The 72089-nt window shown below is 38.4% G+C and overlaps 4 protein-coding genes and 2 pseudogenes across 5 annotated transcripts; 4 read left to right on the top strand and 2 right to left on the bottom strand.

Moving 5' to 3' along the window:
- The first annotated feature begins 26212 nt into the window (after window positions 1-26212).
- On the top strand, window positions 26213-28323 carry LOC143534470 (WAT1-related protein At4g30420-like). The gene is made up of 7 exons (XM_077028948.1): window positions 26213-26391; window positions 26531-26599; window positions 27036-27152; window positions 27227-27464; window positions 27580-27738; window positions 27827-27978; window positions 28125-28323. The coding sequence occupies exons 1-7, from the start codon at window positions 26213-26215 to the stop codon at window positions 28321-28323; spliced, it is 1113 nt and encodes a 370-aa protein (XP_076885063.1).
- A 10926-nt stretch (window positions 28324-39249) lies between these two features.
- LOC143534469 (large ribosomal subunit protein eL42) lies at window positions 39250-40954 on the top strand. Its single transcript, XM_077028947.1, has 4 exons — window positions 39250-39348; window positions 40348-40527; window positions 40625-40699; window positions 40782-40954. Exons 1-4 carry the CDS (start codon window positions 39346-39348, stop codon window positions 40839-40841), a joined length of 318 nt encoding a protein of 105 aa, XP_076885062.1. The 5' UTR covers window positions 39250-39345; the 3' UTR covers window positions 40842-40954.
- LOC143534453 (tetraspanin-15) lies at window positions 40931-41704 on the top strand. The gene is given in 3 exon segments (XM_077028937.1): window positions 40931-40943; window positions 41030-41214; window positions 41216-41704. Coding segments are annotated over 3 exon segments (687 nt in total).
- Window positions 41705-41996: 292 nt separating this feature from the next.
- On the bottom strand, window positions 41997-43181 carry LOC143534452 (UDP-glucuronate 4-epimerase 1 pseudogene; annotated as a pseudogene).
- A 3683-nt stretch (window positions 43182-46864) lies between these two features.
- LOC143534487 (uncharacterized) lies at window positions 46865-50010 on the top strand. The gene is made up of 8 exons (XM_077028962.1): window positions 46865-47056; window positions 48679-48803; window positions 48901-48938; window positions 49008-49118; window positions 49198-49277; window positions 49389-49425; window positions 49570-49611; window positions 49775-50010. The coding sequence occupies exons 1-8, from the start codon at window positions 46865-46867 to the stop codon at window positions 49843-49845; spliced, it is 696 nt and encodes a 231-aa protein (XP_076885077.1). The 3' UTR covers window positions 49846-50010.
- Window positions 50011-51056: 1046 nt separating this feature from the next.
- LOC143534488 (uncharacterized) lies at window positions 51057-54786 on the bottom strand (annotated as a pseudogene). Its single transcript, XR_013135558.1, has 15 exons — window positions 54718-54786; window positions 54107-54330; window positions 53945-54024; window positions 53773-53873; window positions 53293-53415; window positions 53133-53202; window positions 52721-52807; window positions 52528-52607; window positions 52357-52435; window positions 52212-52268; window positions 51985-52113; window positions 51802-51892; window positions 51636-51724; window positions 51363-51556; window positions 51057-51247 (listed from the first exon to the last, which is right to left on the bottom strand). The product of XR_013135558.1 is annotated as an uncharacterized LOC143534488 (transcript).
- Between the last annotated feature and the right edge of the window lie 17303 nt (window positions 54787-72089).

The following is a 72089-nucleotide window of genomic DNA, read 5'->3' as shown; positions in this document are numbered from 1 at the left end:
GTCGCAAATATGTCGCAAATTTTGGCTAAAGCTTAGTTTCAGTCCCAAGAATCGTAAGAAGAATAATAAATAAACCAGCTAGTCATTTCATCCCAGATACTATTAACTCACAAACTTAAGTTTTATAAATATAGTACAGAATACGTCTTTTCGTTGCAAATTCAAAGTGTCGTAAAGTAAAATAAGTATGTCACTTATATCAATATGAAGTGTGTGAATGTATTTTACCATTTGTGGCAGAAGTGTTCTAAGAGTATGAACATATTGTGTAACTAAATATATTAATTTGTTACTAAAGGCATATCAGTCATTTAAAAATATCATGTGTCAAACATGTTACTCATTTAAAAATGATCTTGCGTAAAATATGTCAAACAAAAAAAAAACTTTCTAATGTTATGTTGAGTCGGTATTATGTGAAACATGACGATCCTTTACATTTTCTTTTTTAAAAAGGGTCCACGCTACGTTGAGTCGGTTTAGCATTTTTTTTTTTAACATTTTCGAAGGTCTAAAAGGATTCTAAAATCGAGGTTTTTACACAAACAAATATTTATAACTTTTTGCTTAAAATCTTTACACATGAGAATACAATAACATGAGAATAATGGTAGTCCTAAAAGTGAGAGTGCCAGGGTCTTATTTTTTAAATAGTCCTACCATTTTGGTTTTCATATTATCCTTAAGGCTCTTCACTATGGTGGGGCTTTAAAGCCCCCCCCCCCCACCCAACATCATCGTCACATAAGAAACGAAACTTCGAAGCCCTTCTTTATAATACACCACTGTGGTTTAAAGCTCCTTTAATACTCCAATATACACATATATGTATGTGTGTGTATGAGAGGAGGAGGGCTCACTTTCCCGTGGACGCCCCTTTCTTAACACCCCTCGGCGGTGTTAAAGTCCAAAGGCGCCCAAACCCGCTCATAGCGAACGACCATAGTACTTCAAAATCATTAATCAATAATCATATAACCATACAAGATCCAGATTTTAAAATGGTTTTTGGTTGCAATTATCATAAATTTGTTTTTATGCTCCCGTTTGGATCTACATTTAGGCATTTTCGCTATCATGCTATAATTTATAATGATAATAAAAAAATTATTTTAAAGCAAGATTCACATGATTTACGTCATTGTTTTTATGATTGAGCGGTGTCGAGTTTCTGATTGTTCTTGGAATGTTTTAAGCCGTTATACTATTTATTTAATCTTATAGAATAAATAATAAATTATACGGAGTAGTTTTTCTTTGAAGTATAACGATAGGCTTTTTGTCTATATGCAAAATTTTCCCATCCTCTACAACTAGTAGCCACATCACATTTACACACCAGCTAATATTTATTTAATCAGTTAAATATGGATCACTCTTTGCAAATTAATAATTTTGTAAAAATTTGTTTAATTCTTAACTAATTTGCGATTTCAGTTTTCTCTTGATCGATTCTTCCAATAATCGTTTGGTTCAATTCTGGAATCAATTCGTGATTTGGTTCGTCTAGAAGCTCTCACCAAGTATAACACAAATCCATAAATAATTATATGTAAGGGTTTCTTTTATTGATAATAATGCATTATAATATATAGAGAATGTCATGCAAACCCTAATCACCTAATGTGGGCCCGTAAGCTCACACTACATAATATAATCAAATACTCCCCCGTTGTCGGAGCGGAAGGAAACCAGAAGCTTAGACTGGAAAAAACTAAAAACATAAAACAATATAACAAGATAAAGTGCTGTGATCAACTTAGAAATCCAACCTTTTCCCAACAAATCCATATTTTGCATGATTTGGGGCTTCAATGATATATTCGTAATTCTACAATAAACATGCAATGCGGCGGCGCAGCGACCAAAAGAAAAAGAAAACTAACTAATTAGCATCGCAGCGGCAGACCGTAGTCTAGCAGGCGGCGCGCTGAGGACCGAAGTCCAATAAGCGGTTGTCCGAAGTCGGCGGCAATAGTAGGTAGCTTAGTCCAATTAGCAGCGGATCGAAGCCGGCGGCAATAAATAAAAACAAAAGAGTGGCAACGTGGCGGCGAGGAGTGGCTTGAGGAGTACGATCGATCTATGAGATGGTGTTGTAGCACCGTCTGTGACTTGGTGGGTGTGGCGGCACTTCTGCTTTGTTTTGAGAACCAAGATTGATACAAAATATTTTTATCTTGTTGCAAACCAAGAATGAATGAAGCAATAGGTGTTTACGTACACCAACATGATAACAATCCTTTGACTGAAATGTGTAACGAACGAATAGTGGTGACCATTTCAATGGTTGAGTTGGACAAAAAAGAATCTAGGATAACTGATATCAAAGCTTTATTTGAACCAAAACTAAATATGAAAAAGAAGAAAAGAAATTGAAATCGAAGGTGGAACAGGGCGGCAGCGATGGTGGCACGCTGCCCTGTCTAGGGTTTGAACTCGGTCGACGGCTAGGGTTTGTTTGTGTTTGGGGCAGCGAAAGTGGTAGTGGTTGGTTGTGATACAATGTAAGATAATGATAAATACTGGGTTTCTTTCATTGATAATAATGCATTACAATATATAGAGAATGATATGCAAACTCTAATCACCAAAGGTGAGCCCGTAGACTCACACTACATAATATAATCCAATATTATCAATATAACTTATAGATAGACATAATTATTTATGTATAGAGTAAGTAACTAATCATTTTCACTAATTGACATCTAAAAAAAAAATAGCGATGACCAGGGTCTAAAGAGGTTGGCAAAACAAGCCAAAAATGACACAATAATAGAGAACGGTTACAACTAGTTGGAGCAGTGACTTGCATGGACAATAAAAGACTGATGTTTTCACTTAAAGAAAGTGTAACAAAAGCTTGGTGTGCACAATGGTGGCTTAAGGTTTTGGAGACCTCAAGCTAACTATAAACTTGGAGGCTTTTTTTTTATTTATTTTTAATAAAAACCCTTCTTTACCCGAGTTTGAGACCGACAATAACAAACCAAAAAGTTTATAGTTGGCGGAGTTTATGTATATACCCTCAAGCTAACTATAAACTTTGAGGCTTTTTTTATTTATTTTTAATAAAAACCCTTCTTTACCCGAGTTTGAGACCGACAATAACAAACCAAAAAGTTTATAGTTAGCGGAGTTTATGTATATACCCTTTTAAGTTGTTAGTAAAAAACAATGATCCAATTAAAGCATCCTTTTTTTTTTTTTTTGCATAACCAAATTCATGTGTGTTGAATTGATTTGACATTACAACAAGTAGCAAATAACAATATAATGTAAAAGACTAGAAGCAAATAAGTTGGAAAAATTCTTAAAATAGGTATTTATGAAAACAAATTTCTAGTTTTAGGTATTATTTGTAAAAAAATACAGAAATAGGTATTATTAACTAGTCGTGGCGAGTAGTTTGTAGAAATTAATTAGAACTTGCCACGTGTTCTAAAACTAACCGTAACGAGCATGTTCACTAATAATCTACTCGCCACGACTAAATAAGTTTCATGTCTCGTAATCAACGTCCACGAGTAATTCATAAGGCATTTAGTCGCGACGAGTAGATTATAAGGTTAAACTAGTCGTGACGAGTTAATTACTAATAAACTACTCGTGTATGAATGTAAAACGGGTAAACTAGTTGTCACGACTAAAGAACTTATGAATTACTCGTGGGCGTTGATTACGAGGCATGAAACTTATTTAGTCGTGACGAGTAAATGATTAGTGAACGTGCTCGTTACGGTTAGTTTACAGACACGCAGTAAGTTTTTACTGGTTCTACAAACTACTCGTCACGACTAGTTTATAATACCTCTTTCTGGAATTTTTTACAAATGATACCTAAAACAAGAAATTTGTTTTCACAAATACTTATTTTGGGAATTTTCCAAAATAAGTTACATGACCTCAATATTAAGGTAGCAATACATCAAAACAACTGACATATTCGAAATTTCTAATACATTAAAAGTTGGGCAAGAATTATGACAGATTATAAATAAATTATTATAAAGATGGAGACATAAAGTGAATGATAACCTAACCTTAAATTGACAGATTCTAGTAATAAATTAGTAAACCCACTTTACAACAGTCAATCCAATCTGCACATCCAAATCCAAAATCACTTAAACCAGCAAATCACACAAAGCCAAATACATGGCGCAGGCTAATACTCAACGCATACTTGAACCAGTGAGCCTGCAAATCAAAACTAAAAAATATCACAATTTCTGATTCAACCACACAGTAGATCAATCGCAAATTCAAAAATATACTTCAGTCACAAATTAAAAATCGAAAAATATGAGAATGTGAGTATAAACGTAGAGTATGAGACTTACACAGTATAAAAAGATGAACATGACGGAAGTATACAATTAGTATTCTTGAGCCGTTAGCGATTAGATAATGATTTCATTGATTTGGCTTTCAATTCCATAAACTTCATGAAAGACTAAAATCGTGTGCAGGCCATGCGTTGAATGCACTTAAATTGCCATGTTTCATAATATAATATATTTTTTAAATGGGGGCCTAAATGGCCCTAGCTTGGCCCAATAGCTTGCCCAGTAAAGCTATTGGGCCGACTATGTACATGTTGATGCAGAGTTAATCTATGAGCTAGCAGACTCGTACTTGTATTGTATCTGCTAGACGAGGACAAACATGACAGAAAAAAGGTCTAACTTAAAAAGCGCATAACTTTGGATGCATTTAGAGTTACGTGTCTCATAAATAAATGACGGTCGGGTCATCCTGTAAATGACATAGAGGGTAAGTACATTTGTCGGAGCCGGATTCCATCATTTGGAGCCTCAATTTCAAAGTCAGTGATTTTATCTTAAGTATGTAGGGATTCTCCACCTTTTTATAACTTATTTCAAATGGAATGAAGATCTTCTAAGGAAGTGATCGCCCAATCGAAAGGATCAACGCATACAAAACCTTAACTTCATGGACTTTCCGAGGTGTAACGGCATCAGTGACTTAGATATTTGCATGAAAGTAAAACTTCAAAGTTCTAATATGATTTAAAGATTCAAACTTTGGATTGAATCATTGACAAAAATGAGATGCTTCATTTTTTTGCTCAAAAATTTAAAAGTTAGAAAAAATTTTTGAACTCGTGAATCATAGTTTGGTTTTAAAAGAAGGTCATGAAATCGGCTTCTTGTTTTAAAAGATTATCTTTATTCTTTACACGTACTGCCACCAAATTCAAAAGGAAACTCATGATTTCAACTCTTTGACCAATCTCAAGTGGTGAACAATAATTGAATTTGACCTGCTTTGCTTTGCTTTGCTTTGCTTTGCTTTTGTTTGTGATAAATAAAATTGGGGGTCGTCCTGAAGATTTAAATGCGTCGGCTAAGTCAAAAGAAAATAGTTTTAGACCCCTAGAAAAAAGGGTCTCGTCCATACAAAGTTGGCCGGAGCCAACCCTAATGGTTAACAAAGTTGAACGATTAAGGAAAAAATATAGTTTGCCAAAAATTAGCATGTCGTCCATCAACAAATGGTACATAGCCATCAACAAATGGCTTGTAATTATGAGGGTGGCTCAATGTCTATGCATCCACTTCTCTAGAGTTCCTAAATTCAAAAAAGTAACAAATTATATGTAGGTAATTTCGATTTTGAGATTGTTTGATGATGGGTAATTTTGGATTTGAGATTGTTTGATGATACGGTTTGTGGTCTATAATACATACGCATAGATGACATGAGAGCCACATGATCGAAAACTAGTGTTCTTATGAAAATGGGCTAATGTTATTATGCATTTTACCCCCCCCCCCCCCCGGGAAGACCTGATACGACCTTGTGTGACTACATACTATTAGCTAGGGCATCTTTTGCGGTATTGGTGGCTTACAACCAGAGGTGGACCTAAACTGTGTGTGTGTGGTTGGGGTGTGTGTGTTGGGGTGGGGGTTGATCTCGGGACCCCAATCTCCTCTAAAAAGTTCTTAGATACAATATGCTAAATTTTTCATAATGTAATGTTCAAACTCATTTTACCAAACTCATGCACTGCGGAGAGTACCAAACAAATGACAGAACTTAAAAAAATATAACATGTTCGATTAATTGGTTAGGTAAATATATGAGTTAAAAGAAAATAGCATAAATGAAATAGTATTAAAAAATAAAAAAAAATAAGTATTAAATAAAACAATTAAAAAGAAGTTAAAAGTGACTTTTCCTTGTAGTGGTACAAATTAAGCTTCACAATATACAATATATGCATAAAACACTTGATAATTGTATATATATAAGTAAATATCACTGAATTAGTTTCTTTAGAATTTGATATCGTTTTTTGTGTTTAGGTCATCACACTGAATTAGTTGATCGAAGAAAAGTAAATGAAAAAAAATATAATAATTGAAGAAACACTAACCGGACCCCGGGCAGATTACGGATAACCTGGGGGTTAGATAGATGTTTCCCACGAGGGGTTAGACCCGGCAAAGATGGTTCTTCTGATAACCTGCAAAACAGACACCGTGAGCTCGTCACTGAGAAGGGGGGGGGGGGGTTCCTCCTTGTGACCACCCTCCGGCGTGAGAATCAGACTAGATTGCTCTTTAAATATAAATGTATATTAAGAGATTGCTAGAGCAGATATCAGGTATGATATGTAATACGAGATAGTATATGATGATAATGTGATAAGATGATCATACCATTTGGGGTATTTATAGCCGAAGGTAGGTTTCCAAGAAGGTGTAGCCGGCTGAATAGTATTCCTGTTCTACCAACTGAGGCCTACGCACGTGCCATGCTGGTAGTTGGTGGGTAGGCAGCGGCTGACAGTGACCAGGCCTGCTGTGTACTATTCCTTTTCCACCAACTACAGGCTATGCACGTGGTATGACAGGAGTTGGTGAGTGGGTAGCGGCTAATAGTGACATACAATACAAGAGCATGCTGCTCGCCATACTGTTGTCAATGAGCTGTCGTATCTTTGGTCAGATCTTTTGCCCATACCTCGTCAGGTACAGTACAAAAGATCTTTCAGTATCGTACGGACTGGCTCATTTGGGCGGGAGTATTCCCCCTCCCGCCCTTGTGCGGGACTGATCCCGGCTTGCTCATTCCTTCAGGTGACTACTGAATTATTGAGAGTTAAGCCTTGTGCGTGTAGCCATGCTGCGCGGGTAGCCTTCCCTGATGGCTGGTATCCGTAACTGCGGGAACAGGCGGAGTACTTGGAAACCATTGGGAGGCGTTTCCTGCGGGAACAGCTTGCGTACTGCGCGTAAGGACGTCACGTCTCTGAGCGTGGTAGGTCCTGCTGATCCAGTTGGTTTCTGTGCAGACGTCCCTTTAGTTAAGTCTTGCGGGTTCAACCGCGCAGACGTCCGTTAAGGAGTCATGCGGGTTCAACTGCGCAGACGTCCCTTTTCAAGGTGAGTCTTGCGGGTCCAACTGGGTTCTGCTGGGACCTACCTCTTCAAGTCCCCCCAGTCCAATGTTCTTCTCATGAATGTTTAATAAAGTGAGGTGAACTTTTGGACTTAAGCAAAGGGTTTTTTGAAAAGAGTTTAGTTTTAAGGTTTTCCATGGGGATTCTTCCCGCGGAAGTCCTAATGTCACGCAGAATTTCCCACTGTTCTGCTTGATCTTTGGGTATGATGCGGGTAGGTCTGTAACCTCCTCGCAAGTCAGGAGCGTTGAGTACCTCTTGTGTAGATTATCCATGAGGTTTTGGTAGTTTTGAACATAGTGATCAATTATGCTAAAACCACCAATTCCCTCTTGAAGCTTCAAACAATCTAGTTCTCGACGTTCCCGCTATGCGGGGATGTTATTCCCGTTTCCGCAAGCATGGCCCAGAAGATCCTTCTTGGTTTCATTTCCCTGCGGAGTGCTAGGTATGTGAAGGGTTTTGCCTTGACACTGTACCCGCACTCGTCTTATAGTTACTTTACTTCCAAGGTATTCCTGGCGTCAATTCCCTGCATGTGCTAGGTATGTGAAGGGTTTTGCCTTAACACTGTACCCATACCCATCTTATAGTTACTTGGTTGCCGAGGTATTCTTGGCTTCAATTCCCTGCGGGTGCTAAGTATGTGAAGGGTTTTGCCTTGACACTGTACCCGCACCCGTCTTATAGTTACTTGGTTGCCAAGGTAAGGGGTACATTCCCGCTTACTTTTGAATCTTTGAGACTTGCGTTATAAACGTTACATGAATTGCGCATGCATATTTTAGTTTATTTTAGCAATTTTCCCAGTGCTTTGGATAAGAACCGTTCGACGCGCGGTTGTCAATAGGTTCGGTTTCTTCTTATGATTTGTGCGGTTAGGACTGGCACTTCCATTTAGTGGAATGACCAAAGTTTACCTATGACTGACCTGCGTCAAGGTTTGCCGTTTTTTGGGTTTATGCGGGTTTTGCCGCCTTCCCCACGCAACGATTTTCCTCGTAATTATGCGGTGAAGACCGGCATATCCGTGTGGAAAGTTTATAAGTATAAATGTAAAATCATCAGCGTCAATGTTCTAAGGAGAATCATTTCCATTAGAAGTGGCTCTGGGCCTTTTACAAATTTGGAATTGATCTACATGTAATATTTGCGTAATTGAGCTCCGTTCCATGCTCTTGGGACGGGAGTGCCATCGAGCCTTTCGAGCCGGTATGCGCCCTTTCCCAGCACTTGTTTGATAACGTACGGACCTTCCCAGACAGGGGTCAGCTTTCCTGGGCGATCTTGGTTCGAAGCCTCGTTGTTACGCAATATGTAGTCTCCTACATTGAAGTTGCAGAGTTTTACCCGCGTGTTGTAGTACTTTTGCATTTTTCGTTTGTAGTTCTCTTCACGCATTGCGGCTAAGTCTCTGCGTTCCTCGGTTAGCATAAGGTCTAACCGTCTTTCCGCATTATTGTCCTCTGGTTGAATCATGACCCTTGGTGAGGGTAAACCAATTTCGACCGGGACCATGGCTTCAGTGCCATAAGTGAGGCTGAACGGGGTTTCTCCCGTACTTGCCTTTTTCATCGTTCTGTGTGCCCAAAGTACGTGCGGAACTTCGTCCACCCAGCCGGATCTGTGTTCCAATAGTCTTCTCTTTATGCCGTCGACGATGCTCCTATTTGCTCTTTCCACCTCACCATTACCCTGCGGGTGCGCCACCGAGGTAAAGGTGTGGGTGATTTGAAGTTCTTTAAGCCACTGTTGTAGCTTCTTGTCAGCAAAGTTGGTGCCGTTATCGCTCACCAAATTCTGTGGGAGCCCGAAACGACAAATGATAAATTCCCAAATGAATTTTTTGATATGTTTTGCGGTCGTTTGGGCTAAGGGTTTTGCCTCTATCCACTTGGTGAAGTAGTCGATGGCGACCACTAGAAACTGGACGTTCCCTGCTGCTGTGGGAAATGGGCCTGTTACGTCGATGGCCCATTTCTGAAATGGCCATGCAGAGGTGACTGGAACAAGCTTATTCTTCGGCCGATGCGTGTTGGGTGCGTAGAGCTGACAAGACCTGCACTTTCTGATGTACGCCAGCGCATCCGTATGCATCCCCGGCCAAAAGTATCCCGCGTTGTTTAGCTTAGCTACAACTGCTCGTGGACCTGCATGTATCCCACAGATGCCTTCGTGTACTTCCATTAGGAGGTAGTTGGCATCTTGGTCGTCAACGCATCTGAGGAGGGGGGCGAGAAAGTTACGTCTGTAAAGGATGTCATCGATGAGTTGATAGTTCAGTGCTTTACAGCGTAGTTTTCTTGCCTTTGTTTTTGACTCTGGTAGTATGCCCGCCGCAAGGTAATTTATTATTGGTGTCATCCACGTTTCTGTGCCGGTTTGGATGACACAGACTTCCTTGTGTGGGACTGATGGTGCTCCAAGCAGTTCAATGCGGATGTCCTTTCCCAAGTGAGTGAAAGCTAATGACGCAAGCTTGCTTAACGCATCCGCAGATTTGTTTTCGCTACGCTTGACGTGTATGACTTTACAATCATTAAAATCGCGCATGAGGGTTTTTGCTTGAGCGAGGTACAGGGCCATTGTGTCGTTTACGGCCGTGTATGTCCCGTTTATCTGATTGGCAACTAACATGGAATCCACATGGGCTTCCAAGTTCTTTACTCCCATTTTTCGCGCAATCCTCAACCCGGCCAAGAATGCTTCATACTCAGCTTCGTTATTCGTACTTGGAAAGTCTAGTCGAATAGCGTAAGTGTATTCTTGGCCTGCTGGGTTGGTAAGTTTTAACCCTGCGCCTGAGCCCTCGCTGCTGGCCGCTCCATCAGTGTAAAGTCGCCAGACTTCATCGATGTCTAGTGCTGGAGAGGGTTGAGCCTCGTCCTGGCACTCTTTCTCCCGCGATGCGAGGACTTCGGCAATAAAGTCGGCCAAGACCTGGCCTTTTATAGCTGGCCTTGGCTTGTATTTTATCGCGTATTCTCCCAATTCTATTGCCCATTTGGCTAGGCGTCCCGAAAGTTCGGGTTTGCCTAAAACGTTTGCAAGTTTGAAGTTGGTGAGAATAGTGATTGGGTGACCCTGGAAATATCGTCTTAGCCTGCGTGAAGCCTGTACAAGTGCTAAGACTAATTTTTCCAGGGTAGAGTACCGAGTTTCGACGTCTGTTAGGAGACGGCTAACATAGTAGATTGGCATCTGGATGCCTTTTCGCTCGACTAACAGGACGGCCCCGGTTGCTCTATCTGTGGCGGAGAGGTATAGGATTAATTCCTCTCCCGCTTCTGGTGCTGTGAGCGTTGGGAGTTCGATCAAACGTGACCGAATTTCCTGAAAAGCTGCTTCCGCTTCTGGTGTCCAGCGGAAGTGCGTTTTCTTTAAACAGTTTCTCAGCGTCGACACGAATGGGAACGACCTATCCGCATGATTTGCCAAGAAGCGGTTAAGTGCAACTAGGCGTCCGTTCAGTGTCTGAGCTTGTTTGATGGTAGTAGGTGATTCCATTTTGATAATGGCTTCGACCTTTTCAGGGTTCGCTCTGAAGCCATCTTTTGTAACAATGACTCCTTAGAACTTCCCTTCTTCCATCCCAAAGGAACACTTGCTCGGGTTGAGCTTCATGTTTATCTTTCTGAGTGTGTTGAATGTTTCTTCGATGTCTTTCAACATCGCTTCTGGGTCAAGGCTTTTAATGACCAGGTCATCCATGTATACTTCCAAGTTCCTCCCAATTTGGGCATGAAACTCTTTGTCCATCAGGCGTTGGTATGTGGACCCGGCATTCTTAAGTCCGAATGGCATCATTTGATAACAGAATGTGCCATCGGGCGTCCGAAATGCGGTTTTGTCCTGATCGTCAACGGCCATGTGGATTTGATGGTACCTTTTATACGCATCAAGGAAGCATTTAAGGCGAAACGGTGCTAACGAATCTACCTTAAGGTCAATTTCGGGTAACGGGTAACAATCTTTGGGGCATGCTTTGTTCAAGTCTTTGAAATCTATGCACATGCGCCATTGCTTGTTAGACTTCGGTACCATAACGGGATTTGCAACCCAAGTTTGATATCTGCTAACGCGTACGATGCCCGCGTCAAGGAGTTCCTTGACTTGGGTTCTACACGCGTTAGCTTGTTCCGCCCCCATTACTCTACGCTTTTGTATGACTGGCGTAAAAGCCTGGACACACTTGAGCTTATGTTCTGCTTTACTTCGAGGTACACCAGTCATGTCTGCTGGTTTCCATGCGAAGATGTCAGCGTTTTTTTGTAGTAAGCGTTTGAGTAATGTGCGCGTAGGATCAGTTATTGTTGGGCTAATGGTAACCGCCTGGTCGGGGTATTTGTAACACCCCGACCGATGGCGGATTATACATCGGGGCGCCACGTATTGTTTCATTACTCGTGACACTATTTGGGTGTCAATATTTATTAAATACATTTACCGCGCATGCGCAACACAATTTCACGAAGTAACATAAAATTATTCATATCATAACTCAAAATATTCAAATAACATAAACTTGTTCTTGTTACATTTTAAACTAGGTCCAAAAGAAAAGAAAACATCCTATGTGTCCTCAAGCTTCCAGAAACAGCTACAGCAAACCTGAACATGTGTTAAAATAAAACGTCAACACTTGCGTGTCGGTGAGAAATCAAGTTTAATACATATAAATTGATAACAATATCTGCGCGCATCATGTGTATAACTGGTGTTCAACAAGGGTGTAATCAGATTGTGATCAAGCCTAATAGATCATAGCTCATAGTTCAACCCGTGCTCCCAATTGAGCACAAAAACAAGAAAACTGTGCAAGTGTAAACAAAAGAGAAATCATAAACGATAGTTCTCCCGTGTTCATCTAATTGATCCATGAAAACTGCGGATTAGGCCGACAAGATGGTTAATGATCCACACATACAAATAAACAGCCAAGTCTACGTCCATAACACATGGGGTATTGCGCGACAAAAGTTTATAAACAAGTTTAAGACTCAAGTTTGTACGAACACATAAACATCCCAAAACATTAAAAATAAAAAGGGATTAGGTACGAGATTACTCACATGTAAACGGTGCGTTGAAAGGTAATGCAAGAACCAACTTTTAAACAAGCACAAGTTAACCTATAAATAAAAGTTTATTGGTTTAACGGTTTGTTTTATGCCTTGAATATATGTTAGCATAGTAATATGTATCTTTAACAAATTATTATATATTATATATTACCGGAAATCTGGGCAGGACAAGGGAAAAGACGAAGGCAGAGAGAGGAGGCGGCTGAGGAACAACGGCAGAGGGCAAGGAGAAGAGAGCAGAGGAGAGTTTAAGTGTTTGTGTGTGTAGTTTTAAATAACAAGAAAATAGTATTATATATAGGGAAACCCTAGGGAACACAATCCCTTAAAAAGAGGAAAAGATCTTATCAAATCAAGCAAAAGATATCAAAAGGCAAAAGATTCCAAAAGCAAAAGATACCAAAAGATATGGCAGCCGGGGAACAGGAAAAAGGGCTGACAGGTTACAGAATAAAGCATGGGAGGAGTCAGATAAAGGTACTGGTCAAGGCATGGGAAAAGCAGATTTCAAAGGATTATGTCAGTCACTTTTTCTGCCAACCAATGGGGTTGGTGCGCATGCTGCGCCGAAAGTGACTATTCAGACAGAAGATAAGATATCACAAGAGAATACAGGCTGACCTAAACAGAAGAAAAGACTTAAGGTCTTAGCGCGAGAAGATTCGAGCGCACGCGCGAGGGCGAAGGCAGACAGAACAAACCTTAGCGCGTCGCGGGAAGAACTACAATTCCTTAGCGCGTCGCGGGAAGAACTTCCATTCTTAGCGCGTCGCGGGAAGAACTACCATTCTTAGCGCGTCACGGGAAGAACTACCGTTCTTAGCGCGTCGCGGGAAGAACTACCGTTCTTAGCGCACTGCGAGAAGAACTACATTTCTTAGCGCGCTGTGAGAAGAACTACCGTTCTTAGCGCGTCGCGGGAAGAACTACCGTTCTTAGCGCGCTGCGAGAGGAATTCGTCTCGCGTAACGCAGGGACAGCCGGTCTTCACGCAGGCTTCCTTGTAAAGAGTCTGGCGCGTGGAGCTGCGCAGACATCCTTAGGCGGGAAGAACCAAAGGACAAGCAAAGAGTTAAGAGAAAAAGGGGTTCAAGGCTCAAAGGTTAAGCAGAGGGGCGGGACGGCGACAAGAGAGAAAAGAGAGGCGGGACGGCGACAAGAAAGAAGAAGAGGCGGGAAGGAATTATTATTAGTAAGTAATATATAGATATATGTATATATAATTTATTTAATGTTAAATTTACAAAGATTAATAAACAAATTTTAAATCATAAAAAGAATCGGATTCGAAAACGGGTACCTGGGTCGGGTCGGATTGGGCAGATGTCACAGTCTCCCCTACTTTAAGAAATTTCGTCCCGAAATTTATCTCGAAGTAGGTTGCGCAGAGAAAAGGTACGGGTACTTGATCTTCATCTGATCTTCCCTTTCCCAAGTGAACTCGGCTCCGCGCTTGGACTGCCAACGAACTTTAACAATAGGGATGCGACTGCGCTTGGTTTGCTTTACCTCGCGATCCATAATCTCAACAGGCTTCTCAACGAAATGCATAGACTCATCAACTTGAACTTCATCAAGTGGTATGCGAAGGTTCTCGTCAGCTAAACATTTCTTGAGATTGGATACATGGAAAGTTGGGTGCACATTGCTGAGCGCGGGCGGCAGGTCAAGCTTGTAGGCAACTTTTCCCACCCTCGCAAGAATCTTGAATGGACCAACATAACGAGGTGCAAGCTTACCTTTCTTCCCAAAGCGGACAACACCCTTCCAGGGCGACACTTTGAAGAGAACAAGATCACCAACTAGAAATTCGAGAGGCTTCCGCCTGCGATCTGCGTAACTCTTCTGTCGGCTTCTGGCAGTCAGCAGATGATCACGGATCTTGGCGATTTTATCGGTTGTCTCTTGAATTAGTTCGGGTCATGTGATTTGAACTTTACCCACTTCGTTCCAACAAATCGGTGAACGGCACTTTCGACCGTAAAGTGCTTCAAATGGGGCCATACCGATGCTGGAATGATAGCTGTTATTATAAGAGAACTCGATCAGAGGTAGGTGTGAATCCCAATTACCTCCAAAATCAAGAACACAAGATCGAAGCATATCCTCAAGGGTTTGAATGGTTCGCTCAGACTGTCCGTCAGTCTGAGGATGATATGCAGTACTCATGTCCAAACGAGTTCCTAACGCAGATTGGAGAGATTTCCAAAAGCGAGATATAAAACGGCCATCGCGATCGGATATGATGCTCAAAGGAGTACCATGCCGGCAGACAATTTCTTTGACATAAAGATGCGCAAGTTGTTCAACACGGTAGGTTTCACGGATGGGCAGAAAGTGAGCAGACTTGGTCAATCGATCCACTATTACCCAAATGCTATCATGTTTGCTTGCGGTCAAGGGTAACTTGGTGATAAAGTCCATTGCTATACTTTCCCATTTCCACGTAGGAATTTCAGGTTGTTCAAGCAAACCAGATGGGCGTTGATGTTCAGCTTTTACCTTAGAACAAGTTAGGCATTTAGCTACGAACACAGCAATATCCTTTTTCATACCAGGCCACCAATAAGAAAGACGCAAATCTTTGTACATTTTGTCAGCACCAGGATGAACGGAATACCGAGATTTGTGCGCTTTACACAGTAGGACAGTGCGAAGATTCTCATCATTGGGAATCCAGATGCGATTGAGATAGCAGAGAATTCCACTCAGATTAGGGACAAAATGCGCTTCCGCGCCACACGCTAACTCGGCGCGAAGGTTGCCATTGCTGATGGATGCGCGCTGCGCGTCACGAATGCGTGATTCAAGATTGCTTTGAATCGGCGCGAAGTGAAGCTGCGTGCGCGACAAGATACAGTTAAGCTGGCAGGGTTTGCGGCTGAGCGCATCAGCTACCACATTAGCCTTTCCAGGGTGATATCGGATCTCACAATCGTAATCGCTGATGAGTTCGTTCCATCGACGTTGTCTCATGTTAAGTTCCTTTTGATCAAAAATATGCTGAAGGCTTTTATGGTCGGTGTAAAGGATACACTTAGTCCCATAGAGGTAGTGTCTCCAGATTTTCAAGGCAAATACAACTGCACCAAGTTCGAGATCGTGAGTCGTATAATTCTTTTCGTGAATTTTGAGTTGCCTTGACGCGTAAGCGATAACCTTGCCTCGTTGCATAAGTACACAACCGAGACCTTGGTTGGAGGCATCACAATACACGACAAAATCATCATTACCCTCAGGTAAAGTTAGAACAGGAGCTTCGCACAACAATCGCTTGAGTGTCAGAAAGGCTTCTTCTTGCTTCGAGCCCCAAATATACGGTTTGCCTTTGTGCGTTAAAGCTGTTAAAGGCAAGGCGATTTTTGAGAAGTTCGCAATGAATCGCCGGTAGTAACCAGCTAAGCCCAGAAAGGAACGGATTTCGGTAGGAGTGGATGGCGTAATCCATTTCTTGATTGCTTCAATCTTGGATGGGTCGACATGAATACCCATCTTGTTTACAACATGACCAAGAAACTGTACTTCATCCGACCAGAATTCACACTTGGAGAGTTTGGCAAAGAGTTGCTCGGTTCGAAGCTTTTGCAACACCAACCGAAGATGTTGCTCATGCTCGGCCTTGGTTTTAGAATACACCAGAACATCATCGATGAACACGATCACGAATTTATCCAAGAAAGGCCTACACACCCGATTCATTAGATCCATGAAAACGGCGGGTGCGTTGGTTAAACCGAAGGACATGACCAAGAATTCAAAATGGCCATAGCGGGTTCGAAAAGCAGTCTTGGGAATATCCTCTTCGCGGATACGCAACTGGTGATAACCAGAACGGAGATCGATTTTGGAGAAACAAGAAGCACCTTGGAGTTGGTCAAAGAGGTCGTCAATACGCGGTAAGGGATACCGGTTCTTAATGGTGAGCTTGTTCAGCTCGCGGTAATCGATACACATGCGAAACGAACCGTCTTTCTTTTTAACGAACAACACCGGAGCACCCCAGGGCGAAGAGCTAGGGCGAATGAATCCTTTAGCGGTCAACTCTTGAAGTTGACTTGCTAATTCTTGCATTTCAGCGGGTGCAAGTCGATAAGGAGATTTGGCTACGGGGGAAGCACCAGGGACCAGATCAATACGAAACTCGACTTCCCGAGCAGGAGGTAAACCAGAAAGATCATCGGGAAAGACTTCAGGAAAGTCACGCACAATGGGGATTTCAGAAAGTTTCTTCTTTCCTTCATCGAGTTTGACCACATGAGCTAAGAATGCGACACAATTCTTCCGCAAAAGTCTTCGGGCTTCAGAGCATGACATAAGTTTAAGACCGTTAGATGGTTTCTCGCCATAGATATGAAGATTTTCACCATTTTCCCGAGGAATGCGAATCAACTTCTTGGCGCAGATTACTTCGGCGCGATTTTTCGAGAGCCAGTCCATACCGATAATAACATCAAAGCTTCCAAGCGGCATAGGAATGAGGTCGATTAGAAAATCGTTTTCGTTAAGGTTAAGCGTGCAATCTTTGATTACGGAGTTTATTAAAATAGTTTCACCATTAGCCAATTCAACTGAAAAGATTTCGCTTAAGTTTATGCGCGGTCGCGCAAGTTTCTGCTCAAATGCGCGAGAAATAAAACTTCTATCGGCGCCAGTATCAAAAAGTATGGATGCATATTGTCCGTTAAGTAAAAATGTACCATTAACCACGTCATTATTCGCTTGCGCTTGGTGCGCGGTTATATTAAAAGCTCGTCCGTGCGTCACTTGGTTCGAAATTTGGTTAACTGGGTTCGCTTGCGTAATCTGAACTTGTAGTCTCGGGCACGCGTTCCGGAAATGACTGGGATCACCGCAGTTATAGCACGACCTGGGTCGTGGATTAGGGTATGTTGGTTGTGGGTTCTGCAGGTAGGTTGGTGGTGTTTGCGCAATTGGGTTGGAGGGAAGGACTCTACAGTTTTCCGCATTGTGACCAGCGCGGCCACATCGGTGACAAAGTCGGCACGGGACTTGAGGTGGGTGGTGAAGTCTACAGGTTGGGCAAAAGGGTTGGTTTCCTGTGTAGGGTTTCTTAGTTGGCGGGGCAGGGAGTGCTGGATTGGTTAAGGCATAGTTGTGGACTACAGGAAGTGTTGGGTAGGTCGACAGTGGGTTAGGAGCGTGTACTAGAGGTTGGTAGGCGGGTTGCTGGACAACGGGCGGGTTGGTAAGCACATAGGCTTTGCGCCTGCGCTTGAGGTTGTTACGGTTTGAGGGTTCTGGCTTGGTTTCTGTTGGTTCTGGGACAGTCTTGGTGAGTTTGGTCTTTTCGGCTCCCCGCAGGAACAGGGTTCCTGCCCTGACATGGTTGTCGCTGAGCACAGCGGCCAACTCGATGGCGTCAGAGAGGGTTGCTGGGTTCCTGGCCCATACAGAATCTTGGATTTCCATGGGGAGACCCCCAAGGAACTTCTCGATGGCTCGGCGGGAAGGGGTAACTAGGTGCGGGACAAGCAAGCTTAATTCATGGAAGCGCGTCGCGTACTCGCGCGCTTCGCCACTGTACTGTTTCAGGTTCCAAAATTCTTCCTCCAGGCGCTTTACTTCGTTGGGAGGGCAGAACTCTCGCGTCAAGATTTCCTTGAATTCCTCCCAGAGCATGCTAGAAGCAGCCTCTGCGCCACGCGCATGAGCTACTCCGTTCCACCAAGTAAGCGCCCTTGATTCTAGGACACTTGAGGCGTATAAGTTTCGTCGGTCTGGAGGGCATTGGGTATGGAGGAAGGTGTTCTCAATTTTCTCAAGCCATTGGAGCATAACGGTGGCTCCTTCAAGTCCTGTGAATTTCGGAGGGTTACCCGCATTAAAGGATTTAATATTGTATCCGGAGGGGTTGGGATTATTTTGGTTTAAGGCTTGGGCTATCGCGGCGGCCATTTCCTGGGAACGTTGCTGCCTACGTCTGCGCGAGGCTTCTCTCCTCTGATGACGGCGAGATAGCGGAGGCATTCTATAAAAGTTTTAATTTTTGTTAATATCTTGGCATAGGAAATCGTTTTAGTGCAAAGTATATCGTCGTAAAGCTTGTTTCGCGGAGTTTAAATGTAATCAAATTTTGAAGTAAAATATGAATTTAGATGCAAACTTAATACAGGTAATAAATTCGAATTGAAAATCGACAATTCATGTATCACCATGACTTTTCGAATTCTCAATTTAAAATATCGAGTAAACGAGCATTGAAGGTTGACAATTCATGTATCACCATGGCTTTTCAAGTCTTCAATTTAAAATATCGCGTAAATGAATATTGGAGATTGACAATTCATGTATCACCATGACTTTTCAAATCTTCAATTTAAAACATAAAGTTAAAGGTAATTGAAAATCAACTATTCATGTACCACCATGACTTTTCGGATTTTCAATCCCCACAACAAACGAATATGTAAGAAATAAATTAAAAATCGAAAGATCGCGAAATAAATATGAAATCATGTGCTGCATATACGCAAGCATACTTTATAAATATCGAGTAAATAACAATTAGCGCGCAAACATGAGATATTTCTCATGTGCGAGAAGGGACTCTTAGGTATTCTAGGTCGTTACGTCTAACCACCTATCCTAAAGTCACGGAGCTCTGATACCAATCTGTAACACCCCGACCGATGGCGGATTATACATCGGGGCGCCACGTATTGTTTCATTACTCGTGACACTATTTGGGTGTCAATATTTATTAAATACATTTACCGCGCATGCGCAACACAATTTCACGAAGTAACATAAAATTATTCATATCATAACTCAAAATATTCAAATAACATAAACTTGTTCTTGTTACATTTTAAACTAGGTCCAAAAGAAAAGAAAACATCCTATGTGTCCTCAAGCTTCCAGAAACAGCTACAGCAAACCTGAACATGTGTTAAAATAAAACGTCAACACTTGCGTGTCGGTGAGAAATCAAGTTTAATACATATAAATTGATAACAATATCTGCGCGCATCATGTGTATAACTGGTGTTCAACAAGGGTGTAATCAGATTGTGATCAAGCCTAATAGATCATAGCTCATAGTTCAACCCGTGCTCCCAATTGAGCACAAAAACAAGAAAACTGTGCAAGTGTAAACAAAAGAGAAATCATAAACGATAGTTCTCCCGTGTTCATCTAATGGATCCATGAAAACTGCGGAATAGGCCGACAAGACGGTTAATGATCCACACATACAAATAAACAGCCAAGTCTACGTCCATAACACATGGGGTATTGCGCGACAAATGTTTATAAACAAGTTTAAGACTCAAGTTTGTACGAACACATGAACATCCCAAAACATTAAAAATAAAAAGGGATTAGGTACGAGATTACTCACATGTAAACGGTGCGTTGAAAGGTAATGCAATAACCAACTTTTAAACAAGCACAAGTTAACCTATAAATAAAAGTTTATTGGTTTAACGGTTTGTTTTATGCCTTGAATATATGTTAGCATAGTAATATGTATCTTTAACAAATTATTATATATTATATATTACCGGAAATCTGGGCAGGACAAGGGAAAAGACGAAGGCAGAGAGAGGAGGCGGCTGAGGAACAACGGCACAGGGCAAGGAGAAGAGAGCAGATGAGAGTTTAAGTGTTTGTGTGTGTAGTGTTAAATAACAAGAAAATAGTATTATATATAGGGAAACCCTAGGGAACACAATCCCTTAAAAAGAGGAAAAGATCTTATCAAATCAAGCAAAAGATATCAAAAGGCAAAAGATTCCAAAAGCAAAAGATACCAAAAGATATGGCAGCCGGGGAACAGGAAAAAGGGCTGACAGGTTACAGAATAAAGCATGGGAGGAGTCAGATAAAGGTACTGGTCAAGGCATGGGAAAAGCAGATTTCAAAGGATTATGTCAGTCACTTTTTCTGCCAACCAATGGGGTTGGTGCGCATGCTGCGCCGAAAGTGACTATTCAGACAGAAGATAAGATATCACAAGAGAATACAGGCTGACCTAAACAGAAGAAAAGACTTAAGGTCTTAGCGCGAGAAGATTCGAGCGCACGCGCGAGGGCGAAGGCAGACAGAACAAACCTTAGCGCGTCGCGGGAAGAACTACAATTCCTTAGCGCGTCGCGGGAAGAACTTCCATTCTTAGCGCGTCGCGGGAAGAACTACCATTCTTAGCGCGCTGCGAGAAGAACTACCATTCTTAGCGCGTCACGGGAAGAACTACCGTTCTTAGCGCGTCGCGGGAAGAACTACCGTTCTTAGCGAGCTGCGAGAAGAACTACAGTTCTTAGCGCGCTGTGAGAAGAACTACCGTTCTTAGCGCGTCGCGGGAAGAACTACCGTTCTTAGCGCGCTGCGAGAGGAATTCGTCTCGTGTAACGCAGGGACAGCCGGTCTTCACGCAGGCTTCCTTGTAAAGAGTCTGGCGCGTGGAGCTGCGCAGACATCCTTAGGCGGGAAGAACCAAAGGACAAGCAAAGAGTTAAGAGAAAAAGGGGTTCAAGGCTCAAAGGTTAAGCAGAGGGGCGGGACGGTGACAAGAGAGAAAAGAGAGGCGGGACGGCGACAAGAAAGAAGAAGAGGCGGGAAGGAATTATTATTAGTAAGTAATATATAGATATATGTATATATAATTTATTTAATGTTAAATTTACAAAGATTAATAAACAAATTTTAAATCATAAAAAGAATCGGATTCGAAAACGGGTACCTGGGTCGGGTCGGATTGGGCAGATGTCACAGTATTTGCCATTAAAAGCCCATTCTTCTGGTTCGGTGATGGTGGGTTTTGCCATCTTTGGTTTGGGTGTTGATGAGACAGATGCGATGCATACCTGGGGAATACCGGTGACCATCGCCACGCCCTCAGCTGTTGGCCATCCCATCATGCCGTGGACTGAAGATACTACGGCATTGAATCTTGCCATCCCGTCTCTCCCGAAGAGAATGTCGTACGTGTGGTGTGGCTTCCTCATTACGACAAAGTCCACATCCTCTGTGCGGGAGTGTTTTCCGTCTGTGAGAGTGACGGGGAAAGATAGGATACCCAGAGGGGTGTTTGTGCTGCCGTCGAACCCTTCCATTGAGGCGTAGACCGTTTCCAAGCGTTCCTTGTCTTCATCATCTAGCTTGTCAAAGAACTGCCTGTACATAACTGTTGACGAGGCACCGTTGTCAACAAGAGTGTGGGAAGTGATGTAGTGCCCCAGCTGGCTTTTGATGACGATAGGGCCTTCTTTGCTGGGTCCTCCTGGCACTTGCGGGAAGCGCACCTCAGCTTCTTTCCATGCGCATGGTTCTGTCGTCCGTCTTTTTCTTCCTCTGATGTTACCACGAACCATGTGAATGCTGATGTCAACGGGCTTTCGTCCGTTGCTTTTGTATCAGTTGTCATTCTTCCCTCTATTCCTGATTGATGCCACCAGGTGTGTAAGTTTGCCCTCATTGACGAATGTTTCGATAATATCCCTTAAAGATGAACACTTCTCAGTGGTGTGACCCTTTGTGCCGTGGAAGTCACAGTATTTACTTTGATCCGCGTCAGGTCGTTGTCGGACCGCTGGAGCTTTTGGCCATGGGAGTTTCTCAGTGGCAAATATCTCCGTGACGCTTTTCGTGAGAGGCGTCCACCTGGGGTGTCGGCTTGATGGGTGTGTATTACCTCTTCCGCCTAATACGGAGCGAGAGCTGGATGAGGTGTCAAAGTTTACCCTTGACTGCCACATGCTTGGCTTCCTCCTTTTGTTTTGCCAGGCGGTCTGGACGTTTTCTCTGGTCCTCTGCGTGTAGAAGTTTGTAGTCTGGGGCAGATTCCCACCCTGTTGCTTCTCCGTTTCGGCAAAGCGCTTGGCTGCCGTCATGATGGCATCCCATGTGGATGGCATGCCATCTTTACCCATCAACGTGCGGATAAGCTCCGGGTATTCGGCGCCCTGGATGAAAGCGGCGCGAACAAGGTCTTCGCTTATAACGCCCAGACTCAGCTTTTTCGAGTTAAAGCGAGTGATGAAGTCTAGTAAAGGTTCATCCTTATCTCTAACGCAGTTGAGGATCGTCCACTGTTCTTCAATATACTTCCTCTGTTGACTGAAGTGTTGGCTGAACTTGTGTTGGAAGTCCGCCCAATCATAGATGTGGTGGACCGGTAAACGGTCAAACCACGCTCTAGCCGCTCCAACCAGTGTCATCTGGAACATATAACACCACGTGGGTTCCGTCCAGTTGCTGACGGCTGCCCCCGCTATGAATCTGTTCAGGTGATCATCTGGGTCGGATATACCATCATAAGTGCCGATGTTGGGCATCTGCTTGGCACTTTTTGGGGCGATTGCTTCCGCAATGTCCCTTGCAAACTTGGATGTTCCCGCGTTTGCAGCAGTTGGTCTGAAGGTTTTGGAGAAGTCACGTGGGTTTCCCCCCGCGTTCCTTTGTTTGAAGGTTTCTCCGAAATTCCTTGTCGTTTGGAAGTCCGTTTCCTTACGCTTCCCTTTCGCCCTAAGGCGAGGGTTTGCGTCGGTGTCGGATTCCTCCCGATCATTGTCCGAGGACTCGCACTCACTGCTCATGTTGAGCTGTTGTCGAGTGCTTCCAAATTCGTCAGCCTGTTGGACGGAACGCAAGCGTTCATCCAACTCAGCTTGGAATTCCTTCTGACGTGCCTCCGCCCACGCTTTAACTTGTTCCAGTGTTTGGCGGGGGAGTCTCGTCTGTTGTCCTTCCGCCTGGGTATTACTGAATCCCAGGGGATGGTTTACTGCACTTGCTCCAGCTTGGGTAACTGGGGTAGTGTTCGTAAAATTTACTGCACTTGCCCCGGCTTGGTAACCGAGGTAGTGTTCGTAAATACTGTGTAGTCGCCGGTATTCCCCCCAGTAGCTGGGGTTGTGGTTACCGGGGCTTCCTGGTAACTCGTTGGCCTTGGGACCGGAGTAACGTTAACCATCTTTCCAGAAGTTTTGAAAAAACTGAAAAGAAATGAAGTTCTAGCTTTAAGCACGGATGGCGCCAATGAAGAAACACTAACCGGACCCCGGGCAGATTACGGATAACCTGGGGGTTAGATAGATGTTTCCCACGAGGGGATAGACCCGGCAAAGATGGTTCTTCTGATAACCTGCAAAACAGACACCGTGAGCTCGTCACTGAGAAGGGGGGGGGGTTCCTCCTTGTGACCACCCTCCGGCGTGAGAATCAGACTAGATTGCTCTTTAAATATAAATGTATATTAAGAGATTGCTAGAGCAGATATCAGGTATAATATGTAATACGAGATAGTATATGATGATAATGTGATAAGATGATCATACCATTTGGGGTATTTATAGCCGAAGGTAGGTTTCCAAGAAGGTGTAGCCGGCTGAATAGTATTCCTGTTCTACCAACTGAGGCCTACGCACGTGCCATGCTGGTAGTTGGTGGGTAGGCAGCGGCTGACAGTGACCAGGCCTGCTGTGTACTATTCCTTTTCCACCAACTACAGGCTATGCACGTGGTATGACAGGAGTTGGTGAGTAGGTAGCGGCTAATAGTGACATACAGTACAAGAGCATGCTGCTCGCCATACTGTTGTCAATGAGCTGTCGTATCTTTGGTCAGATCTTTTGCCCATACCTCGTCAGGTACAGTACAAAAGATCTTTCAGTATCGTACGGACTGGCTCATTTGGGCGGGAGTATTCCCCCTCCCGCCCTTGTGCGGGACTGATCCCGGCTTGCTCATTCCTTCAGGTGACTACTGAATTATTGAGAGTTAAGCCTTGTGCGTGTAGCCATGCTGCGCGGGTAGCCTTCCCTGATGGCTGGTATCCGTAACTGCGGGAACAGGCGGAGTACTTGGAAACCATTGGGAGGCGTTTCCTGCGGGAACAGCTTGTGTACTGCGCGTAAGGACGTCACGTCTCTGAGCGTGGTAGGTCCTGCTGATCCAGTTGGTTTCTGTGCAGACGTCCCTTTAGTTAAGTCTTGCGGGTTCAACCGCGCAGACGTCCGTTAAGGAGTCATGCGGGTTCAACTGCGCAGACGTCCCTTTTCAAGGTGAGTCTTGCGGGTCCAACTGGGTTCTGCTGAGACCTACCTCTTCAATAATTTAATTATTTTACTACTTCTAAAGAAAAACAAAAAGGCCCTAAGTAACAGGCTTAACAAACTTGGTAATAAACTGGGTCGGTGGGCTTCAGCCTTCAGCCCGTCACCAAGAAAAATAAAACATTCTTAGTAAAAACTCGAGATTTAAAAAAAATGTCTTTTTGGGTTTGTTCAAAATAAATGGCCTATCCAATATTTGACTTAAGTGGCCCTGTGAAAAGAACTCTATTTTTACCAAAATTATTAAAAAGTAGAATTCATGTATATATAAGTAAGATACATCTGGAAAAATAATATATGTGGATCGACTTCAAACATATATAGGTTTAACGAGTATGTAAACATTCGTTACACTTACGCAAATTACAGTACTATTTACAGATATATGTAAACGTTTCGTTACACTTGTTTTAATGATATGTACACATTCTTGTGTAGGTATAACTTATTTATAATGCATATGATTTAAAAAAATAAAAGATATTGTTAAATGGAGTTTTTTTTATTCTTTTCAATCAAATCACTTCATCATCTTTCTTAAATGACGTATATTAGTACTATTTGCTTTTACATCAATAGAACGAACAGATAACAAACTGCGCTACGCCCCTTCTTGATTAAAAAACCAAGTGAGTCCTCAAATGATCTAAATGGATCTATCTAACAATTATTAGCAAATAATATTGGAATTGTGTTAAATCACATTTGTGAAACACTATAAAACAACTTCAAAGTAATACTATTTGGTTTACATCACATCCCAATTATTAGTAAGTGATTGCTTGTGAGTTGTGATAAAATATGTTCAAATTTTGGTTTTGTATATCATCATAATACTCAATGTACATAGGATAGTTTGGTAGTATTACCAAGTTATGGACTGATATAATCATACAGTACATTGTTTTATATCACCTAAAAATAAAATAATATTGGTCTATTATTGAACCATGTTAATTTGGCTTATCACGGAGACAGAGACATGAGACACCTAATTATCATGCTAAAACCAACGACGCATAGGAACACAAATTTTTGTTTTGGTGGGAAGACAATATTCTGGTTCCCATTGGAATGTATCATGTATGATGTTGATCTGATGTACCAATGAATAATTTAATGTATCAGGTTGTCATGTAGTTAAGTTATAATTATCAATTACCACCCTTTTAATCTCATCTATTTACATATATATAAACATGGTCCATTTCAAGTTTAATCAAAGTTAATTTATTCTTCATACTGATATGGAAAGGCACGGATGAAAACAAGCTAATTAACACACGAAACTCTACCCCACACATATGATATATCGCCGGTGATACAGAATGGCATATTTTGGAACTAACGGTCTTTTTTAAGTTCGTTCATTTTATAGATTAAAGTTGTCGCTAAAAGAAAACGATATCAATGTTATAATAACTAGGGAAAGTTGACACATATGAAAGATAAGGACCAAAGTTTGAAAACTTTCAAAGACTAGGTACCCGAGATTAAAATACCTAACTCGTAACTTGTGACTATATAAAGGTACTTTGAGAGTAGTAGTAAAGTTTCAACTTTGTGGAGTAATACAATCACATTACAAACACAATAAGCTCTAAGGTAAAAAAATAATGGGGCATATAGAGTCTTACAAGCCAGTAATTGTTATGATTGTTATGCAATTTACATATGGAGCAGTCTCCATTACAACTAGAGCTTCTCTTTTGAAAGGCATGAGCCCTAGAGTTTTTGTTTTCTATAGACAAGCCATTGCCACTTTGATCATTACTCCAATCGCTTACTTTTCAAGGTAAGTTTTAATATCATCCTGATGTGTTGTTCATAAACTCGTTTTAAAGTTGTATACTTGTATGCGTATGATAAACCGTCCATCTTAGAGTTAAATTTTACACCTTTGCTGAATTTTTATATTTGTGTCTGCATGGTAGGAGTAAAACGACGAGATGTTGTATTGGATGGAAAAGCTTTTGGTTGATCTTTCTGGCTGGTTTGATTGGGTAGGCCGTGATTTCTCATTCTTTTAGACTCTAATATTTTACTTGTGACATGATCTAATGAAGTGAATATGTTGTAAGTTGGCCGTAGGGAAGTATAAAACAAGCGTGCATATAATCCGCATCTTTATGTCTTCTCTAAGAAAATACTACATATAGATAATTTTTATTTTAGGTGATCTACGAAATTGATGTCTTTATAGGACGTTTCTGAAACATGTTTATAGCGTTTGCAGCGATCTGGCCAGAAACTAAACATGTTTCAAGAAACTCCTATAAAAAACTTATAAGTTCACTAGACCATCTATAAATAAAAACAAATCTCCTATATATATATTCACTTCAACTAGCCACTTGTGACAAGTTATGAAGTAAAACTACAAGAAATCACTTTACTTTAATAAAAGTTCATTTCTTCCTGTATTATTTTCTTTTGCAGAATAACAATCAGCCAAATGATATTCTTAGAAGGCTTATATTTGGCCTCATCATCAGCTGGAAGTGCCATTTTCAATCTCGTCCCTGCCATCACCTTTGTTGCAGCCTCCATTGTTGGGTACTTCAATTTTCTCTAGAATTATGCATACAAGCATCACAATCTTATATGATTTTAACGGACATAATTTGTAGATACGAACCATTTAATATACGAAGCATAAGAACCATAGCGAAGATATTGGGGACGTTTGTGTGTGTCACAAGTGCGGCTGCAATGGCACTCATCAAAGGCCCTAAACTTCTAAATGCACACTTGCCTTTTTCAAATTCTCTATTGTTAAATTCTACTGAAAATGATAACCTTTGGCTTCTGGGCTGTTTATGTATCTTTGGCAGCAGTTGTTGCTGGTCATTTTGGCTAATTATTCAGGTATATAACGCTCTTTATACAACGAGCGTACATTAATTTGTGCTCCATCATGAATGAATCATCATATTTGTATTATGCATGCTATTTAAGTACTGAAGTTTGTTAAATGTAACAGGTACAGGTCACTAAAAGCTATCCTGACCACTTATCATTATCCGCTTGGATGTGTTTTATGACGACAATGCAATCTGGTACGATTATATTGTTTACGAACCCATACTTGGAAGCTTGGAAAGTTACCTCAAATTTTCAAATTGGATCTTTGCTATATGCTGTAACTAAATCATTTGTTAACTAAATATTAATGTTCATGCTTGAAGTTTTATTAACGACACCTTACTTGGATGCTTTCTCATGATCAGGCTACTGCTGGTTCGGGAATTTCCATATTTGCACAATCGTGGATTGTCCAGAAAAGAGGTCCTGTGTTTTCAGCGATGTTCAATCCTTTAAACACAGTCGTCGTGACTATTTTCGCTTCTATATTTCTCCAAGAACAGATATATATAGGAAGGTAAGTAAACATGATTTACAACAAAATTAATAAATATCCAAAACTAATTTATGTGCTCTAGTGTCACATGCTTTGTTGCAACAAGGAAATAATAGGTTTTTTTTCCTTTTTTCTGTATATTAATGTGAATTTCATTCAAAATTCAGCGTGGTAGGTGCAGTTGGAATCGTTATTGGATTGTATGTAGTGTTGTGGGGTAAGGCCAAAAATCTTGAAGAGCTTAAAGAACAAGAAGAAAAGATGATAATGGTATCGCATAAAGATCAATTTAATGTAGTTCATGTTTTGGTTGATGAAGCTAACATGAAGGAACCTCTTTTGCCCAAACAAGCAAACAAATTCTAATATTGCATACATGTTGAAAATATGTATAGGTTAATTTAAGTCTGTTAATAATGTTATTGCTTGATGGTTGCAGCTAGAGTCGTTTGGCGGAAGTGTAAATTCGTGTGATGTAAAAACACTTTTTTAGAAAGAATTCACATCGTCATTTCCATTTCTCTCTCATTTGTGATTACGTCAAGTTGATCTCAGTCGATTGTTAGTGGTGTTCATTATTCGCCACATCGAGTATTGTGTATGCCAATCTCTTGTACGTTTCTTTAGATCATCGTGTTTTAGAAACTAGAATTTCATCATGTTTTTTTTCCTTTTTGTAAATCTCGTCTTTGTCGAAAGTTGTGAAGATAATATACAATTTATTTTTGTAAATCTCACCTTTGTTGGAAAGCTACTTCATAACCAACACTTGTATCTTTATTTTTAAGTGCAACACTTGTATCTTTGTTGGAAAGCTACTTCATATGTCGAGAACTGCAAGAACCACACCATACACTTAATTGTATCGTTATTTTCAAGTGCAATACAAAAGCCACTTTTTCATCAATGCGCTCACTACATACATAATTCTAAAAACGAAGTCTCCCACTTATAATAAATTTACAAGTTTATAGATTAATGGCCCAGCTCATTAATCTAATTTAAGCCCAGGAGCTGAAAGTTTGAAAGTTTATAAGGAATTAAGGACATTAACGGACGGCAGGCCTACTTATTATTTGGATGGTGGGCCTGCTCGTTATTTTTAAGCCTAATAGCTTCAAGATTACAAGGGATTATAGGCTAAGGGGGGAATGGACGGTGGGCCTAAGCCCGCCCTATTTACACTGTAAATCCGCCTATAATCACACACGGGCCAGGCTGGGTTTGAAAATGGGCCGAATAAGATAGAAAGAAACCCACCCTAACTACAGTAGAAGCCTTAAAACAAACACGAACGAACGGGTGAGATTCAAACCTGAGAACAAAGTTTGTAGGGCATAAGGGCATCCGCAAATGGAGGTCTCAAAGACACTGCTATATAGGCAATGTATTTTTATTAGTTTAAGCTGTGGTGAAATGAAGCTGTCGCATTCACTGCTAAGTTAGTATTCTTATCTTTTTAATTTATATTATACATTTATAAGTAATAATATGCAAAAACAATTAATTAACTAAAGTTGTAATCCCATCCTCACTACTAATGAATCTGGTGAGACCACCGAATCTCATTGCAGATGCCCTTACAAATGATACCTTTTAATTTAATGGCACAAAACCGAAGATTGCATGATTAATATGTAAAAAGGCAGATTAAGTAGTCACTAAAGTTAAATTGTCCAATGATATTCGAGTGTGTTGATGTTCATTTTCTTTGATATTCGAGAATTAAATGAATTTAGAAGTAGTTTAGTTGTTTAACCAAAAAAAGTATAAATAAATAGAACATAGTCACTGAAATTATCTATATATGTGAAGTAAAGTGAAGTGTGAGTAAAGATCGACAGTAAGGAATTATAGTTACATGGTGTGAATGTATTTTTACCTTTTGTGACATAGTTTTCTTAAAGATTATGATTGTTAGAACGTGATTTGTAACTAAATATATATTTGTCACTAAAGGCATATTAGTGATTTAAAAATGATCATGTGTCAACCATACACTCATTAAAAATGATTTTGTGTAAAACATTTCAAACAAAAAAAAGTCAGTGATGTATTAACAAACAATGATAAAAAACGTGAAGTGCAAGTGGTGTATTAGAAGTTTAAATTATTAGCTGATTTTATTAAATAAACAAGGGAGAATTATTGATTACGTTCCCTGTAGTTTGTGGACGGAACCACATTGAGTCCCTCAAACTTATAATGGGCAGTGTGGTTTTTTCCCTAAATCAAAAACTCTTTCCTATAGAGATCATTTTGTGTTCCTCTCCCCACCTCAAGTGCTCTTGAAATTAAAAACCTACCGGCCAAAAATCAGGGCGGCGAGCCAGGAGACCGAATGTGTATGACGGGGAGGAGGGTTGTGATGATGTTCAGTCCAAATCGAAGCAGTTTCCATAGCTACTTCAAAAAAAATGAATCAGCTATTTGATTTCATTGATAGTTTTATAAAACTGGGTGTTTGCGATTGAAATTTGCGACCAAGAAAACTGGTTGCAAAATGATATATTTGCAACAGAGAGCACAATAGTCGCAAAATTAGCGACAAAATCTAGTTTTTGTTGCTAAAAAGTCGCCAAAGTTACGGATATGTCAAACCCACGTTACCGGTAGCCTCTGGTAGCAATTCCAATATAAAATTCATGAGATTTAGAGTTGTAGGTGATTTGTGATCGAAAAGAAAGAATAGATGTTGAAAACACAAACAATCATCATTTTATTTCACAAACTGAAAAATTACAAGTATGTTTGAAATTCAATTAACCAAATATACGAACCCTAAATTGTTTCTAGTTAAACAACCAAAAGCTACAAAAGTGAATAAAAGAATACAACCAAACTATCTTGAATACAATACCAGCAACAATATGTTGCAGGTTTAAAGCTCAGAGAATTAAAACTTGAGAGAATGAAGAAGATGAAACTTGTATATACTCTCCAATCCCTTTGCTCTCAACAGTCTGTCAGCAACCACTTTAATCTTCTAGCTCTTTATCTTTGGTAAAATGCCTCTCCTAGTCCCTCCTATATTTGCAGCAAAGCCCTTCCCAGAACTTTATTAACACTTTGCTCCCTCCGATTAGAAGAATGTGCATTTTACAACAAAAAAAAATAAAACTAGAATTAATAGTAAAAATGACTAATTCATAAAAGATAAAACATACAACCTAACTTGTATCGCAAAGGATGAACCGGACTTGAATTATTAACCTTTCAACACCCCCTATCGGTTCAACTTGCACAAGCATCTACCAACCCAAGCTGATCACACAAATATTCATGTTGTGTAACACCAATACCCTTGGTAAAAATATCAGCTGGTTGATCAAGAGAATCAACCTTCACAACTTTTATCACACTATCTAAAACTTTATCACGTACACAATGCAAATCAATCTCAAAATGTTGTCCGATCATGAAACACAGGATTAGAAGAAATAAGAATTGCATCAGTACTATCACAGCCTAACTCCACTGGTAATTTTACTGTAACTTGCAAATCTTTTAACAATTTTATTAACCATACAATTTCACAACATGTAACAGCAAGAGACCTATACTCTGCTTCTGCAGATGATCTTGAGATTGTTGGCTGTTTTTTGCTTTTCCATGATATTAGTGAATTACCAAGGAACACACAAAATCCTGAAACACACCGCCTAGTTGCTAAACACTTACCCCAATCTGCATCAGAAAATGCCTTTAAGTCAAGACTACCAGTAGCACTCAAGAAATTTCCTTTGGCAAGACATTTCTTAAGATATCTAAGTAATGTTAATGCAACCTTCAAATGTGAAATTAAAGGTGAATGCATAAATTGACTAAGACATCCTACTGTATAAGAGATATCAGGTCTAGTAAGTGTTAGGTATATAAGTTTGCCAATTAATTTTTGATATGATGTTATATCCTCTAATTCATCCGAATTAGAAGAATTAACCCTATCAGTGACAACAAAATTTTGTTCAATAGAATTACCAACTGGTTTTGATCCCATAAGCCCAAACTCATCAAGAAGATCAAGAAAATACTTTCTTTGAGACATAACTAAGCCATTAGACTTGTAAAAAACTTCTATCCCCAAAAAATAAGTAAGCTTGCCCAGATCTTTTATTTTAAACATAGAACTTAGCCAAGACTTAACTCTAGTAAGTTCATCTACACAACTGCCATTTAATACCATGTCATCAACATACACTAAAAGAATGCATATAGTATCATTACAAGACTTGGTAAAAGGCGAATAATCACTTTTACTTTGATTAAAACCAGCACTAATAAGAGTGTTGGTTAATTTTTCATTCCACATATGCGGTGCTTGCTTAAGCCCATACAAGGACTTAACAAGCTTACATACACGTTTATCAGAAGGATCATGATAACCTTGTGGAGGTGTCATGTATACTTCCTCTGCTAAATAACCATAGAGAAAAGCATTGTTAACATCCAGTTGAAACATTTCCCATTGGTTGTAAACAGCTATTGCAAGAACAGTTCTTACAGTAACCATCTTAACAACAGGGGAAAATGTTTCATCAAAATCAAGCCCCTCCTTTTGGCTAAAACCCTTAGCCACTAGCCTAGCCTTAAATCTCTCTATTCTACCATCAGACTTGTATTTAATTTTATAAATCCATTTGCATCCGACAAGTTTTCTACCAGGAGGTAAATCAGTAAGAACCCATGTGCCATTACGCATCAGGGCTTCCATTTGCTCATTCATGGCATAAACCCATTTAGGATTAGATGCAACTTGGTCATAAGTCTTAGGTTCAATATTATTATTAAGAGCAGCAGCAAAGGACACATATTGAGAGGACAAATTAACACAATTGACAACTTCTTCAAGTCCATACTTGATTTTCCCTTCAATAATAAAATCGCTAAACTTTCTAGGAAGTGAAGTTTTTCTAGTAGAGCTTCTAACCTGATTTGACTCATTTTCATTTCCCTCAAAATTATTTGAATTCTCATGAGAGTCATCTAGGCACACAGCCTCATCAACAATATTGTTTGTGATTTGTTCAGGGTTAGCATCTTGATCACTTAAACCATTTGGTTCATGTATCGAGTCACCACTTCCCTGATCATTCACCCTACTCATACTAGTTGGCGACTTAGCACCACTGGTTGACTTATCAGAATAAAAAATCTTCTTATCATCATTGGGAATGAGTATCTCGGTATCGAAGGTTAAGAAAAAATCAACTAAATCACACGGATCTTGATAATCAGTTAAACTACCAGGATTATTAGAATGTTGTATTTTGAAAGGAAAAACATCCTCATAAAACTTTACATCTCTTGAGAATATTATAGTTTTATTTTTTAAATCTCATATTTTATATCCCTTCTTTTCATTAGAATATCCAACAAAAACACACTTAACAGCCCTAGTATCAAACTTATTAAAAGGATTTAGTTTAGTACAAAAACCAAGGCACCCAAATATTCTTAGATGCTTAATAGAAGGTTTTGTACCAAAAATTAACTCATAAGGAGTCTTACCAGACAACACTGAAGAGGGAGTACGATTTATCAAGTAAGAAGCAGTTATAACACAATCACTCCACATAGAAATAGGGATATGACCCTGAAACATAAGTGACCTAGCTATGTTAAGTAAATGCCTATGTTTTCTCTCAACGATCCCATTCTATTGAGGTGTGTATGCACAAGAAGTTTGATGTTGAACACCATTCCTCAAGAAAAATTGTTGAACTGTTTGATTTACAAATTCAGTATCATTGTCAGATCTACACACTTTAATATTTTTGTTAAATTGTGTGTTAATCAGTTTAAAAAAAGATTCAATACACGAAAAAGTTTGATCTTTAGATTTTAACAGATAAATCCAGACAGCCCTAGAATAGTTATCAACAAGGGTTAAAATATTTATGTCCTTCCCTACTTGTTACCTTAAAAAGACCCCATAAGTCCATATGAATTAGATCTCCTAATTCATAAGACTTATGATCACTAGAAGAAAAGGACAATCTAGTTTGTTTTGACATATGACAAACTTCACAGGGCTGGGAAATAGAGTTAAACTTTAAACTAAGATCAGATTTAAGAACATTCAACACTTGATCAGAGGGATGTCCAAACCTCCCATGCCACAACTCCACAAAAGTTTAATGAGAAAAAGAATTATTTGAAACACAAAGAGAGTTACCTCCACTAACAGAATCTAACATGTAGAGGCCACCAGTTTCCCTACCAGTCATCACTAGTTTCTTCTGAAACAAGTCCTGAATATAACAATGAGACTCTGTAAATAAGCAGTAGAGCTTATTTTCTTTGGCCATTTTATTAATAGAAATTACATTTATAGTGTAATCAGGTATGACAAGAACATCATGTAACACGACATCCTTGTTGATCCTTAAATTTCCAATCTTAGTTATCTTAGCCTTGGTACCATTAGGATGTCCAACATTTAGACCAAGGTCAGAAACATCAACACAGTTTACCATACATGATTCAGAGGTAACCATATGTTGGTTAGCTCCTGAATCTATAATCCAAGAATTAGATCCTAAACAACCTAAGTTTACATTATTAGAAAACACAGAATGTGAACTAAAGGGAGTAGTGCAACTACCTGACATTTGAGTAGAGGCACCAACTGTGGTTTTATCAGAAATTAAAGCCATAATTCTTGAAATTTGCTCAGGAGTGAATGGCTGGGAGCCAGAGGTAGAAGTCTCAATCACATTAGTTTTCTCTATAGCAGCATTAGAATTCACCTGACTCCTAACCATATTTGGTTTCTTTTTATAATTTGGGGGGTACCCTACAATCTCATAGCACTTGTCAACGGTGTGACCAGTTAGATTGCAATGAGTACATTTAGGAAAAGACTTCAAAGGTTTCTTTCTATTGTCACTAAATTTGGAGTTAAATGCAGCAGGTTGTAGTTTTGAACTAGTTAGGACACCTCTATGTGATTCCTCACTAGAAATAGTAGCAAAAGCACTTTTCACAGTGGGCAAAGGATCTTTAGACAACAAACTGGTTCTTAGGGGTTGATAAACATCATCCAACCCCATTAAAAATTGCATTAGTTTGATTCTATTATTAAACTCATTTAACTCTTTAGAAGCATCACAAGTACACTGAGGTAACTTAGTGAGAGTATCATATTGCCTCCACATAGAGTTGACTTTATGATAATAGTCAGAGATGGAAGAGCCATCCTGACTAATAGAGTTAATCTATTTATGTAAGTTGTATATAACATTAATTTTACTATAAGTTTCTTTTAACTCATTCCACACATCAGCAACAATAGTAGCGAAAACTTGGCTAGAAAATAAATCCTCACTAATTGAGTTCAGAATCCAGGATAGAACAACATAGTTGCATCTATCCAATTGATTCATGAGAACTTGATCAGTAGTAGATTTTATGCATGTACCATTAATAAAACCAATTTTAGTTTGGTTGTATTCTTTTAATCATTTTTGTAGCTTATGGTTGTTTAACTAGAAACGATTTAGGGTTCGTATATTTGGTTAATTGAATTTCAAACATACTTGTAATTTTTCAATTTATGAAATAAAATGATGATTGTTTGTGTTTTCAACAACTGAACATATAACTTATCATTATAACTTATATATATCATTTTAAGTTTGAGGGATTCAACTTGGTTCTGACCACAAACTACATAACCTTTAAAACAAGACTAACATGACTTGCGTCGTAGTTTTATGCCATTTTCTCTATCTTATTATTGTAACTTATATATGAAAATAACCAATAATTATTTAAAAGCAAGATTTGCATGGTTTATATCGTAGTTTTATGGCATTTTCGCTATCTTATTATAATTTATAAATGAAAATAATCAATAATATATTCTAAAGCAAGATTCGCATGGTTTACATAGTAGTTTTATGACATGTTCGCTATCTTGTTCTAACTTATAAATGAAATTAGTAGCCTATAATATAATTTTAAAGCAAGATTCTCATGATGATTTACATCATAGCCTCACACATACATGTGTCGTCTCCTGATTGGTTCCTATTAACAACACAGGAATGCAGATGAAGTCGTCAAATCTATACCAAGAACCACCGAGATAGTCAAATTTCTTGAACTAGATAACAAATTTGTAGGTTTCCCTGACGGATTTGCTAAAAACAAAGATGGCATCAGAGGGTGGAGATCTCCTTTGATCTATCTATCTTGATAAATCTTTTCCCCTCTCTCTTGATCCCATCCCTTCGGTGATAATCTAAGAACCCTAATCTGTGCTCCGATACATCAAGTAGCTATCAGCCGACCAATGATGGGATTGGTGGAGTAGGCGACTAAGAGTTGTGGTGGTGTTCAAGGTCAATGATGGTATGGTTAGAAGCATAGAGTTAAAAAATAAAATGAAAAATCATGGACTGAAATCATAAATTTTAAATTATTGAATCAAATAGCAATTTTTACCAAACCATTTTGACGAAAACTCAATTTACTCTAAATATGGGCTGTCACCAAATTCAAAAGGGAAAGCATGGTTCCAACCTTTTTGACCAATCTCAAGTGGTCAACATCGATTAAATTTGACTTGCTTTGTTTGTGATACATAAAATTGGACCATTTAACAAGATTCAAGAAATAGTGATTAACGTGGTATGATAAAGAAACAAACATATACTCGTGCACACATATCCTCTTCATTATAATATACTAATATGACCTTTTTGCCTAAGCCAAAAAAAAACAAAAAAAAAACAACCCTTTTATCTATATTAATACTAGGTCAGGTACCTGTGTCCTACACGGGTTTGAACAACTTAAAAGAATGATAAACAAAGTTGAATATTGAATTAAATAAGTAAAAAAGTTAAATTGCAAGTATAATTTCACAAACTAAAAAATAAATCATTAATATCTAAATATTTTTTCCGATACAACATTAGATCATACACTAAAAATATGATAACAACTAAAGTAGAATAGTATTATGAGAATATAACCGGTACAATCGGAATAAAACGAACCTATCATTAGTGGAAGATATCTTTCGATTAGTCGAAGAATGTGCAGTAAAAAAGAATTGATATAGTTTTGATTAACAATATATGGACGGAGAAAAAGAAGGCCGGCCGGTTCAGTTAAAAATCTACGTGTTTTTAACAATGAACCCGAGTAAGTTTTAAGGACAAAAATGATTCGTATATCTGTAAATGTTTCTATATATATAAAAACGATATAATTCGTATTAGAGAAGTTAAATCATGAAAAATGCCAAATTTATAAAAAGTTTAATAAACATTTTATTGTAATCGTTTTAATTTTAATGATAAACATTTCAAATAAAAAAAAAGTTTAATAAACAAATCTAACTTTTGTTTAAATAAAATACGTTTTGTAAAAGCATTTATAGAAATCAAAATAAATTAAAAAATATGAATATTTAATGTATAATTAATAGGAGAGAGAGACAGGAAGAAAGAATAAGAATGTACCATAGAGTGACACGTGGCAAGAAAAAACTTTCATTTATTATATAGTATAGATATAGATATAGATGTTCAAACTTAGTTTTCATACACGTAGTTTAGTTTAGGTCAACGATAAATGAAAATAAACGTGGTTAATTTTAAATTGAACTTTAAGAGTAACGGATAAATTGGTTAAAACTTTTTAAAGAAATCAAAACTAAAAAGCATATACGGAGTATTAAGTTAACCATGCAAGAATCTTTCATGCAAAGAGTAATGCTCTCTCTTTCCTTACTACAAATACTAGCGGGCTTAATCTTGTACGGGATACAAGTCAGAATATGTTACTAGCGGCCTTAAAAAAATTGGTTGATTAATCGTCCGTATTCGTGTTCATGTTTGATTACAATGAAATGAACGAACAAGAGCATGTCCAATTCGTTCGACTAACTCTAACCCAAAACTACTCATGATTTTATATTTAAAAATTGAACTCCAAATCAGCCCAGGCCCACGTCTGTCTATCAATCTATGTTTCCCTATGTGTTTGTTAGCCTAAGGCCCTAAGCAGCTAAGCCCATCATTCATTATACTCCTTTTTCTTGTTGCTACAATAACAAGTATACTTGGCCATAAAACCCGGTTCCGGATCTGACTGCATGATCCGCGGGTACAAATCGAGTTTCTATTTTTTAGGGAAATCAAACACGGACCGGGAACCAAACTCAGGGCTGTCTTCGAGAATCATGAAAATTTTTTAGGCCGAATGTAAAAGAAAAAAAATTGGAACTAAAGTTAGTTGAGTAACTGTGTGTAAACATTAAGAATACATCTTTTTTTTTTCCAAAAATATATACATAATTTAAAAATAAAATAAAATTTGGGCCTATCAGGGTGTCGGGTCGAGGTCGATCAATCACCTGCCCCTGCCTCATAGCCAGCCTTGCCAAACATGAAACGCCGAAACCGGTTCCACCTCTACCACCGGGCCCAACCCGGCTCCAAAAACCGATAAAACTCAGTCAAACCAGTTAAAACCCTAACCATACCAAAACTAATTCCTACCTTATTTTGTTTCTTAAAAAAACCTGAAGAACTAGTCCCTACTTGATTTTGTGTAAAGCCGTCCAAACCGCTCGTCGCTCGCTCAGAAATTGCTTGGAAAATGCTTGTTCGTTTTTTCGCTTGGCTGTAAATGAGCCGCTCTATTTGGTTCAGTGGTAAACGAGCTAAGCAGCGAGCAAAGGTCTGCTCGGCTCGGTTTGGCTCGAATATTTTCAATTTATTTTATATATAATTACATATGAAAAAATATATAAATATATAGACAACACACATAAATATAAGCTTAAAATTTTTTTAACGCTTTTAAAATTTTATTTTCCGTCAATTTTATAGTTTCATTTGTTCTCTTCAAGATTTTAGAACACTAGAAGCTTGTTTACATGATCATTATATCTCACTTCAAACTTCTGTTTAATAAAAATTTACAATCTATTACACGTTTGACTAAAAACTACTAATTTATTTATAAAATATATTATTTATTTACAACCTTCAAACTTGTTTCTTATTGAAAAATTTTTAAAGTGAAAAAGTAATAAATAATGCTCGATTCAGTTTTTGCTTGTTTCGATTCTCGCTCGGTTCAAATTCAGTCGTTCGGTTCGGTTCGGTTGTAAACGAACCAAGCAACGAGTAAGCCTTCACTCGGTTCAGCTCGGCTCGTGATCAGCCCTAATTTCATGCACCTAGTATAATTTATGTTTGGGCCCCCAAAACCTGTGGACAAGCAAATGGGCCGGATACATGATATATGGGCCAGTCTTTATACAAAACCCTAACCACAGCCAGAAGCTTAAAACAAGCACAAACCCTAGCAGTGGTGCGGCTGCACATCTTATCTCTCTTGGTCCACCTTCAGGAGCTTGAAGCCATGGTAACCAATCCAACTTCTCATCTTTCATTTATTGATTATAATTATCAACTGTGATTTGAAGGTGCTCTTGGTGTCTAATATACATTATTATTATTATTATTATTATTATTGGGTTTTTAGTCTCATAACATTTTTCACAAAAAAGGTTTCAAGTTTTAATCTTTTTATCAAATTTAAGCAAAAAAAGATTTTGGGTAATTTTTTTTTTTGATTATGTTACATGAATTTGTAATCTGTTATGTGATAAAGTTGTAGTTTTATATCTTTTTATGCTTATTTTTTGGTTTGTTTATGAGATGCTTGGTTTATCTAATTTGTTTGTTATGCTTTTAAGCTTTTTAGGCTGCTAGAGGCATTTAATTGCATTTTTTTTAACTGTGAGTTGGATGTATATTCTATAAAATGTGCCATAAACGGTTTCAAGTTTTAATTTTTTTTCTAGAGTGGAAGCAAAAAAAGATTTTATTTTAAGCTTTTCCAAAGCAAGATAATCATTGGATTAGCTATTGTTGTTTCAGTTTGATTGGGAAATTTGATTTTCTTATTTAATGATTTATTTGTTCTTAGAAGATATTAATTATTGTTATTAGTGCAAACAACCCGAGCTCGAGCTCTTTTCAATTTTAATACGTATAAAATAATATATATTATTTAGTTATTTTTAGTTATTTTTTATATCATTATATATGTTATATAATAGTTATTAAATATATATAGTAGAAAATTATAGAAATGACAGGCTCGCGAGCCGCGACATTGCTACGAATCAAGTTTGAGCTTGGGCTCATGCTCAATCAAGTTTTTTCATGAGCCAATTTTGAGTAGCTCGCTTGTGGCTGGGCTCATTTGCACCCCTATTTTTTATTATTGTTATTATTATTTTTATTTATTTATTTTGTTAGTACAGATTATATAAACTTCATTTTCTTTTATATGTGCCATTGTTTTTTTAAACATTCGGTTCTTTCCGGTTTAAGTTTGCCTTATTGTTTTCAACAGGTGAACGTTCCTAAGACAAAGAAGACCTACTGCAAGAACAAGGAATGCAGAAAGCATACCTTGCATAAGGTAACACAGTACAAGAAGGGAAAAGATAGCTTGGCTGCACAGGGAAAGCGTCGTTATGACAGGAAACAATCCGGTTATGGTGGTCAAACTAAGCCCGTCTTTCACAAGAAGGTAAAAATCTAAACTCTTTCTTGTAAAAATCTCGCCTTTTTCTATATTTTGTTTTTGTATAAAACATTTGTTACGTTGTGTTAATTGTATAATATAGGCAAAAACCACCAAGAAGATTGTGCTAAGGTTGCAATGCCAAGGCTGCAAGCATGTCTCGCAGCACCCAATCAAGGTTTGTATTGAGTAGCTTTAATGTTTATGTTATTGTGTTTTGTTGGTTGGCGAGTGATGTTTTATTATGTTTTTTATTGCAGAGATGCAAGCATTTTGAAATCGGTGGCGATAAGAAGGGCAAGGGAACATCACTATTTTGATCTGTTTTTTGTTATTTTGTTGCAGCGGATACTGGTCTTATTTTTTGTTGTAGCAGACTTCTTACTGTTTTAAGTTTTTAAAACTTGTTATGCCAACTACTTGTTTTGATATTTTATCTGTTGATTTGGTCATTTTGTGTGCTTGATAGTTGTTTTGGTGTAATTCCATTGTTCAATCATCTTTCGAGTCGTGTGGCTTTTATACATGCTACAAGATAACTGTTAACACGTACTACCGCTACCAAAGCTACAAGTTGGGGTTGTGGTTGCATTAATCGTCTAATTTGTCGTTTTCTTGAAATCACGGTTCTTAATGTTGGGATTGGTCATTGTTATGGTGCCACTTATATTGATCCTCACAATAGGGTCGTCACTTGTCACTCATAGGGGCATAAAAAATAAAGACACGAATGATCCCTGGTTCGCCTGCTTGGTTCAAAATGATGGTGTATGATGATAATAACTCGAAAGCAATCGAGGCTTGTATTTATAGTACAAGAACATGCCAAGATTTGGTCATAGAGTCATCTATGACCAGATATTACGAGTGTTTTATACTTTTCAAACACGTTTTTCAGTCAGGACATTGCATACCATCATTAGTTTGTGAGATGGAGTACGTTAACGCAACATTTTGGGAAAAGAAGTTTGAAGTTTATGATGGCTCGTATGATACCTCGTATGATGCCGACTGTGACTTGTGGAAAAACAACGTTACCAAGCTTTGCTACGGTTGCAATAAGTGTAGAAATAAATGGGTATATACTTATATAAACACCTTAAGACGGAAATAGCATAAGCATGGAGTCTTTCTTGTAACACTGACGATTTTACTGATTTTTTGTCATTATTTGTCACCGTGATGTGTGGGAGTGTGGGACCATCATACATCTTAGGACATATTTATGCACAATTTGAAGGCTATTTTTGTTATTAAAAAAATAAATATCACTATGGTTTTTGTAGACATTTGCTAATGCAGTAATATTCATGTCATTAACCAACTAATAGATGCAATGGTATAGAATTCAAACTAATGATCTATATGTTGAGTATCATTGTTTCTAATACAATACGAACAAATTGAAATCAAAACACCAAATGATTGTAACTTACATGTCCCAAAAGACCGTCTACGTTAATGTTATCGTCGAATCATAAGTTACAATTTTCGACTTCTGGTTTGCCATAATACCACAAATACCATCTAACAAACTCCATCAACCCGGTTTGCAAATCAGTCGTCGGTTTATACCCGAGTTCCCTCTCGGCTAAACTAATATTCACATACGCACCCTTCCCGCACACATCCACCACATCTTTTGACACCTTCATCTTCAAATTCTCCTCTAATATTGCCACCAAAGCAGGCACGGTCACGGGTGACCCGTTACCCAAGTTAAAGATCCGATACCGTGCACTTCCGTTTTTTGACCTGCCCGACCCGGTACTTTTACCCGATGTGTCCAATGACGCGACACACCCTTTCACAATGTCATCAATGTAGATAAAGTCCCGGGCCAGATCACCTTGGTTTCTGGTCCGGTACAGTGTTATGGGTTCACCCTGTAAAATATTCTTGATAAAGGAAAAATAAGCCATGTCGGGCCGTCCCCACGGCCCATAAACCGTGAAAAACCTTAGCCCGGTTATTGACAACCCATAAAGACGGTTGTACGTGTGAGCGATTTCTTCCCCGGTTCTTTTCGTGGACGCGTAAAGCGTCGCAGGCGGGTCGACCCGGTCCGTTTCTGAAAAGGGTACTTTATTGTGGGCCCCATAAACCGACCCCGAACTCGCCCAAACTACCGCGGGTTGCGGGTCGGATACCCGACATTGCTCTAGAAGCGTGACGAGACTCGCGACATTGCTACGAACATACGCGTGGGGGTTCTCGACGGCGTATTGCACGCCGACTTGCGCCGCCAAATGCATCACGTGCGTAAACTCGATCATTTCAAACAACATCGACAAAAGCCGGGAATCGTTAACATCCCCGTCGACGACAAACACGCCGTGAAACTCGAGCAAATCCCGACGCGTCTCCTTCAACGCGCGCCCATAGTAACTATCAAAATTATCCACCCCAACCACCCCGTCCCCTCGCGTTTTCAACGCGAGGGCCACGTGGGACCCGATGAAACCCGCGGCCCCGGTAACAAGAACAGTAATGCCGTTGGGGCGGCGGGTTTCAGCGGAGGCCCGAACGTGGTAATGCCACGGGGTGGAGCGGGGGCGGATGAGGGTGATGTAGGAGGCGGTAAAGGCGAGGAGAAGGAGCGCATAGAGAAAGGCGGAGGCGGGGGAGGGGAAGCGGGGGCGAAAGGCGGTGGGGGACATGGTGTGATTGGAGGAACGAATTGGCGATTGTTCCTCCAATGGCGGAGTCTGCTGCCTCCAACAAGAGATTCGATCTCAAATTTCGAGAAGGAATAATGATGCAGAGACAGATGCAGATGCAGATGTAGAGATAGGGGAAATGGGATTCTATTCTCTTCACCTGCAAAAAATGATGAAAGAAGATGTTGAGAATTTATATTAAGGGGTTGAAGCGATTTGGGCGGGAGGATCACTCATGTTAACGGTTTATTGATTATTATTTATTAATATCTATGTGTGTAACGGATTTTTAAGTAATGTTGTTACTAGGATAATATTATTATAAGTCTTAACCAAACTTTATATTGGTACAATCATGACAATACCTTCTATACAGGTTTGGGTTGTAACTTGTAAAACAACAGGAAATTTAGGTGGTAAATTCAAAATGTGAAATATACTAGTGTTTATTGGAACGAGTATGGTATTAGGTATTTTTTGTCTGATTATTTGGACTTGTTTATTTGCGTTGAACCTAAGGGTCAAGTTATTGTAGCCATATAAAAAAATTCTTCAAAAATAAATAAAAAATATTTATAAAAAAAACCATAACTCAAAATTTAATAAAAACAAAAAATTTAAAACACAAAAATGTTTCCACCCTCTTTTTCATTCTCAAAAAAAAAAAAAAACAATGTTGAGTGAAAAAATCATTGTGTCTTTTAGTTTATCATTGTGTTTTGTGTTTATTTTCGTCATTGATTGTGTCTTTTTTTTCTTGATATTGTATTATATTACTCAACATTATGTTATATTTTGTTCGACATTGTGTTATACTTTGCGATCTATTGTGTCTTATTTTAGTTATAATTGTGTTTTTTTGTTCATTTTCGTCATTGTGTCTTTGATCTCGGCATTGTGTCTTTTCGTTGTTTTTTTAACGGAAATGATGGGGAAACATTTTAGTTTTTTAGTTTTTTAATTTTTTTGTTTTTTTATTTATGTTTTGAGTTGTAATTTTTTTATTAATTTTTTTGAATTTATTTTTAAAAGATTTTTTGTGTGGTCACAAATCTATCTCGCACTTCTCATTTTTGTCTCCCTTGTATTTTAACGTTACCCTTGAACCCAATATATGAATTGAGGATTAGATACAAATAGTGTTTATCATACCCGTACACTTGATAAAGACAAATCAATGGTTGAGATGATTGGGGATGCCGGATAGACATAATATGGTCTCGTTCATCTTGTCTGTATAAGATGCATATGCAATTCAAAATACACTGTACAAATTGTGTGTACCATATAGTGTACACTTGATCAAGACAAATTGATGGTTGAGATTAGGGGTGTTTACGGTTCGGTTCGAAATCGTGAAACCGTCCAAACCGGTCATCGGTTCTGTTTAACAGATGGTTTTTTTCTTCAAGTTTCGGTCGGTCGGTTTCAATAATTTCAAACCGGAGTGAACGATTTGGTTTACAGTTTATATCAAAAACCAATCGTACAAAACCGGACCAGACCGTATAATGTAATTATATATATTTTTTAAATATTTTATGTTATATATATACATATATAGATATATAATTTCAATATTTATGTTAAATATGAACTGATAGTGCAAATGCATTAGCAAGTTGCAATAAATTGGTCTTTAAATTTTCTTCATTAAAGTATTAAACCTTAAATCAAGATATACTTAAATCAAGATATACTTTATGATCTCATGCTCAGAATCTCAAGCCACTTATTCCGATATATTTTCATATTTCTTGACAGATTGTGTTTAAACATGATCATGGACGAATTGTATTTATATATGTTAAACATTTCAAATTATTCGAGACTCAAACCGCGAAACCAAACCGGAACCAAACCGTAATGAACGGTTTGGTTCGGTTTGGTTTAAGAGTTCAACGGTTTGGTTTTGGTTACAAGAATCAAAAACCGTTACCAACAGTTCGGTTCACGGTTTGACCAAAAAACCGCGAAAATCGGACCGTGAACACCCCTAGTTGAGATGATTGCGAATGTTACATATACATATACATAACTTGATCAAGACAAATCAATGTTACATATACATTGATTTGTCTTGATCGTCCCTGAGGTTTGGTCATATTTGCGAATTTAGTCCAAAAATATTTTTTAGACCGTAACACCCTGAGTTAATGTTAAATTTAGACCGAGTTAACAAATTGGACGAAATTGGCAACAGCTGGGAAACATCGAGGTCTAATTGCGAAAAAAATATTTTTGGACGAAATTAGCAAATGTGACCAAACTTTATGGAAGATTTTGACACTCATGTAATAAAGAAAGAGTGAAAAGACATGTCTACCCCTGAGTTAACGACTCAATTTAACGGAGTTAGTGATTTAGATATAATTGGCAATAATTTGGAACATGGAGGGTCCATGTGCAAAAAATAAACTTTTTGGACTAAATTCGCATTATTTGCCAAATCACAAGGACGAGAATAGTACTTTACTCAATAACATAACTAGCAAGTCACTAGAGACTCAAAACAACAAACAACAATTAGAAATTAAAACTACATCAACTCGTCCACAACAAAGACTTGAATGAATATCTATTTTGATCCAAATATACCCCGATAACTTAACGTTCTTCACCACCTCAGGCGCCAACCAAACCTTGTTGGAGAAAATGCGTCGTTTCTGTCTTTCCAAATGCACCAACAAGCCGACATGAGAATCCCATTTAACACCTTTTTTCTTTTTCTTTTTGATAAGCGGAACCGAAAAATGTGACCAAAGGAGGTCCCGAATGGAATACACGTAGATGGGACTATGGGAGGAATCTTGCATACTGAATTAGCCACTTGGCAGGAAGTAAGAAGATGACTGGAGTTTTCCAGGCTTTCTTCGCACAACACACAATTCACAAAGGCACCGAAACTGATCGAAGTGCGAGACTTTCTCTAGTTACTAGTTTATCCATATCCGCCTTCCACGTAAAGGTATTAATAACTTTTTTTTTTAAATAATAAACATCTAAACAAAAGAAATAAGGCAAGTTGGAAATAAATAATCCCACCTTTGTGTATTGGCCGATAATAACCCTAACTTTAAAAATCACTACTAACGGTCTAACCTTTCAGCTATTTTTGTCTCAATGGTCCCCCGTTAAAAAACACTTAACGTCGTTAAGTTTTTTCCGAGTTTCAAACCGACTGATGTAAAAGTTATCTCGAAGCGGTGATCCAAACGACGAAACATTGTTTCAATTCGGGTGTTTGAATTTCCAAATAACAAAAATCAAGCCATTTGAATCACCGTCTATAGATAAGATGTACATCAGTCTACTCGTATCGTTCTTCAGATCAAAAGCCCTAAAATATCGTTTGAAACTCGAAAAAAACTTAACGACGTTAAGTACTTTTTAACGGATAACCATTGAGACAAAAATAGCTGAAAGATTGGACCATTTGTAGTAGTGGTTTTTAAAGTTTAGATTAATATCGATCAATCCAAAAAAGTGGGGTTATTTATTTGAATAGAAATAAAAAGAAACAATAATTAGAGGGTAGATTAATTAGGGTTACTCCCACATGTGCAATTGTTATCCACATAAACCATTCACCTGCAGCACCGGAAACTATAATCCGTGAGTCAAACGGAGAAAGTAGTTAGTTAGTTAGTTATAGTTATATCATACATACATATACATACATGATGAGCCGGTTGGCTTTGAGTTTGACTGCTACCGTTAAATCTTTCTTATTGCCTTCTCCTTCTCCACCATATCACCTCAAAATATTTAAATCTTCTTCTTTTAGGGTTTGCAGAATGGCGTCATCGGACTCCTCATCATCTCCGTCGCCTTCTTCCGCCATTGATTTCCTCACTCTTTGCCATAGCCTTAAGGTACTCTTATTATTATTATTATTATTATTATTATTATTATTATTATTATTATTATTATTATTATTATTATTATTCCACACAAATCGAACTATGCATTGGTAGGTTAATTCATTGTTAGGTATATGTGTTTGGATTTATTATCATCATTACTACTACTACTACTACTACTACTACTACTACTACTATTATTTATATTCCACACAAATCGAACTATGCATTGATAGGTTAATTCATTGTTATGTATATGCGTTTGGATTTGAATTGTAAAGCCCTAATTTGTGAAATAGGTTGATGCTTGCTGGTTATTGGTCGTAGACTGTTTATAAATAGGCATAGTTATTAAAAGCCCTCGCTTCTGGTGCCTAGGCCCATTTTTCAGGCGAGGCTCAATAAATGCGCTTCGGCATTGTCTATGCCAAGAGAACATGAGAACAAAAAAGCCGGGCGAAAGAAATGCAAGGGTTGCTATTGAAACTTAGATCTAGGAGAAGTCAAAGGCATTATATTATTATGTTTTGTTATTCAAGTTTTGGAATTGCATTTGAATCTTGACTATTTTAGAACTTTTGGTACTAGTTAGATGATATTAAATGTTATATAATAGTCTTTGTTTATTTTATTTGAAGAATAGTATTATTTTTCTTATACATAATATATTTTAAATGTTTTATTTAAGTGCGTTTATTTTTCCTTAGGCCCTCGCTTTTTGTGCGCCTTGAGTGCGCCTAACGCATTTGATAACTATGCATTGTTGTATATAATCTGAACAAACTGAGTACACTTTTTAATAAAGCAATGAAAGTATTGGTGGTCCATTTGTGTATAATAGAATTGATTTATAGTTAGTTTGTGTGAAATTGAAATGCAAAGCCTTGCAGATTATAAAGTTATTTTCAAGGATGAATGTTACACATAGCAAATATAATGATTGACCAAATGTGAACTGTATGTGGATCGAACTATGTATTATCATGTTTACTTTTTAGGTTTCGGATTGTATTGTTACGCATGTTATGCTTATGCTTAGTTTTATGCGGTGTGTGTGATGAAATTTGTTTAATGTAATTGCAAAATGACTACTCATCTTAATAAATTATGTGTGATTGAAGAAGACTGATGTGTTGTTAATTGGTTATTAGGTATATGTGTGCTTGTTTGTCTGAATTTGAGCTATAAAGCCCTAAATTCACAAGCTAGGATGCTTAGAGACCCTAAGTTCACAAGTGATGATATTGGCAGAATGATATCTTGGTTGTAGAAAGTTGTATATAGTCCTGCACAAAGTGAGTAGACTCTAATAAAGCAGCTAAAATATTTTTGGTGTTTTCATTCATTTTTAAGTTTTTTTCAAGTGATGATAGTGACAATGTTTATCCTTAAAGATTTCTAAGTTTTTTCAAGGTTGAGTGCCTTTCACTCTCATAATTGATTGCAGCTCCAATATATTTTGAATTACATTGGATTATGTTAAAATTGTTGTGTCTAAAACTTTGAATCAGCTGATAATGACACATCTATCATGATTTTTATGTATTTTTTTATGCTATTTTGAATTCTTGTTATTTGATTTCTATAGCTGTGTTGGTCTTCTTTACATGCGGTTATTGGTATATTTATTTCAGTCAACCAAAAGAGCAGGATGGGTGAAACGAAACATTGCAGGACCCGAATCTATTGCAGACCACATGTATAGAATGGGGTTAATGGCTCTTATTTCAAATGACACTCCTGGAGTCAACCGAGACAGGTTAGTGTTTTTTTTTTTTTGGTTATATACGTATTTATGTTTGTCTGGAAAGCTTGGAATTGTTGCTAACAAAAATCTTGTTTATTTCATTTTACAGGTGTATAAAAATGGCAATTGTGCATGATATTGCAGAAGGTAGTGAGCAACTTAAAGCATTGTTATCAAATGTTTTTTATAACAATTTTGGTTTTGTTTTATAAATAGCCATTGTTGGTGACATCACACCCTCGGATGGGGTCCCAAAGGCGGAAAAAAGTCGGCTAGAGAAAGAAGCAATAGACCATATGTGTAAACTTCTAGGCGAGGGCCCACGAGGTGCGTAAATACTCTTGTTACTGGTATAACAAATTTATGGACATTTTGGTAATTTCTTACTTGTCGTAGCGTATTACAGCTGACGAGATACATGAGTTATGGATGGAGTATGAAGAAAATTCTACAAACGAAGCCAAGGTTGTTAAGGACTTTGATAAGGTATGAGTTCATATCTAATAACATGGAAGATATAAACTTTATCTTATTATATTATTATATGCAACTTCTTTTGTAGTGCATTAACTGGTGTTAGTTCTTTTATCCATTCAGATTGAGATGATACTTCAAGCTTTGGAATATGAAAACGGTAAGTTGTTTTTGAAATATTGAATTTGAATTTTATGGACCATAATCAATAGTATCAGTATGATATGTAACGTTGAGTAAACGGTTCAGTAGTGCATTATTTGTAATAATTTTCTAAGTTCATAAATGGTTGTTTTATATGCAGAACAAAACAAAGACTTGGAAGAGTTTTTTGAGTCTACTGCAGGTATGGAAAATTGATCCATTTATCTCACTTGTTATGGAAGGTTACTTGCATTTAAATCTATATATAACGTACCACTTTGATTATTCTAAATCTTGCTAAACTTTATTTTGTATATTTATCCTAATATCTGACTTTCTTAGCCACACATTATGTAATTTTGCAGGCAAGTTTCAGACGGACATTGGTAAAGCATGGGCTTTAGAGATCGCATCAAGGAGGAAAAAACAAGGCTAGATTTTGGATATGAACCACTGGTTAAAAAGATTTTGGTTAATCTCTGCATATTTGAGGCGCTATCCATGACACACTTTGATGGGAATCATAATGTTGTTGGCCCTAAAAACGCTTCTCTGCTTACTCGTCTTAGTAGTTTAATTCTTGGGCTTATTAGTTTTTACTTCTGCAGCTGTCTTAAAGAATGACAGTTTTATTGCGACTTTGATCCTAGTTTTTGTTGATCATTTCTTAATGGAACCCACTCGTAATGTGTCATGCTCATTAATCTTGTGCTATTTTCATTTCTGCTCTTGATGCAACACATGCATGCATACATGATACATGTAATATATACTCGTCTCTTTTGGGTTGTGACCATAAGAAGAAATGTAGAGAACTAGAGAAGTGCATGATGCAATGATCAACTCAACTTGACTCCACTCATTTGGTGAGACTAAAATATGATTCATTTCGAAATATCGTCATCATGGGTGTGAATGAGTCAAGCTTGAGCTCGTCTAATCTCAAGCTCAGTTTATTTAACTTAAAAAAGCTCAAGCTTGGCTTGTATAATTTAAGAGAGCTTTAGACTTGAAATATCGTCATCATGGGTGTTAGTGAGTCAAGCCTGAGCTCGTCTAACCTCAGGCTCAGTTTATAATTATTTATGTGAGCTCTCTCTAAAGCTCAAGCTAAGCTTTTGACATTGGTAGTTATATATATGTATGCATTTATAATTATTTATGTATATATATGGTTAAAATTTTAACTTGACACTTGAAATCATTGAATTGGCCGAGGCTTTTATAAACTCAGCTCAATTTAAGCCTTTAGCAAATCCATCTCGAGTAGCTCATTAATCGGCCGTCTCATTTAGTTTACAGTTTTACACCCATACTTGTCACCTCTAGTACAAGCTTCATCAATCCACACAACATAGAAGGCGACCATAATTGTGCGCATCATGATATGAAGATATAGATTCTCGGTCTAAAGATCAGTACATCCTTTTCGCTAAAACCAGTTCAATGTACTCTAAGTTTGTATTTTGTAACAGTTCAGGTAAAAAAAAAGAAGAAACTAGTCTATTAAATTCAAAACCTAATGTTGGCAAGTTACAATATTATCACAACAATAACACTTGATGTGCTTATCTATCTATGCATCCGAACTTCAAAAATCTTTGCCGTCAATTTCAACCTTATGTGTTCCATATAAAGGTTCGGGCGTGTCAGTGCAAATTATTAACCTGATCCACCAGCTTATGTAAGAAATAAAACAATATCTTAACAAAACCTAATTTGTTCATGCTTGTACCACATGATCATTGTTGTATTCGACCCTTTGACTTTGAACTCCCTTCCCTGCTATCATTTCTGCATGTTGCTCAAGATACTCACTGCTGTTCATTTCTGTCAGCCTGTTATTTATTATTCGCATGTCAAATACATTGACGTTTCAAGGTCAAACCTTTAAAATCTTGAATTGGAATCAATTTTGTTGGACTAGGACTTAAAAGTCAAAACAAGACGTACCTGCTAATAGTGCGATCTTTTGCAAACCCGAGTTCGTTGTCAACACAAAGGTCGTAATCGTCATTTTTCCTTGACCGTGATGAGGTTCTCGGGGCCCTACCTTGAGCATCAGAAATGGTCACAATTCTTTCAAAAAGTTCAAAAGGCGTCCCCTCGGCTGTACACATTAGTCTCGCCTTGTTCTCATACATAACCTGTACGTATAGCGTTCCATCATTAGTCTTATTACAAGTAAGCACACTGTGAAGTTTGACTACAAAAAGTTATACTAACGTCAACAAGAGTGACAAATCGATAGGCTGCTGTTCTGTTGTGGAGCCCAAATATTGGCACATTATCCAATGCCAACGTATGAAATTTCTCTGTCATTAGAATTATTTAAATGTCATTATAAAGTAAAAGTTATTATTTAAAATATCATATTAATTGATTTACTTACTGCATAGCCCAAAATAGTCAGCAGCACCAAGTGGTTTGTCACAAAGCTCTTCAAAAGGAAAATATGCGCATCCGTTAGCACCCAATGGTACCTACCAATTGCACATTATAAGTAAAATAAAGTCACTTAAAATAATATACATTTCATATAGCATAAACTCAATTAATAAGAAACCGAGCATACTTGTAACTTTCGGCCCATAACAACTTCCACTTCGTGGGGCTGAGGCGTATGTTGTTCCCCAACCAACTCTTTAAACTTTTGCATAAGAAAATCAGACTCGCTCTTTACAAAGTAGAAACCTTCTTCAGCCTAAGTTTAAAGTAAAGCAATAAAAGATTTAAGTTAAGCATATATTTTTTAAAAAGATAATATTTTTAACAAGAGAGTGAAAAAGTTTGCATTTTTACCGAGGTTCTCTTCCTATAATCTATTAACGAACCAATTTCATGTACTACACATCTTTCCTGCATCCATGAAACAAGAACATGAAAACTCACGAGAAAATGGGCAAGATAAAAAAGAAATTAAAAAAATCAACAATAGTGAAATTACCTTTAGGGTGGCGATAAATGGTAGAAAAAGATCTCTTTGCAATCCACCTTCATAAAGATTGTCGGGAGCACGGTTTGATCTATACTTCCATCACAAATAGAAAGATAAACCGTTCAGCTTTGTAAATGTTTACAACAAAGTACAAATAAAAAAGAAAGAAAACATATAAACTGTTAGTTACTTACAGCACCATTGTTAAAAAGATGGCCAAATAAACGGTTTAGTATTAAAGCATCGGCTACATCATTAACCTACAAACAGCATAAGCGGTAGGATAATCAATGACCCGTAAATAAAAATAAAAAAATAAAAAAACGAAACCATGGCCACAAATTTTAGTATAATTTAGAAAATTCCATCATACCATGAACTCGTCTAAGCATAATAAGATGGATTCATCCGATATCTCTCCTGCAACGACTTCAAGCGGATCAGACACACCTCTGTGTTTCTGCAGTGAAAAATACAACCATATTAAATAAAGGGTTTTTGTCACATTTGAGTGAACAATAGGGACTACCAGTTTAATTTTAGCGAAGTGGGAACTAAACATCTTTTAACTTTTTTTTTCAATTTTTAAATAAAGGGTATTTTGGTCATTTCTAGAAAAATTAAACAGAAAACTTAACCTCCGTCCACTCTAAGTACCATATTCGTCACGTTTGAGTGCATAAAGATGACGACTAAACATGTAATATGGGTAAACCACAGGGACCATACGTATGATTTTACAAATTTTGTCGATTTAGAAACGGAACACAAAGGAAGTAACTTACCTGCAGCCGACTATGCACGGTCAGCATAAAGTCATGAAAATGAATCCTCTTTTTCCTCCAATTGCAAGGCCTAATAATTTGAAATCATGTATCAAGATTTTATACAAACAAAAGCTTAAGTTTTTTAAAATGTATATAAATGACATATTGCAGTGCTTACAATTGATCATAAAACAAATCCATTAACATGGTTTTTCCAGTGCCAACGCCTCCGTAAAGATAGAGTCCTTTTATGGGTGAGACCGAAGACTGTGGCATGAGACGGGACCATAGCCACCGACTCCTATAATCCAACTTAAAACATTAGTAACCAAATGCATAATACAAGTAAAACAAACAAATAATGAAGCTTTGTAACTTTAACTTTAGGGTAAATTACAGATTTCGACCTTTTATGTTTAGGGTTACTTGCATATCGTGTCCTTTAACTTCAATAAGTGCAAATGTCCACGAAGTTCATATTTTGTCACATTTTTGTCCTTTCCACTAATTAGTGTTAAACTTTTTGCTAACTAAAGAGGAAAATTACTAAACTACCCTTGGATGCTAATTACAAATTTCAGTTTCAGTCTCTTTTACAGTTTTCAAACCACAAGTTCAAAATAATTATAAGACAACAGAGTATAATAACAATATTTACCTCCCGGCTTTCCCATGATCAGAATAACGATCCAAACGGCACGCATCAGCCGATTCAACAAGCTCATCATACAGTCTTTGAATTTCTTTAAGGGTACCAATCTGCAAACACACAATAAGAAAACATTAAAAAAAATCATATCTTTATACTTTCGAGTATTAATCGTAACTACCTGAGAATTATCACCATCATCAAGCTCACCAGCTGCTATTCTTCGTTCATACTCCACAAGCGGTCCCGCTCTTTTCACTTCTGTTATAAATATCAAACACAAGTATATATACTCTTAACCACAAATCAATAAAAAAAAAATTTAATAAAAAAAATCAAGAACCTTTGTAGTTGACATCAGCAGCATCAGAAGACAAAGTTCTTGAAAACAAAGGGTCCCCACATTTACAACTATCATAAGATGATTTAGCATAAACCCCATTATTTAAATTCGATACCAACAATCTTTTTGTGACTCCGGTTGATACTTTATCCCCTTGATGTCGAAAATTCGATCGAATCGGCCCAAATGATTTGACCAAAGCTCTCCTCATCTTGAATCCAGTTCTTTAATGTTGAATTACAAATCTTGACCACTTAAAAAATAAATAAAAACTTTATCCAAATCTAACAATAACCTGTAACAGTAATATTACATCAATGATCAGTAAAATATATATTCAGTTACAAAATCCAGTCAATCAATCCATAATTAAACCCATGTTTTCAATTCCAGCAAAATTTAAATGGGCAGTTTAAAAATCAAATTTTTAACTAAATCCCATAACAATTTTAATAATAATTCAACAATCAACCAATCAAATTAGATATTATACCATTCTTGAAATTTGGGGGTTTTTTAATTTTTAATGAACCCCAAGGTCAAAAGATCATAAATTGAGCAACTTTTTAATGCAAGAATGAAATTAAAGATATGGGTATTCAAGAACGAACCTTAATTTGATTGGATAATCAACAAATTATTGAAATTTTGGAAATTGGGTCGCCGATTATTGAAATTGAGGTGTGCGAGTAACTGGGTATTGAGGATAAAGCAATACCCAGCTTGGGTATGATTGGATTTTGGATAAATTGGCGATCAAAACAATAATATGAAGAACCCTAAATTGGTGGAGATTGTTGGAGAGAGAAGCCTGGTTTCTTGGAATGGAATTGCACGATGGGATCTGGGCTGCAAACATGTATTTATTACTCAATAGATAACTATTTTTTTAATAGCGTTTATACTTGCTCCAATCCCGGAGTGAGTCTTGTTATTTTTTATTTACTGTAGTAAGTTTGGGTTATTTAGTGCAGAATCAAGCTCGTCATTCACTTATGTCATATCACTTTTGGGACATAACTTTTGGTGGATTAAGGTAATTTTGTAACAACGTTTATAATTACCCTAATACCCAAAGTAGTCTTATTATTTTTTATTTACGGTTGTAAGTTTGGGTTATTCAATGCAGAATCAAGTTCGATATTCACTTATGCCATATCACTTTTGGTGTATTAAGGTCTTCGTTTTAAAAACCTAGAGGTGAAGAAAAGCGACGGGGTTTAAAACAGAAGCGTGAAGCGCCAGACGCAAAAGCGAGAGCTTTTCGTACTCGAGGCGAACGCATTTATATAATTTTTATATATGTATATATCACGGGTTTTTAGCATCTTGACTCGTAATGTAGCTATATTTAAGCATTATATATGATTTAATATATAAACTACCTGCACATACAACCTGAAAAACATATTGTAATGCTTAAAAACCACTTGTGTACGAAAGGCGAGCGTCTCACCTTCGCTTCTGGTCGCTTTTTGCCTAAAAATCTCGCCTCAAGCTCGTCTTTTGAACATTGCTCGCCTTGACTAGCTTAAAGCTAAGTGGCCCTCGCCTTAGGTCGCCTCGGCTCACCTTAGGCTCGCTTTTTTAAACCAAGATTAAGGTAATGAAGGATCTGAGCTATAAACCCTGTTACAAGGTTGTCACTTCGAATCTGGAGTCCACCCAGGTTTTCGTCTTACCATGAGTTACGCCAAAGAGTTCTGCTCTTGTGGCAGTCGGCGGTATTATTTTTTGAGGGAACACCCAAGCCAGACTTTAAAGTCAGCGTGTCACACCCTCAAAATCCACTAACGGAGTTTTACCGTCAGAGGGTGTGAACTAACAGGATCGGAATCATCAGTTATAATCAAACCATAAAAACGTTTAAATGAAAATAAGTGCGGAAGCGTAAAACCATAGAGAACAATGTTACGTCACGCAGGACGATTTAAAACCAATGATAACAGTTAAAAGTAAGTTTGCATGGTTAAAAGTTTTTCAAGCAATGCATGTTCCTAAACCGCGCGCCCGCCTCGGCTACCTGAGAATAACATACTAAAAGTGTCAACACAAGGTTGGTGAGTTCACAAGTTATATAAAAATAAATCGTTTAGCGTTTGCGTTCAGCGTTTTGCGTTACAGCGTTACAGCGTCACAGCGTTTTGCGTTACAGCGTTTTGCGTTACCAGATAGTGTTATGTCAATTATATATCGATAGGTAGCTAGTCTATACAACAAGTATTACTAAGTGTTCGACACCGAAGCTGACTCGTTTATTAAGTGCCTTGTCACCAGGTCCTCCAGACCATGGTACGTGTTAGCCAAAATTACACCCGCTCGACCTCCAGTCGAGTTTAGCGTTGGGTGGGGTTTGTCAAACCCAGTAGTACTACTCAACAGTGACTCGCTATTCAAAATATTAACCGGTTCGATGTGTAGGACTTCAAATGTTTCGTTTGCCACTTAGCCTTTACAAGTGATATATAATTTATAACAAAATCTTAAATGCGTTGTGGAGTATGTTATCTCCCCCAAGTGAAAAGCGTTTGAAAACAGTTTAAAGAGGGGAAAGTGAAACTCACTGTTTGCGAAGAATTTCCCAAATTAAATCACCAAGATGCGCGTCACAGAAAAACTCTCTCTAGCGTTCTAAAACAACAAAGAGATTTTTCTAAGTGTCGGAATATTATCGAGTCTCTAGACCCGGCACATAATACCTAAGCACATAACATGTTTCGTGTTTCGTTTGTGAATTGTGTGTGACTTTAACATGTGTATTTGTGACACATTACATGTGTAAGCAATCATATACGTGTCATGTATTCATAAAGTACATCACTAGCAATTATTCCCCGTAAGGGCATTTTGGTCAAATCATGACAATTAACTAGCCATTATTCCCCATAAGGGCAATTTGGTCAAATTATGACAATAAATTAGCAAGTATCATATTTCATGCATTTTCACAAAACTCAGCAGCTAGTTTCACCGAGACAGAAATTCTACTTAAAAGATTGTACTATTACACCAATCATAGCATCTCAATTAATTTACCAAAAATCATCACAGAAGCATATATGTCTTAGGTTTCCAGAACATATTTTATTATATTTTTATTCCACATAGTTTTCTCACAATCATTAAATCATTACAGCAAACTCATAACAGTCAAATTCATGCGCAACAGAATGTTATTTGCAATTCCCGTTAAACGAAAAATCCAATAAATGCAAGACCAGTTGGGTTAGGTTCCTAACTCAATAAGTCAACTTCCAGAAGTGGAACCAACCCAATTGGTCTCGTAGTTCATGAGATATAACATTTACAAAACAACCTAACAGCAGGTCTAACAGCTCAGCTTTGCACAACGTTTTTGTAAAATCATAAAAGTTAACTTCTACTTGTCCAAAAATTACAAATTTATACTTTATAGAAACTAGACTCAACCTAGTTTACTGTAGTACCAATAATCTCAACCAATTTTCACGTTTACACTTCGTTACAGTCACTTAAACATCATATACACATTCTGTCCAGAAACTGTTTGCATCCAAACTCAACATAATAACAATCTATGAACTATCATGCATTCATATAACCCTCTAGACTCCACAAACACCATCCATGCACATCAATTACCCATTACATACATGATTAGGGTTTTTGTTTGAACTCAAATCATAGACACAACAATCAACATGTAACAACATCCAAACTAGTTATCAAATCATCAATTAATCAACAACAATCATATTAACTACATATACATATAGAATCGGCAGCTAGGGTTTACAATTAACCCAACAAACATCAAAATCAAGTAATAAGAATGTATAGGATAATCAATTATACCTTCCTAGCACCTAATTCTTCAATCAAAGCTTGAAATTGATGGTGTATTTGTGTGTGTATGTCGACGGCAGCCAAGGGAGCAAAGGGAATGGGGGCTGATCGGTTTTGAGTGGGGAAAGAAAAGAATAGTTAGGGTTTAGTTAATGATGTATTTATAAACATAACATGTTACATTCAAGTCCCTCCACTTCTAAGTATTACTTTTCTAGCCTAACTAACTTGTTTACATCTTGAGTTAACGTTTATAATCATGTTATCACATAACACATAAGTCTAACACATAATTATCACATAATTACTGTTTTGACGTTTTTCGTTTATTCATCAATCGTTTGCGTCAACTCGTTTGTGTTTCAGTGCAAATCCCGAAAGACTACGCATGTAGTAAGTGTTAAGCGTCATTTAAACCCTAGTTTAAATGTAATGAAGTGTGCGTTATAGATTCAATGATCTTTAAGTTTGAATTGACGGAGTTGAGTTAACGGAATTAACCTGAAATTGACGATTGTCACACAGCGCGCCCCCGGTTAAAGCAACATAGTCTAGCTATAGTAGAACAACAGAACTCTCAAATTTGGGAATTACGATGACCTAAAAAACACAAGAAAATCGTTGTTCCAAAAAAAATTATGATAACTTTTTATAACATTTTGTAGAAAAACAAAATACGGTGTTATGTTACTTTTTATCTGGATTTTGATATAAACTTCAACAGAAACAAGTATAACTCTCTTAAAACAATAATTGAATAATGCTACTTTTCATTAAAGATAAGTTGTTAAGACACTAAAGTAAGTCAATTTTACGTCACACTAATCCATGTATTATATTACATTAAAGTTGTACCGACTTGTACCATGCATAACACATGTGATTTTTAAATTGCTTTTATTACTAAAAATGAACTTGATCATATGGTTTATTTGTCACCCTCTCTACATTGTAACAAACATAATACTGTCCGGAAATCAGATTTAAATGAGACATTTATTTATACTGTTGGGTGTACAAAGTGGGTTCGGTTACAGAGGCCTAATCATAAGTTCATAGCCATGGTCGAATGGTTGGTTAACCATCGGTTTTGGTTAGTTTCGCTTAATTGTCAGATGCATTTCATTTTATAATCTTTTTATCTTTGTTTCGGTTGAAATGGTTCGGTTGTGGTGTTCCAAACTCGATTGTGGATAATTGTAGCATGAATTTGAATGTTCAAAGCTAAAAGTGAATGTACAAAAAATGGGAATTGAGGTATAAAATTTGGAAATCACAAACATATAAGGTTCAACTCGGTTCTGTTATAATTGGTTAACAAAGACAGATTAATTGTAACCATACTCGTATAATCGATTAATCACACTCACTTAATTATAACCGGTCGGTTTTGTCGGTTATGGTTAATTTCGATTAACTTTTTGCTTAATGGTTCGGTTTTCTCTCACACATAGTTTTAAATTATTGTAACTTCTTGAGTTGGTTTACTATTTAATTTTAAACCTTTTTCTATTTTTTTACATAATGATTTTACTTTCCATTATAATCATTTTAAAATTTTAAATTGCATAAATTTGAGTTATTGTCGTGCTGAGTTTTATCTCCCATCTTATATGAGTTTTACTGAAAAACTAGTTTTAACACCGGGCGCGTTGCGTCGGGACAGGTCTGTAGGGCCCGGGCAGTGGTAAAACCCAAAAGTTATCGGTCCCTGGACACTGAGGCGATAAGTCAACACGAATTCGATCGGTTTCAATTACATGTGTTATGGTATCACTAATGTAACACCCCGACCAAAGGCGGATTATACATCGGGGCGCCACATATTGTTTCATTACTCGTGACACTATTGGGTGTCAATATTTAATAAATACATTCATTCACGCACGCGCAACGTAAACACAAGATATAAATAAACCAACATAAATCAATATATTACAAATTATAATATTCGAACAGAAATAACTTGTCTTGATACATTTTAATCTAGGTCCAAAAGTAAAAACGTCCTATATGTCCACAAGCTCCAAAACAGCTACTGCAAACCTGAACATGTGTTAAAATAAACGTCAAACACTTGCGTGTTGGTGAGAAATCAAGTTTAATACAATACATAGATAACAATAAATCTGCGCGCAACACGTGTATGTCTGGTGTTTAACAAGGGTGCAATCAGATTGTGATCAAGCCTAGATAGATCATAGCTCATAGTTCATAGTTCAATCCGTGCTCCCAATTGAGCACAAAAACGAGAAAACATCTGTGCAAGTGTAAACAAAGAAAACCGTAAACGATAGGTCTCCCGTGTTCATCTAATGGATCCATGAAAACTGCGGAATAGGCCGAACAAAGCGGTTAATGATACACACATACAAATAAACAGCCAAGTAAACGTCCTCAACACATGGGATACTGCGCGACTAAAGTTCATAAACAAGTTTAAGACTCTAAGTTTGTATGAACACATGATCATCCCAAAACATTAAAAGCAAAAAGGGATTAGGTACGAGATTACTCACTTGATAAACGATGCGGTGTAAGATAAAGCAAGAACCAACTTTAAACAAGCACAAGTTAACCTATAAATAAGATTATTGTTTTAACGATCTGTTTTAAGTCTTGATATAAGTTAGCATAATTAAATTATTATATATAATATATATATTACCGGAAAAGCAGGGCAGAACAGGGAGGAAGACGGAGGCAGAGAGGGAGGCGGCAGAGAGCAAGGAAAACAGGAGAGATTAAGTGTTTGTGTGTGTAGTGTTAGGAAAAATAATACTATTATTTATAGAGAAACCCTAGGGAACACAATCCCTAGAGAAAGGGGAAAAGATCTTTAACAGGATCCAGCAAAAGATATCAAAAAGCAAGTAAAAGATATCAAAAGATATGGCAGCAGGGAAAAAGAGAAAAAGGCTGACAGGGAACAGTAAAAAGGCATGGGCGGTTCAGAAAAAGGTACTGGTCAAGCATGGCAAAAGCAGATCTCAAAAGATTATGTCAGTCACTTTATCTGCCAACCAATGGGGTTGGTGCGCATGCTGCGCCGAAAGTAACTTTTCAGACATAAAGCATATTAGGTCAACAGCACAAAAGATAAGACAACTCAAAAGCAACGGCTAGATTAAACAGAAGAAAACTCAAAGGGTTTAGCGCGAGAAGGCTGACACAAAAGGTCAAGAGAGCGCGAGCGCGAAGGCAGACAGAACTAACCTTAACGCGTCGCGGAAAGAACTATATTTCTAAGCGCGCCGCGGGAAGAATCACATTTCTTAGCGCGCCGCGGGAGGAACTAAAATTCCTAGCGCGCCGCGGGAAGAACTATAATTCTTCGCGCGTCGAGGGATGAACTACGATTCTTAGCGCGCTGCGAGAAGAACTACAAATCCTTAGCGCGTCGCGGGAAGAACTACCGTTCTTAGCGCGCTGCGAGAAGAATTACAATTCTTAGCGCGCTGCGAGAAGAGTTCGTCTCGCGTATCGCTGAAACAGGTGGTCTTCACGCAGGCTTCCTTGTAAGGGGTCTGGCGCGTGGAGCTGCGCAGACAACCTTAGGCGGGAAGGAACAAAGGACAAGCAAAGAGTTAGAAGAAAAAGAGGGAAACAAGGCTTAAGGGCGGGACGGCGACAAGAGGGAAAAGAAGGCGGAAAGAGAGAAGGAGAGGGACGGGACGGCGGAAAGAAAGAGAGAGAAAGAGGCGGGAAGGAAAATATATATTATTATTAAAGGTAAAATATAAGTATAAATAGATATTAAATCATAAAAGAAAGAGATCGGATAAGGGAAACGGGTACCTGGGTCGGGTCGGATCGGGGCAGATGTCACAGTCTCCCCTACTTTAAGAAATTTCGTCCCGAAATTTATCTCGAAGTAGGTTGCGCAGAGAACAGGTGCGGGTACTTGATCTTCATTTGATCTTCCCTTTCCCATGTAAACTCGACTCCGCGCTTGGACTCCCAGCGAATTTTAACAATAGGGATACGACTGCGCTTGGTTTGCTTAACCTCGCGATCCATAATCTCAACAGGCTTCTCAACGAAATGCATAGTTTCATCAACTTGAACTTCATCAAGTGAAATGTGAAGGTTCTCATCAGCTAAACACTTCTTGAGATTGGATACATGGAACGTTGGATGCACATTACTGAGCGCGGGCGGCAGGTCAAGTCTGTAGGCAACTTTTCCCACACGCGTGAGAATCTTGAATGGACCAACATAACGAGGAGCAAGCTTACCCTTCTTCCCAAAGCGGACAACACCTTTCCAAAGCGACACTTTGAGGAGAACAAGATCACCAACTTGAAATTCGAGAGGCTTCCGCCTACGATCTGCGTAACTCTTCTGTCGGCTTCGGGCAGTCAGCAGATGATCACGGATCTTGGCGATTTTATCGGTTGTCTCTTGAACAAGTTCGGGTCCTGTGATTTGAGTTTCACCCACTTCGCTCCAACAAATCGGGGAGCGGCACTTACGACCGTAAAGTGCTTCAAATGGGGCCATACCGATACTGGAATGATAGCTGTTATTATAAGAGAACTCGATCAAAGGCAGGTGCGAATCCCAATTACCTCCAAAATCAAGAACACAAGATCGGAGCATATCCTCAAGAGTTTGAATAGTTCGCTCAGACTGACCGTCAGTCTGAGGATGATATGCCGTACTCATGTCCAAGCGAGTTCCTAGCGCAGATTGGAGAGATTTCCAAAAGCGGGATATAAAACGGCCATCGCGATCGGATATGATGCTCAAAGGAGTACCATGGCGGCAGACAATTTCCTTGACATAAAGCTGCGCGAGTTGCTCAACACGGTAGTTTTCACGAATGGGCAGAAAGTGAGCAGACTTAGTCAAACGATCCACTATTACCCAAATGCTATCATGTTTGCTTGCTGTCAAAGGTAACTTGGTAATAAAGTCCATCGCTACACATTCCCATTTCCACGTAGGAATTTCTGGTTGTTCGAGCAAACCAGATGGGCGTTGGTGTTCAGCTTTTACTTTAGAACAAGTCAGGCATCTAGCTACGAACATAGCAATATCCTTTTTCATACCGGGCCACCAATAAGTAATGCGCAAATCCTTGTACATCTTATCAGCGCCAGGATGAATAGAATACCGAGATTTGTGCGCTTCACTCAGGATATCAGCGCGAAGATTCTCATCAAAGGGAATCCAGATGCGATTAAGATAACAGAGAATTCCACTCAGATTAGGGACAAAGTGCGTTTCCGCGCCACACGCTAACTCGGCGCGAAGGTTACCATTACTGATGGATGCGCGCTGCGCGTCACGAATGCGCGATTCAAGGTTGCTTTGGATCGGCGCGAAGTGAAGCTGCGTGCGCGGCAAGATACAGTTAAGTTGGCAGGGTTTTCGGCTGAGCGCATCGGCTACCACATTAGCCTTACCAGGATGATACCGGATCTCACAATCGTAATCGCTGATGAGTTCGTTCCATCGGCGTTGCCTCATGTTGAGTTCCTTTTGATCAAAGATATGCTGAAGGCTTTTATGGTCAGTGTAAAGGATACATTTAGTACCATAAAGGTAGTGTCTCCAGATCTTCAAGGCAAAAACAACTGCGCCTAGTTCGAGGTCGTGAGTTGTATAATTCTTTTCATGAACCTTGAGTTGCCTTGATGCGTAAGCGATAACCTTGCCTCGTTGCATAAGAACACAACCGAGACCTTGGTTGGAGGCATCGCAGTACACGACAAAATCATCATTACCCTCAGGTAGCGCAAGAACAGGAGCTTCACACAACAAACGCTTGAGCGTTAGAAAGGCTTCTTCTTGCTTCGAGCCCCAAATATACGGTTTACCTTTGTGCGTTAGAGCTGATAAAGGCAATGCGATCTTTGAGAAGTTCGAAATAAAGCGCCGGTAATAACCAGCTAAGCCCAGAAAGGAACGGATTTCGGTAGGAGTGGATGGCGTAATCCAGTTCTTGATTGCTTCAATTTTGGATGGGTCGACATGGATACCCATCTTGTTAACAACATGGCCAAGAAACTGTACTTCATCCGACCAAAATTCACACTTGGAAAGCTTAGCATAGAGCTGCTAGGTTCTAAGCTTTTGCAATACCAATCGGAGATGTTGCTCATGCTCGGCCTTGGTCTTAGAATACACCAGAACATCATCGATAAACACGATCACGAATTTATCCAAGAAAGGCCTACACACCCGATTCATTAGATCCATGAAAACGGCGGGTGCGTTGGTTAAACCGAAGGACATGACCAAGAATTCAAAATGGCCATAACGAGTTCGAAAAGCAGTCTTCGGAACATCATCATCGCGGATGCGCAACTGGTGATAGCCAGAGCGGAGATCGATCTTGGAGAAACAAGAGGCACCTTGGAGTTGATCAAAGAGGTCGTCAATAAGGGGTAAGGGATACCGGTTTTTAATGGTGAGTTTGTTCAACTCGCGGTAATCAATACACATGCGAAACGATCCATCTTTCTTTTTAACGAACAACACCGGAGCACCCCAGGGCGAAGAGCTAGGGCGAATGAATCCTTTAGTAGTCAACTCTTGAAGTTGGCTTGCCAATTCTTGCATCTCAGCGGGCGCAAGACGGTAAGGAGATTTAGCTACGGGGGAAGCACCAGGGACAAGATCAATACGGAACTCGACTTCACGAGCGGGAGGGATACCAGGAATATCATCAGGAAAAACTTCAGGAAAATCACGCACAACAGGGATATCGCGAAGCTTCTTCTTTTCAGCAGGTTTAACCACATGGGCTAGAAATGCAATACACCTTTTCCTCATGAGTCTTTGGGCTTCGGCGCAGGACATAAGTTTAAGACCGCGGGAGGGTTTTTCGCCGTAGATATGAAGATCACCATTTTCTCGAGGTATGCGAATCATCTTCTTGGCGCAAATAACTTCGGCGCGATTATGCGAGAGCCAGTCCATACCAATAATAACATCGAAACTTCCAAGAGGCATGGGGATGAGGTCGATCAGGAAATCGTTTTCGTTAAGGTTAAGCGTGCAATCTTTAATCACTGAGTTAATTAAAACAGTTTCGCCATTAGCCAATTCAACTGAAAAATCTTCTTTTAAATCGCTGCGCGGTCGCGCAAGCTTCTGCTCGAAGGCGCGAGAGATAAAACTTCGATCGGCGCCAGTATCAAAAAGTATAGAAGCATAAAATCCGTTAAGCAAAAATGTACCATTAACTACGTCATTATTCGCTTGCGCTTGGTGCGCGGTTATGTTAAAAGCTCGTCCACGCGTCACTTGGTTCGAAATCTGGTTCACCGGATTCGCTTGTGTGATTTGCACTTGTAGTCTCGGGCACGCGTTCCGGAAATGACTGGGATCACCGCAGTTAAAGCACGATCTGGGTCGTGGGTTTTGGTAGGTTGGTTGTGGGTTCTGCGGGTAGACCGGTGGTATTGGCGCAATTGGATTGGCGGGAGGGACTCTACAGTATTCGGCTGAGTGACCAACGCGGCCACATCGGTTACATTGTCGACACGGGGTCTGAGTTGGGTGGTGAAGTCTACAGGTTGGGCAAAAGGGTTGATTTCCTGTGTAAGGTTTCTTAGGTGGCGGGGCAGGGAGTGCTGGATTGGTTAAGGCATAGTTGTGGACTACAGGAGGTGTTGGGTAGGCTGACAGAGGGTTAGGCGCGTAAACTGGAGGTTGATAAATGGGTTGCTGGGCAATGGGCGGGTTGGTAAGCGCATAGGCCTTGCGCCTGCGCTTGAGGTTGTTACGGTTTGAGGGTTCAGGTTTGGTTTCTGTTGGTTCAGGGGCAGTCTTGGTGAGTTTGGTCTTCTCAGCTCCCCGCAGGAACAGGGTTCCTGCTCTGACATGGTTGTCGCTGAGCACAGCGGCCAACTCGATGGCGTCAGAGAGGGTTGCTGGGTTTCTGGCCCATACAGAATCTTGAATTTCCATGGGGAGACCCCCAAGGAATTTCTCTATGGCTCGGCGTGAAGGGGTAACAAGGTGAGGGACCAGTAAGCTTAGCTCGTGGAAGCGCGTCGCGTACTCGCGCGCTTCTCCACTGTATTGCTTCAGGTTCCAAAATTCTTCCTCCAGGCGCTTTACTTCGTTGGGAGGGCAGAATTCTCGCGTCAAGAGATCCTTAAATTCCTCCCAGAGTATGCTGGAAGCAGCTTCTGCGCCACGCGCATGAGCTACTCCATTCCACCATGTAAGCGCTCTAGATTCCAGGACACTGGAAGCATACAGGGTTCGTCTGTCTGAGGGGCATTGGGTATGGAGGAAAGTGTTTTCGATTTTCTCAAGCCACTGGAGCATCACGGTGGCTCCTTCAAGACCTGTGAACTTTGGAGGGTTACCCGCGTTAAAGGATTTAATGTTGTAACTGGAGGTATTGTTTTGGCTCAAGGCTTGGGCTATCGCGGCGGCCATTTCCTGGGAACGTTGCTGTCTACGCATGCGCGAGGCTTCTCTTCTCTGAAATCGGCGAGATAGCGGAGGCATTCTATAAAAATTTTAATTTTAGTTAATATCTTGGTTTTAGCACAAAGTATAACCTCGAAAAGCTTGGTTTCACGGAGTTGGATACTATCAAAAGTTAAAGTAAAATAAATGACCCTAAATGCAGACTTAATAAAGGTAGCAAATTCGAATCAAGAATCGACAATTCATGTATCACCATGACTTTCCGAATTCCCAATTTAAAATATACGAGCAAACGAGTATTGGAGATTGACGATTCATGTATCACCATGTCTTTTCAATCTTCAATATAAAATATACAAGAAAATGAGTATTGGAGGTTGACAATTCATGTATCACCATGACTTTTCAAGTCTCCAACCTCAGAACATAATCGTAAATGGAAATTGAAAATCAACTATTCATGTATCACCATGACCTTTCGGATTTTCAAATCCAACAAACGAATATGTAAGTAAAATCAATAAAAATCGAAATTCAACAAAAATCGAAATATCGCGAAATAAAACATAAAATCATATACTGCGCAAGCGCGAGCATATTCATAAATAACGAGTAATTAACAATAAGCGCGCAAACATGAGATTTCTCTCATGCGCGAGAAGGGACTCTTAGGTATTCTAGGCCGTTACGTCTAACCACCTATCCTAAAGTCAACGAGCTCTGATACCAATCTGTAACACCCCGACCAAAGGCGGATTATACATCGGGGCGCCACATATTGTTTCATTACTCGTGACACTATTGGGTGTCAATATTTAATAAATACATTCATTCACGCACGCGCAACGTAAACACAAGATATAAATAAACCAACATAAATCAATATATTATAAATTATAATATTCGAACAGAAATAACTTGTCTTGATACATTTTAATCTAGGTCCAAAAGTAAAAACGTCCTATATGTCCACAAGCTCCAAAACAGCTACTGCAAACCTGAACATGTGTTAAAATAAACGTCAAACACTTGCGTGTTGGTGAGAAATCAAGTTTAATACAATACATAGATAATAATAAATCTGCGCGCAACACGTGTATGTCTGGTGTTTAACAAGGGTGCAATCAGATTGTGATCAAGCCTAGATAGATCATAGCTCATAGTTCATAGTTCAATCCGTGCTCCCAATTGAGCACAAAAACGAGAAAACATCTGTGCAAGTGTAAACAAAGAAAACCGTAAACGATAGGTCTCCCGTGTTCATCTAATGGATCCATGAAAACTGCGGAATAGGCCGAACAAAGCGGTTAATGATACACACATACAAATAAACAGCCAAGTAAACGTCCTCAACACATGGGATACTGCGCGACTAAAGTTCATAAACAAGTTTAAGACTCTAAGTTTGTATGAACACATGATCATCCCAAAACATTAAAAGCAAAAAGGGATTAGGTACGAGATTACTCACTTGATAAACGATGCGGTGTAAGATAAAGCAAGAACCAACTTTAAACAAGCACAAGTTAACCTATAAATAAGATTATTGTTTTAACGATCTGTTTTAAGTCTTGATATAAGTTAGCATAATTAAATTATTATATATAATATATATATTACCGGAAAAGCAGGGCAGAACAGGGAGGAAGACGGAGGCAGAGAGGGAGGCGGCAGAGAGCAAGGAAAACAGGAGAGATTAAGTGTTTGTGTGTGTAGTGTTAGGAAAAATAATACTATTATTTATAGAGAAACCCTAGGGAACACAATCCCTAGAAAAAGGGGAAAAGATCTTTAACAGGATCCAGCAAAAGATATCAAAAAGCAAGTAAAAGATATCAAAAGATATGGCAGCAGGGAAAAAGAGAAAAAGGCTGACAGGGAACAGTAAAAAGGCATGGGCGGTTCAGAAAAAGGTACTGGTCAAGCATGGCAAAAGCAGATCTCAAAAGATTATGTCAGTCACTTTATCTGCCAACCAATGGGGTTGGTGCGCATGCTGCGCCGAAAGTAACTTTTCAGACATAAAGCAGATTAGGTCAACAGCACAAAAGATAAGACAACTCAAAAGCAACGGCTAGATTAAACAGAAGAAAACTCAAAGGGTTTAGCGCGAGAAGGCTGACACAAAAGGTCAAGAGAGCGCGAGCGCGAAGGCAGACAGAACTAACCTTAACGCGTCGCGGAAAGAACTATATTTCTAAGCGCGCCGCGGGAAGAATCACATTTCTTAGCGCGCCGCGGGAGGAACTAAAATTCCTAGCGCGCCGCGGGAAGAACTATAATTCTTCGCGCGTCGAGGGATGAACTACGATTCTTAGCGCGCTGCGAGAAGAACTACAAATCCTTAGCGCGTCGCGGGAAGAACTACCGTTCTTAGCGCGCTGCGAGAAGAATTACAATTCTTAGCGCGCTGCGAGAAGAGTTCGTCTCGCGTATCGCTGAAACAGGTGGTCTTCACGCAGGCTTCCTTGTAAGGGGTCTGGCGCGTGGAGCTGCGCAGACAACCTTAGGCGGGAAGGAACAAAGGACAAGCAAAGAGTTAGAAGAAAAAGAGGGAAACAAGGCTTAAGGGCGGGACGGCGACAAGAGGGAAAAGAAGGCGGAAAGAGAGAAGGAGAGGGACGGGACGGCGGAAAGAAAGAGAGAGAAAGAGGCGGGAAGGAAAATATATATTATTATTAAAGGTAAAATATAAGTATAAATAGATATTAAATCATAAAAGAAAGAGATCGGATAAGGGAAACGGGTACCTGGGTCGGGTCGGATCGGGGCAGATGTCACAACTAAAACTTGGGCGTCGGTAAAACCTGAACGTTATCAATCCCGGGTGTTAAGGCGGTGAGTATATTCAAATTCCGTCGGTCTCGGTTACATTTGTTACGGTATAAAAACTAAACAAATAAATAATAAAAAATACAAAAACAAATTTGGCATTCGATTGGTTTTTGTTACGTTCGTTAAGGTACCAGAACAAAAAAAAAATGCGGTGAGGTGAGTCTACGTGAATTCGGTCGGTTTCCTTCACATTCGCTACGATACCTAAACTAAAACAAAAAAGAAAAAAACAAAGCTAACATTTGATCGATTTACGTTATGTAACAGTGCCGAAACTAAAAACAACAAATAAAACAAAGTGTTGCCGACCATTAAGGTGCCGCAAAGTGGCCCAATCTGACACTTGCGGCACCAAAGTGTTCGTTTACTATATTACGAGCGTTGTCGGTACTGGACGTTGCGCGGTGAGTCGATAAAACCCGAGTATTGTTAGTCCCGGGCGTTATGGCAGTGAGTCGACACAAATTCATCAATACAAAAAACAAAACATTCGTTACGAATCTACAAAAAAAGGTTAGTCGGTAAAACCCGAAACAGTCAGTCCCGAGCGTTGTGACGGTGAGTCGACACAAATTCGGTAATACAAAAAACAAAACGTGCGTTACGAATCTAGAAAAAAAAAACAAAAAGAAATAGTATTTAAAACAAAAAAAATATAAAAAAAAATAAAATTGGACCGTTGAGGTGGTGCCACTTGGCCCAATCAAGGCCTTGCGGCACCAACCATCAACTTTACTTATATGCTAGTGATTTCTCATGCGCGTTGCACCAAATTCTGTCTGTAAAACTTGAGCATTGCAGCGGCAAGCTAATGTGAACTCTGTCGATGTCAGCTACATTCATTACGTTACCAGATTAAAACTAAAACACATATTCTTCAAATTAATATATTAAAAAAAAAAACAAAAAAATGTAGTTGCACTCATATAACTTATTGTATAAATATTTAATTAATTTAAAACAACATTTTTTCAGTTGGTAAAACCTGAGCGTTGCAACGGTGGCTCGACTTATATTCAGCCGATATCAGTTACGCTTTACGGTACCATAACTAAAAACAAAAGGTAAGTTCGTGAACTTAACAAATAAAATGACTATTAGCATATGCATATAAAAGAAATTAAAATATATAAAGCGGTGTTTATTCGGTCGGTAAAACTTTGACGTTGGTAAAACCCGAGTGTTAATCAGGGTGTTGTCGGTGAAGCCTGTGCGTTGCTGAAACTTGAGCTTTAAAACATGGACGTTCGTAAAACCCGAGCGTTAGACGACAAGCAGGCGCAAATATGGTTAGTATTTGTTACGTTCATTGGGTATAGGCGTAACTTAAAAACAAACAAACAAACAAAATCTGAAAGGCAAAAAAATAAAATAATTAGAATGCCTCTTGTGGCACCGACAAGAATAAGTTGTATTTATATTAGGTATGACATAGATTATAATATCATTTATGTAGAAACCAGATTTTATCCCCCGTATTACGGGGGTTGTTTTATATTATTCGTTTTTAATATTTATATATGTATATTTGAATTTTAATTTTATTTATTGTAAAAAGTTAATAATTAATATACTTGAGGCTTGATAATGAAATGGTTTCACAAATAAATGATATGTTATAATTCGATTTAAAAGTTATCTGGGTTTGGTGATACAAATTATCCATTTATTTATTTTATTATAAAATTGTTTCTTAATTATAAATAATATCTTTTTTTAAATGAAATAGGATATTAATTTTTAGTATATCCCTATTTTATAGGATTTTCATATCAAATATTTGATGAGATTATTTTTTAATATAATGAGATGTTATAACCCGACCCGCTTAAGAGCTATATGGGTTTGGTGAGACCTTTACCTGTGAATTCGGGTCAAATGCGTGAGAAGCCTTCATTTACAAATAAAGCAATATGATGGCTTGAGAGAATGGTTGTTTTACATTTTTTGTTTTTTAATACTTATTTTTTGAATTTTAATTTTCTTTATTGTAAGAAAATTAATAATACACTTAGGGTTTTATGATGAAAGGGTCTCATAAATAAATGATATGTTATAACCCGTTTAAAAGCTATTTGGATTTGGTGACCCATGACTTGCTTATGTTTTTTACTATAAAATTGTTTATTAATTATAAATAATATCTTTTTCTTTTTAAATTGGATATTAAATTTTAGTATATCCCTATTTTATAGGATTTTCATATCAAATAATTGATAGGATTAATTTTTAATTTAATGAGATGTTATAACCCGTTTAAGAGATATCTGCTTTTGGTAAGACCCATACCCATGAATTTGGGTTAAATTAATGAGAGGTCTCAATTTAAAAATCAAGCAATCTGGTGGCTTCCATAAAAGGGGGGAGCGACCACATCGCGACACGTAGGATTTTAGGGGTTTCATTTAATTTTTAATATAATGAGATGTTATAACCCGTTTAAGAGCTATCTGGGTTTGGTGAGACCTTTACCCGTGAATTCGGGTCAAATGCGCGACAAGCCTTCATTTTCAAATAAAGCAATCTGATGGCTTGAGAGAATGGTTGTTTTACATTTTTCGTTTTTTAATACTTATTTTTTGAATTTTTAATTTTCTTTATTGTAATAAAATTAATAATACGCTTAGGGTTTGATGATGAAAGGGTCTCATAAATAAATGATATGTTATAACCCGTTTAAAAGCTATATGGATTTGGTGACCCATGACCTGCTTATATTTTTACTGTAAAATTGTTTATTAATTATAAATAATATCTTTTTCTTTTTAAATTGGATATTAAATTTTAGTATATTTTATAGGATTTTCATATCAAATAATTGGTAAGATTAATTTTTAATTTAATGAGATGTCATAATCCGTTTAAGAGCTATCTGGTTTTTGTAAGACCCATACCAATGAATTTGGGTTAAATCAAAGAGAGGCAT

This window comes from Bidens hawaiensis, unplaced genomic scaffold (assembly GCF_021521415.1).
Source record: "Bidens hawaiensis isolate Kalapana, Puna unplaced genomic scaffold, B.hawaiensis_p1.1 tig00010168_1, whole genome shotgun sequence".
Taxonomy (NCBI): domain Eukaryota; kingdom Viridiplantae; phylum Streptophyta; class Magnoliopsida; order Asterales; family Asteraceae; genus Bidens; species Bidens hawaiensis.
Note: the sequence above shows the minus strand (reverse complement) of the source record. Positions and strands in the feature narration are given on the sequence as shown.

Bases quoted from the DNA above. Each gene is read 5' to 3' on its own strand.
- LOC143534470 (XM_077028948.1), top strand. From the start codon at position 26,213: ATGGGGCATATAGAGTCTTACAAGCCAGTAATTGTTATGATTGTTATG. The intron at 26,600-27,035 runs GTAGGCCGTGAT...TTTCTTTTGCAG, and splicing joins TTTCTGGCTGGTTTGATTGG to AATAACAATCAGCCAAATGA. The intron at 27,465-27,579 runs GTATATAACGCT...TAAATGTAACAG, and splicing joins CATTTTGGCTAATTATTCAG to GTACAGGTCACTAAAAGCTA.
- LOC143534469 (XM_077028947.1), top strand. The intron at 40,528-40,624 runs GTAAAAATCTAA...TGTATAATATAG, and splicing joins AGCCCGTCTTTCACAAGAAG to GCAAAAACCACCAAGAAGAT. The intron at 40,700-40,781 runs GTTTGTATTGAG...TTTTTATTGCAG, and splicing joins TCTCGCAGCACCCAATCAAG to AGATGCAAGCATTTTGAAAT.
- LOC143534487 (XM_077028962.1), top strand. From the start codon at position 46,865: ATGAGCCGGTTGGCTTTGAGTTTGACTGCTACCGTTAAATCTTTCTTA. The intron at 49,119-49,197 runs GTGCGTAAATAC...AGCGTATTACAG, and splicing joins TCTAGGCGAGGGCCCACGAG to CTGACGAGATACATGAGTTA. The intron at 49,612-49,774 runs GTATGGAAAATT...GTAATTTTGCAG, and splicing joins GTTTTTTGAGTCTACTGCAG to GCAAGTTTCAGACGGACATT.